At 46.1% G+C, this 63,593-nt stretch overlaps 1 protein-coding gene across 1 annotated transcript; it reads right to left on the minus strand.

Annotated features, from left to right (window-relative positions):
* Positions 1–9,242: 9,242 nt before the first annotated feature.
* Positions 9,243–60,531, minus strand: LRRC3 (leucine rich repeat containing 3). Its single transcript, XM_066577377.1, has 2 exons — positions 60,202–60,531; positions 9,243–10,843 (listed from the first exon to the last, which is right to left on the minus strand). The coding sequence occupies exon 2, from the start codon at positions 10,738–10,740 to the stop codon at positions 9,913–9,915; it is 828 nt and encodes a 275-aa protein (XP_066433474.1). The 5' UTR covers positions 10,741–10,843; positions 60,202–60,531; the 3' UTR covers positions 9,243–9,912.
* Positions 60,532–63,593: the final 3,062 nt, after the last annotated feature.

Below are 63,593 nucleotides of genomic sequence, written 5' to 3' on the forward strand. Positions count from 1 at the left end.
AGACCTATCTTTTCTAGTCAGCGTAAAAGCAGCTGGCTGGAATGCACACCGTAAATGCTATCTTTTTTGGCTGGCCAATTTTACCCATCTGAACAAGTGCATTAGAATCCAATGCTTCAGATGGTCGCAATTTTCTGCTGGTGTTTCATCAGGGAAAATAGCCGTGGTAAAACACTCGTTTGAATAAGGCCGCAAACTGGAATTTTTGTGGATGCTCTGCCTATTTATAAGAGGCAGACAATGCCAGGTTACTGACAAATCTGCTCTTAAAAAAAGATTGCTTAGTGTGAACCATGCAAACAACTTTCAGAAGACCTCAGAAGATGTGTTATAGAGATACACGAAATTAAAAAAGGCTACAAGCCATTGCTATAAACCTGGATGCACAGCAATACACTTTTTGGAAAAATGATCTACCAATGAAGAAAGTTCAGGACTGTTGTCCCTTTGTAGGTTGTTCCAAACCACCCAGATATTCCACTATGCTTCTGTGAAAATGTTCTATGATCAGAGGAGACAGGGGTGGAATTTGTTTAGTACAAATGTACCTACACCACAAAGTAATAGTACCTTTCTGTGCCTCCACAAAGTAGTATTGTGTATAACACAACCTGACTCCTGTCCTCGTCTCCTGAGCACCAGATATCAAGAGACAGGAAGTAAAGTTGGGTTATGCTATTCATGGAGCTGCAATGTATCAGCTGTATCAGGCAGCAACATGATCAAAGAAGACTGTACTAGTATTAACTGATGACTAGAGTTTCAGGCATGGATAGATTCAGTAATCTCTGCCCTACATGTTATAGTGGTAATGGGGGCTCTTTGGCCCCCTGGCATATGGTCCCTTCACAACTGCAACTCCTATAGTTTTACCACTGGCTGTGGTCTGACCAGAAGAAGGCTGTGCACAGAAGGCATCTCAGAAATATTGATGTACAAAACACATTTGCAGGAAAGAATAGTCCAAAATTCCTCCTAAATGCTAAAGACTTATTTTTATAGGTTTATTAATTTCAAGGGTTTGCTTATTTTTAGTGCTGCACTGTGGATACTTACTCAATGTATTAATTCAAAGACATACTAGTACCAGTGTTTCTAGTGGTGCAATGCGCCACTTACTAATATAATATAGTGAAAGGGATTGGACTTGGTCACAGGTCCTAAACCAGCAGAGCCGGACAGCAGCCGTGTGCTTATAGGACCTGTGATGATATCACCATCATGTGATCAGTTACCGGGGCTCTAAGCTCCACCACTGATCACATGATGATAACATCATTACAGGTCCTGTAGGCACACGGCTGCTATGAGGCTCTGCATATTTTAGGCCCTGTGATGATGTCACCATAATGTGATCAAGGGCTGAGCTTAGAGCCCTGGTGACTGATCACATGATGGTGACATCATCACAGGGCCTAAAATATGCAGAGCCTCATAGCAGCCATGTGCTTACAGGACCTGTGGTGATGTTATCATCATGTGATCAGTGGTGGAGCTCAGAGCCCCGGTGACCGATCACATGATGTAACTCACACAGTTACTCATCACTCACAGACAAATTAATATTTTGAAAAGATACAACTTTATGTGTGTGATATTGAAAGGCGATTCTAAGTCACAAAGCCATCCGCAACACTAATTCAGGGACCATTCTTTTAAGGGCAAATTATTCACATCCATGTCTGTGCCTTATCATAAGTATGTGTGTATAAATGTGCATGTCTCTTCACATCCATTTTATTATGCTTTGAAGAGGGACTGAGAGTAAAAGTCTGAAAGCTCGCATTAACATCATGTATTTTTGTTGGCCATTGAAAGGTATTATATCTACAAGATTACTTAGTTTTATCTTACTGGGAACAATCACATTTTGCTCTACTGGCTCTACAGTACTAAACTTTTTACATTAGATAACAATGAGACCACATATTATTAGTAAGCAATGCAGGAATCTAGGCACAGTAGTTCCAAAGGGTTAACCTACTTTTTCTTGTAACTGTACAGTACTTGGAGAAATGACTGTTATTGGACATGCAATATGCAATACAGTTTTGGTATTTCCAAAAGTCAGATCCAGTTTTATTGTTGGATTTTGATGTCAAATATATCCTACTATAATGCCTATTCTGACTGCATTAAAAATGTATCTAAAGAAAAAGAGAATAAACAGCTTGCATTAAATAGCATTACTGAGTTATCTGAGCTCATTCAATCCATTATGGGATTTTACAGAGGAATGTTTCCAGTATTAAACTGTGATATCTGTTAAGCCAAATTTACAATTGTGTTTCTGGTGATGCACTTCTATATATATAAAGACGAAAGCCCTCACTGACTCACTCACTCACTGACTGGCCACTAATTCTCCAACATCCCGATGTCGTAGAGACTTGAAATTTGGCATGAGCATTGATTATGTCATATATAGGAAAAGTTCATGGGTCCAAACTCAATAATTCAATTCTAAGTGCAAAAGAATTAGCGTCCACCTTTTACGTACGTAATCTAATTCTCTCAATTCCCGATGTCATAGAAACTTGAAATTTGGCACGAGCCTTGATTATGTCATAAATAGGAAAAGTTAATGTGTTCCAACTCGATTATTCAATTCTAAGTGCAAGAGAATTAGCGTCCAAATTTTACGTACGTAATCTAATTCTCTCACTTCCCAATGCAACAAATAATTACCCAAATTTTTACCGCACAAATGTGAAATTTGATTTGACCATTCTTTGCGTACTATATATTGGAAATTTAAAGGGTTGCAACTTGATTACTCAATACCTATGCATAAAAGTAAGTGACCCCCTATGTAATGTAACTAATTACACACATCTGTACTGCACAAACTTTAAATTTGGCATGACCATACCTATGTTATGTAACTAATAACATATCTGTACCCCGCAATATATGAGACAGTTATCTTCTCAGCAAATCAAAACGCATTTAGAAATATGAGTATATACTGACAGGAATAAAACTGACTGCTGTATGTATTGAAAGGCTGTAAAGTACCAAAGGAAGTGTACATGGACTGCTGGGATGGAGTATGCCTTAAAGTATAACAAGGGGCTGCAACCTTCAGTCTGGGAAAGAAATTTGAATAAAAAGGGGTGTTACCTTTCAGGGTAAAAATGAGGAGCATGTGTGAGGTGGCACATTCTGTGGGGTGACATTTTCACATACAGTCTGAGATAAATCTCTCTCCTATCTGCCTATACACTGAGAGGAATCTAACTGATCTGTGTGTTATGAGCAGCGTGTGAGAGGTGGTCATTCAGTGGGGTGACATTTTCACATACAGTCTGAGATAAATCTCTCTCCTATCTGCCTATACACTGAGAGGAATCTATCTGATCTGTGTGTTATGAGCAGCGTGTGAGAGGTGGTCATTCTGTGGGGTGACATTTTCACATACAGTCTTAGATAAATCTCTCTGCTATCTGCCTATACACTAAAAGGAATCTATCTGATCTGTGTGTTATGAGCAGCGTGTGAGAGGTGGACATTCATGTGTAGTGGCATTTTCACATACAGTCTGAGATAAATCTCTCTCCTATCTGCCTATACACTGAGAGGAATCTAACTGATCTGTGTGTTATGAGCAGCGTGTGAGAGGTGGACATTCTGTGGGGTGATATATTCACATACAGTCTGAGATAAATGTCTCTCCTATCTGCCTATACACTGAGAGGAATCTATCTGATCTGTGTGTTATGAGCAGCGTGTGTGAGGTGGACATTCTGTGCGGTGGCATTTTCACATACAGTCTGAGATAAATCTCTCTCCTATCTGCCTGTACACAGAGGAATCTATCTGATCTGTGTGTTATGAGCAGCATGTGAGAGGTGGCACATTCTATGGGGTGACATTTTCACATACAGTCTGAGGAAAATCTATCTTTTTTCTGCCTATTCACTGAGAAGAATCTGATCTGTGTGTAATGAGCAGCGTGTGAGAGGTGGACATTTTTACATACAGTCTGAGGAAAATCTTTCTTCTATCTGCCTATAAGCTGAGAAAAATCTAACTTACCTGTGTGTAATGAACAGCGTGTGAGGGGTGGACATTCTTACATACAGTCTGACAAAATCTCTCTTCTATCTGTTTATATACTGAAAAAAATCTATCTGATCTGCATGTAATGAGCAGCATGTGAGGGGTGGACATTTTGTGGAGGGAAATTTTTACATACAGTTTGAGGAAAATCTCTCTTATATCTGCCTATACACTGAAAGAATCTAACTGGCCTGTATGTAATGAAAAAATATCTCTTCTAACTATGCACTGAAAATCAGCAAGAAATACGATTTATGAGAGAGGATTTTCTTTCAAAAATATATAAAGCCTAGGAAAGTTCTTTTTGGCACACACGCTACCCTTAGGCCTTTAACTTCAGGTAATAGGCAGGCGTTTTTGAGAAATTCATTTTCCAACCGTGATAATTTACAATAAAATTGTGAATCCTAAAAAAAAATTAATTTATTTCCCATTAAACTATGAAATCTATCTTATCTGAATTTATTTGTACTCTAAAGTAACCACGACTTCATAAGATTTTCCGTGTGAACACCAGATAAACACCAGTACCAAATTAACTCGGGCGAAGCCGGGTATATCAGCTAGTATTTATATATGCGGCTGTATCAAAAATAATCCGCACTCCAGTTATATTAAAACTTTTGTTGGCAGCAAAGTCTTATCAACACTTTTCGTTGTAGATCTGCCCAGTCACTGCTGTGCGAGTTTGAATGTGTTGCATCAGTTAATTTGCGACTGCAGTGCAAGAAAAAATGGCACAAAAGAAGAGCAGCGATTCATTTTTTTGTGGTCTGAGGGTGTTCTGGTGATGATATTTATGGAAGACTTTGTGCACAATATCGGAAAAGTGTTTTGTTGTGAAGAAGTGTGTATGAAAGGATAGAAAAGTTCAAGGAAGGTCGCATAAGTGTCAGCCATGAAGAAGGAACTACGTAGTACATAAGGGCGAAGACAATGTCCATCTAGTTCAGCCTGTTTATCCTCCTATGTTGTTGATCCAGAGGAAGGCAAAAACCCCAAGAGCAAAAGCCAATTAGCCCATTTGGGGGAAAATTCCTTCCCCACTCCCTAATGGCAATCAGACTAATCCCTGGAACTGGAACTTTATCAGGAAAGAGGTTCAACAATCAACAGTGCTCGTTGCAGTGAGATACTCACTGATATCTGAAGCCTAAAATTCAAACAAAATGCAAACAATTGCTATCCAAGAGTATTGTGTTATTGCATTACAATAAACATCCGTTCACTGCTGCCCACACTCTTCAAAAATTTCGTTTTGAGGTGTTAAATAAAGATGAGCGAGACCCAAAATGCTCGGGTGCTCGTTACTCGAGCCAAGCTTTTTGTAATGCTCGAGAGGTCGGCTCGAGTAATGAACCCCATTGAGGTCAATGGGAGACTCGAGCATTTTTCAATGTGCCTGATGCTCTGCATTGTTTTCAATGAAGCCGCAGCTGCTGCCGGCGGCTCCATTGAAAACAATAGTCTGATGGCACCCCTGAATTGTTTTTCTTGGAAGGACTTTACATATAAGTCCTTCCCTGAAAAACAATAATTTTAGTGTAAAAAAATATTTAAAAAACGTAATCTCCGCTGCTGCCGTATCCCCCGCGGGGATGAAGAACACACCTGCTGCATGCGGCAGATGTTTCCTTCATCCCCACTAGTTAAAAGAATTCCCTGCTGCTACATCTGCCACATTCTTCAATTCCCTACCGCAGCTGTCACACATGACAGCTGTGGTAGACGATCCTGCTGCCGGCACCCCCGTCAATGAATTTCAGGGAAGGGCTTTAATATAAGCCCTTCCCTGAAAAACCATGAAAAATAGTGTAAAACATAAAAAAAATAGATACTCACCTCCCTTTAGCTGCCGGGGCTCAGTCACGTCTTCTCCGCGGTCCCCAGCTCTGTAGTGCTGATCTATCACCAGCAGGGATTTAAAATCCCCGCCTGCTGAAAGAGCTAATTGTGATTGGCTGAGGTGCTCTGCCAATAACAGGCAGGTCTCGACGAATAAATGACAGGCGAGAGCTGCCTGTGATTGGCTGAGCAGGGGACACGGCAGCGGCGGAGGGCAATTTTTTTTTTTTTACACTAAAATTATTGTTTTTCAGGGAAACGCTTACATGTAAAGTCCTTCCATAAAAAACAATTCAGGGGTGCCGGCAGACCATTGTTTTCAATGTAGCCACCGGCAGCAACCACGTATCAATTGAAAACAAGTCTCCTGTGCAATTTACTCGAGCACCCGAGCACCGCTTGGTGCTCGCTTGAGTAACAAGCACTTTCGAGTATGCTAATGCTCGAACGAGCATCAAGCTCGGACATGCATGCTCACTCATCTCTAGTGTTGAAGCATCCTCCCTATATTTCTGATCTTACCCCATTGGACTATCACATCCTCGGTCCCCTGAAAGAAGTCCTAAGAGGATAAAGTTGCACGTCTGATGAAGAGGTGAAAACAGAGGTGCATTCGTGGCTCGCAGCTCAGCTTAAAACGTTTTTTAATGAGGGACTATGAAAGCTTGTTGACAGATGGACAAAGTGTATTGCAATGCAGGGAGATTGTGTCGAAAAATAATGTACCTGTCTTTTCTGAAAGTGTAATCAAATAAATTCTACAGCCATAGTGCAGAAAATTTTTGACTTACCCCAATATATATAAATATAATCATTATTGTTATTATACAGCAGGGGATGCGCGCACATTCACACTGGGTGACAGCGTGGTAACAGGAGACGGACAACTATGTAAAGCACATCCCTGGACTTCTTGGGACCTGTCCTATGAGCACCATAACGTTTATGGTGCTTACAGGTGATGACAGGTTCTCTTAAATCCAACATTATACACAGATGTAGCAAATGTTAAAGGGGTTGTCCCGCGCCGAAACGGGGTTTTTTTTTTTTCAATAGCCCCCCCGTTCGGCGCGAGACAAACCCGATGCAGGGATAAAAAAAAAAACCAGATAGTACTTACCCGAATCCCCGCGGTCCGGCGTCTTCATACTTACCTTGTGAAGATGGCCGCCGGGATCTTCACCCTCGGTGGACCGCAGGGCTTCTGTGCAGTCCATTGCCGATTCCAGCCTCCTGATTGGCTGGAATCGGCACACGTGACAGGGCGGAGCTACGAGGAGACGCTCTCCGGCACGAGCGGCCCCATTCAGCAAAGGAGAAGACCGGACTGCGCAAGCGCATCTAATCGGGCGATTAGACGCTGAAGATTAGACGGCACCATGGAGACGGGGACGCCAGCAACGCAACAGGTAAGTGAATAACTTCTGTATGGCTCATAATTAATGCACGATGTATATTACAAAGTGCATTAATATGGCCATACAGAAGTGTATAACCCCACTTGCTTTCGCGGGACAACCCCTTTAACTTAGGACCTGTTCACATCTCGCCTAAGAGTTCCGTCAGGGTTTACGTCTACATCCTCATACAGAACCATTCCCCTTCTATTGCTGAAATCTGCTGAACCCATGGACAGAATGATTGACTTCTATTCATGAAATCTGCTAAAAATGGAGATCGATATGTATCCGGTTGCAGCAGATTTTGCTTTGTTTATGGAATTTGGAACCAGAAAAAATAACATGTTCTACCACATTATTCTTTTCTGCTCACACAAGCAGAATTGAACGGAAAGCTGCTAGTCTCCGTTTCAGTAGATTTCATCAATACAAGTGGGTGGCTCCATCTGAATCGTGTTTTGGGGATTCAGTCATAAAGCCTAATGGAACTCCTAGATGGTATAGAAATCGAAATATGAACAGGACCTTAATGTGTTAAATACGAAATTGCAACAAAATTGCAACAGACCTTAAGTTGACTTTTTCAATGGCGTTTGTTGTTTTAAGTGTCAATTTAAACTTTGCTAACTCTGTAAAATATCATCTTCCAGCAATTGTTCCTAGTACTAAACTTGGAGATTATGGGGACTCTTCAAGAACAAAAGCAAAAATATTCAATTAAGTAGTTCCTCTCATGATCAGGTATCTCTGTAATCTGGCACTTATGCAAACCCATTGATGCCAGGTTAAAGGCATGCTACCGAACTGCCCTTCTTTACATAGAATTGTTACAGTGAATCCAGCATGTATTTAAAACTAGAAGAATGAAGCAATCTGATAAATTCTGTTATACATGTCATTTATGACAATGTGTAAAAACATGAACACTGGTGTCATTCTCAGCAACCAAACAGGTGAACCTATTTTATTTAAAAGCTGAACTAGAATATGGCATCTTCGAATTGCTGGCCCTGGGCAACACCATTGTTTTTTCTTTCCTTTCTATTTAATAGCTGTCTCTTTATACTTTGCAGCAGGGAAACTCTTAGCGATTTACTTTATAAGTGTTAAGGTGCCTGTGCAACCCTTTCCAATCCGACCTCATCTGACATTCAGATTTCTCCGCATAGCTCTGATGTTGGGCATGGTCTGACACATGTTTCTAATACTATGCAGAACAGAACTCCGATGTCGGAGCTCTGTTCTGCACAGTGTAATGTACATAAGCAGAACAGTCTCAGACTTCAGGGCTCTGCTGTGCAAACACTATTCATTTCTAATTTCTCTAATGATATCTATCTATCTATAGAAGTGAATAGAGTCTTATAATATAAATGTGTGTCATATATATATATATATATATATATGTTAGAGATGAGCGAACGTGCTCGTTTAGGACAATTACTCGATCAAGCAACGCTTTTTTTGAGTAACTGCCTACTCGGGGCGAAAAGATTCGGGGGGCGGCGGGGGGAGCTCTCTCCCCCCCCCCCCCCCACTCCCCCACGCAACACCCCGCTCACCCCCGGCGCCCCCCGAATCTTTTCGCCGAGTTAGGCAGTTACTCGAAAAAAAGCGATACTCGATCGAGTAATTGCTCTAAATGAGCACGTTCGCTCATCTCTACTATATATATTTACAGGATTATTGCAAATGATCTTCCCGATGTGAAACACTCATAACTCACATTTGATTTTTGAAACATTGCTAACAAAATCATCATGACAGATCATTTTTATGGCCGCCTGCACACGAGCGGAAATCCCGCCGCGGGATTTCCCGCGGGATTTCCGCCGCTGAAAGTTTGCATAGGAGTGCATTAAAATACGCACTCCTATGCAGACGGCCGCGGTTTGGCCGCGCGAAATCTCGCGCGGCAAACAAACCGCGGCATGTCCTAATTTTCTGCGGGGCACGCACTCACCCGGCCGCCGGCTCCAGTCTGCGCATGCGCCGGCTGCGCGGCAGCCGGCACATGAAAGAGCGGGGGCCGCCAGTCGTGGGTGAGTACGCGCTCGTCCCTGCAGGCGCTCGGGTCGGATCGCGCGGCGAGAATTCTCGCTGCCGGATCCGACCCGCTCGTCTGCAGGCGGCCTATGTGTTTCTGTTGAGTAATTCCAAGGAATCCACAATGCGCTTTCCCACTCAAAATAAATAAGAGCTGTGGAGTGTGCGGATGGCAGGGAAATTGGATTGGAAAGGGTTAAAACGCTTGTTTTGCCCACAGCTATTTCTCCTTGCTCCACCATAACAAGAAAACTCAATTTTGGCTGTTCATGTATTTTCAATAGGCAAAGGAAGGCGAGCTGCTGCCATACAGGGTTGTTGGCGGCTTATCTCCAGGGACAGCAGGAGGATCGGGCATTGAAATTCAACATGCTTGATCCTTCTTTCCCCCAACATCAACTTTCAAAGAAGAGTCAGAAGGCCCCCATACACATGCGATAGTCATCCAGTCCCAATAAAATGAGCGAGTCCAGACAACATTTCCATAATGTGTATAGGAGCCTTTATACTTTTGCAGCAAACAGCAACACCTTGTTTAAAGTCATTATTACAGAGCTATCTATAAGACTGTGCTGATAGTATCAAAATCTTTGGTTATCTGAGTGCTGGGCAATGACTTGAGATACTCCAGATGTCTTCTGGCATCCTCTTGGTTGTGTCTGACATAATAAACCACATAGGTTATTACCATAGTAAACCAGCCGAACATAGTAATGAACATGGCCACATCTGTGGTCCTGTGGTGGATATTGCAAAAATTAATGCCCGAGTCTAGAACCTGGATTAAAGGTTTACCCACATATTCCTCCTGTACTGAGGTTTGGCAGGAAATGTCATTTACTGTGTCTGGGTCCAAATTCAGTTCCCTTAACATCTCCTGAAGAGAGCAGTCACAATGTAAAGGGTTATTAGAAAGACGTATTTTTCCTTTTAAATTGGCCAAAGCTTCCTTGGGAATAGTTTGAATTTGATTTCCAGACAAATCCAGCAGCCTTAGCCCATCACTAACTCCTTTGAAAGCAGACAGTTCGATTTTCTCAATAGAGTTCTTGGAAAGGTCAAGTTCTTGGAGATAATTCAAGTCCTTAAATGCATTGTTGGGTACCTGTTGAATCTTGTTTGCATCTAGCTTTAAGGAAACGGTGTCCGTGGGAAGGTCTATCGGTATTTCCTCCAGGTCTCTTGAACTACATTGGACCACCATGGCTCCACTGTTGTCGGAGCACTGGCAACTTTTGGGGCAAGATACAATGAACTGGAATTGGAAAAAGAGCAGCAGAAGTCCTCTGTTGAAAATAGAGTCTATACACCTGGATGTTGGCTCTGCTGGGTGCATCTTACAGAGATACACATGCATTGGATAGAATAGGACTTCTGAATTCCTCATCCAAGAAGAACATATTTATGTCAGACTTGAATAGAACCGTGCAGTTGTCTCAGTTGGAAGTCTTCTGTCTATAGCCATGATAAATGCTTGTTTCTGCAGCAGCCTGTAAAATGAAGAGAAGGAAATATCATCTGTAGCAGCGCTTTTGTATCCAATCAGTTTCAATATATTCAGAACATTAAACAAGCCAGTACATAATATCCAATGTATGACTCTGTCTGTCACCACAATAAACATGAACTTTAATAGCAATCCGTTTACTGCAATGGGACTATCCAAGGAACATCTTCAGATACAGAAATGTTCTTGCTTATATATATATATGATGAATACACAAATAGGAAACATGAATAAAACCTTGAGAATGTAAAGTTGTAAACAAAGGACCCTTAAGATCCGGTCTGCAAATACACAGTCATCCCTGTCTATAAATGAGCAAATACTTTGCAAAGAAATGGCCAAACAGCAATTTGCGGAGCTACATATGCAGCAAAGAAAATATCCAGACATGTTATCAAAGGAACAAAATCTGTTCTGGAAATTAATAATAGCAGCAATACATATCTGATACTCAGTGCATTCTGTGTCGGATTACTGTGCCGAATAAACAGCAAAAAAAAATCTTAAACGAGAGGTATAAGGGGTGTACAAAAATATGTGATTTAGGGCTCCCACCCGCTAGCGTTTTTTTACTGCGAAATTCGCAGCGTTTTTTTTTTTCTGCAGGGGTCTTTGGGCTATGGGAGTTGTAAAGCTAAAATCGCGATTGCGCAAAATCGTGATTTTGCGGTAAATTGCGATTTTGCGCGATCACGATTTTAGCTTTACAAGTCCCATAGACCCCCTGTAGAAAAAAAACGTGCGAATTTCGCAGTGAAAAAAAACGCTAGTGGGTGGGAGCCCTTAAATGGAGGTAATGTGACACAGATGCTGCCAGGCAGATGTGAACATCTACCCGAGCAACAAGGTTCTATTGGTTAGGGGTTTGAGACACTCAGCTGCTGTTACCAGTAGGCTCCCCACACCACCCAGACCAGGGCAGGAGGTGAAGTAAACACAAATTTGGCAGGAAAGCTCTCACCCCAGCAGGGGCCAATGCATTTTGTATGGTGTTTCCATATTTTTGTCCTCCCCCTGTAGCTAAAGTATAGAAATTCTATAGTCTATGCAGCAATGTCCTTAGAATATCTTACACTGCACAACTTGGTGTGAACACTATTAAGCCTTGTGCACATGACAAAGCATTTACAGTGGAACTCTTGAGGTTCATTTGCATGCAACAATTATCACTCAAAATACGGTTAAATGACTGCAAATGAGTGATCATTGTTGGGTGTAAATGCTGCCATTGTTCACTTTTCGGCTGAATGATGATTTTAAGTTGAGCTTAAAATACATGATTCAGCTGGAAAGAGATAACAGGGACCGCACGCTGTGCTCTCCACAAATGACCGCGAATGAGTGATCATTGTTCGGAGTAAACGTTGCCATCGTTCCCTTTTCCGCTGAACAATGATTTTAAGGTGAGCTTAAAATTCATTATTCAGCTGGGAAGAGATAACAGGGACCGCACGCTGTGTTCTCCATGAGAGTCGAAGATTACATTGTATTCTGCTGACAGCCTGTGCGAGAACAATGGAGCTGTGTGCAGAGCTCAGCCTACATGCTGGGATCTGCAAACAACTCCCAGAGGCCCTTTTACATGCAAATGAAGATGATAGACTGTTAATGGACATTAGTGTGCACTAATACTTTATGCAAATGATTGCTAAAACTGTCAATTTTTCAATCGTTTGAAAGATTGTCTTTGAGTGTAAATGGGCCTTTAGCCCTTATGGCTCCTGTGAAGTGATAATAACTCCATGCACCATTCTGATGTAGTGGAATATTTGCCGATTTTCAGTCTGGATTTCGCACCACAAATCTGCGAGTATTATACATGTGCATCGGGTTAGCTGAAACATTCTGCATCATTATATGAGAATGCTGCTGATTTTTAGATCCACATCAAGTTTATTCTTTTGCTGAAAACTCAAGGATTTTGACCATTGCTATTTTAAGTTTCAATGTAAGGGCTCAGTCACAAGGGCGCATCGGCACCCGTACACTGGCGCCGATGCGCCCGTGTGACTGACAGTTAGAAGACGGCTGTACCTGAAGATGGCTGTCTCTCTCCAGCGCTGATGAAAGAACATATGACCGGCAATGAAGCCGGTCACATGTTCTTCCTCCCGGCGCTGCAGAGAGACGGCCGTCTTCAGGTACGGCCATCTGCTGGCTGCAGTCACACAGGCGCTGATGCGCCCGTGTGACCGAGCCGTCAGGTGAAATCTGTAGTAGATTCACAACACAATCTGAATATTTGGATTTTGCCTTGGAATTGCTGTGTATTTCTATTTGGACTTGGGCTCTCAGTTAAATTTTGCATATCTCTGTTTTATAATAGGAGCAGAAAAGTGAAAATAATGGGGTGGCAGATTTGTCACATATGTAAAACAAAAGAGGTCACGGGCACTTGAAGTATACAGCTCATCACATGCATAGGTTAGCAACAGATGAAAGCTGCTCAACTGATATAGTTGTGTTTAACATGACATAAATAAAGCATGTATAATGATATCCAGTTTGCTGCTTAGAGCGCATACTACACGGAGTCCAGGTATGAAGTGGTTAACAAGCTTAGTCGGCACAGCAATACAATGTGTTTCAGGCCTAGACTGGACCCTACTTCAGGTCTGTATACTGATCTACCAACCTGATAAAGAGCCGAGTCCAGGCCTGAAACACATTGTGTTGCTGTGTCGATTAAACTTGGTAACTACTTCATATCTGGACTCTATGTGCCTTGCGCCGATTAGGAAGCTCCTATTCCCCACTTTTGTGGTAGGGTCCATCATATACCAGACACCAATGGTGCCTAACTGACCTTTGACTATAATGGGTTCTGTCAGGATTCTGTTGTGGTGTCCATTACCTTACTGAAAAAAGATAACACTGCATTCTAGTATTTCGAATGGAATCCCCAGTGGTGTGAACAGAGCCTTAGTCTTATCATGCATCGCTATAACAGCGTATTCTGCCCTCAACTACAGGCAGAAACATAACCCATAACATAATCTTACAAATATAACCTCTGTGATATTATGCAATCCACTACTCTTCTTTTTTCATTAAAAACTAAATATTTTGTGTACTTATGCATGAAATCGGGATGCAAAGTTACACACTATGGGCCCATAGATTTCTATAGGTGGTATATTACAGATACGTACACAAGGCCTTAAAGCTCATTTACATGCAAAGATAATCTTTCAAATGATTGAAAGTTTTAGTGATGTTTTTGCATGAAGTGTTAATGGCCAGTAATGCCCCTTAAAGGCCCATTTACACACAATGATTATTGCTCAAAATTCATTCAAACAACTGCAAATGAGTGATAATTATTGTGTGTAAATGCTACCATCATGCACTTTTCGTCTGAATGATGATTTTAAGGTGAACTTAAAATCCATTATTCAGCCGCAGAGAGATAAAGTGTCTCTCAACAGACCGCATGCTGTGTTCTCCATGGGAGTTGGGAGATTACATTGTACTCTGCCAGCAGCCCCGATGAGAACAATGGAGCTGTGTGCAGAGCCCAGCCCACATGCTGGGCTCTGCAAAAAGCTCCTGCAAATAAAGATGATAAAGTGTTAATGGACATTAGTGTCCATTAACACTTTATGCAAACTGATCGCTAAAACCTTCAATCTTTTAATCCTTTGAAAGATTATCTTTGTGTGTAAATGGGCCTTAACGCTTTATCATCTTCAGTTGTATGTAAAAGGGCCTTCAGGAGCTGTTTGCAGAGCCCAGTGTGTGATTAATCACATGCCTAGATGCATTGTTCTTCACGCAGCTCCCGGCAGAAATGTAATCTCCTTGCTCCCCCTAAGAACACAGCATGCAGTCTGTTGAGAGATACTTTATCTCTCTGCGGCTGAACGATGGATTTAAGTTCACCTTAAAATCATTGTAAGACAAAAGGTGCACGACGGCAGCGTTTACGCGTAACAATTATCGCTCATTTTCGGTTGTTTGAATGAATTTTGAGCGATAATCGTTACGTGTAAACGTGTCTTTACGTTGCGTAGTAATTTCTCACTAAGAAGACTCCCATACAGAAATCATTAAGACAAATGTATCACTGAAAATAAAAGTTTGAAAATTTGTATTTCATTATTTAACTTTTTGAAATAAAAAAAATCTGATTTGTAACTTTTAAGCAGTTATGAAACAACGACATATATGGAAAGGCGTCAGAGCTTTTTTTCTCTCCTCCTTTTGTAATAGGGTCCCTTTATTCCTTAGCTTGCCAGTATATATATATATAGCACCCTTTGACTCTGTTGGAAAATCAGTATAATACCAATTAAGGTCCTTTTTCCTATTCCAGGGTTCTCTGGTCATTTGTATTCTGGGAGATTCTTAACACCACTCACTGTCTCTTACATCTGTTCTGCTGCAGCAGCTCCTTAGAAAGTCTCTGACTGTTGCCGTGTGATGTGCGGTTTCTCTATGAAATCCTGAGGCTGAAAGAAGCTCATTTCATTAAAAAATCTCTTGTCAGATGCTCTTTAAACAAACTCATTATAGGCAGAAAAACAGTTCCCATTCCGCAGCCTTTCATGTGTGTGATAGGAAATGCTGGAATAATAAACCTGGATTAGCTATGGCTTCATTATAGATTTTTTTTTTATTGGAAGTTATTTTACTTAAAAACGTGAATGAGAAACTAAATAACGAGAATAAGGAATGAATCCACACCCATCACCGCCCTTACATAATCCATGGTTACAATTTTGCTCTAATTCCATCATTTTATTAGAGGCCTTCATTCATACTTAATGCGACAGCTTGTTTATTCTCTAATAAATACAGCGCGTTAGAAGTAAAGACAAAAGGTATATGATGAATATTAATGGCCCATTTGTTTTGAAGGAAAAATGTGCAAACAAATTTGAGTTGATATCGCCTTCAGAACAATTCAGTAATATGTGTTATGCTTAAAGGGACACTCCAGCGAAAACACATTATTCCAACTCTGTCCCCCTCACCTAATTGCCTGTCAAACTCTGGAGGTTTTGCTCTGTGTATTGCCGCCACTTCCATGCTGTGTAGCCTCCTGTGTAGCCTTCTGGTTTCTCCATCACATCTATCCCATGGTGAATAAGCACAGCCTTAGGTAGAGCTGTACCATTTATGCCTGCTGAGGGGACAGTTTAATTATCATTACCTTCTATATTCTTCTAAATAAACTACAGACCATAAGTATACAGTGAAGAGAATGAGCTGTGATATCCTCTATTATAAGTGTGTGACAGCAGCTGTGTGATTATTATCATACTATAAACTGGGACAGGAGTGCCTGTATCGCCCTCTAGGCGGTTTTTGGGGGTAGGGTCCATGCAACAGCAAAACACAGACTGAGAAACTGAGTCGTAACTGATCAAATAAACCTAAGTAAAGTCGGCTGCACATGACCGGATTTGCATTGCGGAATCTGGAGTCGGACACCCGCCCCGGATTCCGCAGCAAATACCTTCCATAGCATGCTATGGAAAAGAGCTTTTTTATGGACATGAGCGGAAATCAATTGCGATTTTCTGCTCACGGAGGTAAAATCACAGCATGCTCTTTTGTTGAGCGAATTCTGCACGGATGGCTTCCAAGGAAGTCAATGTAAGCCGTCCGACCCGCGGCCCTTCTGCAATTGACATTGCGGAAAGGTTGTGGATTCTGCATCATAGCGATGATGCGGGAAAGGCAGGGGCTTAAAAAAACAAACAAAAACTATACTGCACATGTCCGACGGCGAGCCGGGCAAACCATCCGCAGTACAGAAGAGAAGAACAAATGATGGGTGCGCGTGCATGCCGGGCACAGGGTCGGATTCTGCAGCAGGTTCCTGCATGCGGAATCCGACCCGGTCGTGTGCAGCCGGCCTTAATTGAGATCACATGACCAACTGAGGAAAAAGAGGCTGAAAGTTTCAGATAGAAAGGAATATCTAACCAAGGTAACACTAGGTCACTTATATATACTGGGGGGCAGCTACATAATGAATGAAAAAAATCACTTGAGTGGCCCTTTAAAATAAAAGACCATGCACCCAACATAATACACTTAAAGGGGTTGTACAGTTACTAGCCAACATTCCCCCTATAGGCCCAACTGTGCTAAAATAACAAAAGAAGCTGTACTTACCCATTCTTTGCCAAGGGAATTCAGTGTTTCATGTCCACCTTCCTTCCAATATTCGCAGTGGAAGATGATGTCACTGGATATCACCAGAGACTGCAACATCACCGTTCGGTCCTCTGGGTACCATGATGCCAGGAGTTCGGAATGATAACACTGCAGCCCCTGATTGGCTGCAGTAGTCAGGTGATATACAGTGACATCATCTTCCACTACAAACATCGGGAGGATGGCGGGGCTGCTGTGCTGGATCCCCATGGCAGAGGAGGGGTAAGTACTATTCCTCTTATTGTTTCAGCACAGTTGGAGCTATAGGGGGAATGTTGTCCAGTAACCAGACAATCCCTTTACTAAATTATGTTATTTATGAGATATTCAAACTGTTTGAAAGTTTTGTTTGCTATTTGGAGCCAATGTCACTATCAAAATTAGCATACTGGTGGAGTAAACCTACCTGTATTGTTCTGAAAGTTCACCAATATACAGTTTTGGATTGGTTTCCCCCACTGGGCTGATCTTGGTCTCCCAAGTGAATTATAGTACAGCCAACAAGAAATGATTATCTTAAAGGGTTCCAGCATTCAGAGCCTCAATGACCATACATTAATTACATCTCAATACAATATGCCATAAATGTACGGCAATAGAAAACTCCTATAATAAGCAAATCTTTAAAAATTCTAAAAGGTGTAAAAAGTCAGAGCATATCAACACTTTCTGTATTGGCCAAATGTATGTGGATACCTCTTCTGATTCATAGTTTCACCCATTTTAGCAACAGCTGTTGCTAACAGGCGCATATACGCGAGCACAAAACCACAGTCACCATCGATATTAGATGCCACCTCTCCAAAAATTCAGTTTACAAAATTTATGACCATGCACAGTCCACTATAAAGGCTAGAATTTTGGAAATATTAAAGAGCAACAACATCTCAAATACTGTATATAATAAGCTCACAGAAGAGGTTGAGAAAGTGCAGAAGTGTATAGTAAGCAAGTCATTGGTCCTCGTCTGCAATACTACCAAACACACCACTCACACTAAACTTCCTCTAGAAGTCATGTCAGAACACAAATGGACCTTTAACACGGGATGGAATTACGCAGCAAGATGCAAATTCTGAGATGCGGAATTCCACACCAAAATCTGCAGGTCTAACTGCAGGCAGGGTTTAAGCCATTTTCAATGCATCAAAATAGCCTGTGGAGTTTGGCGTGACATTTACTATGGCTTGTGGTGCGTCATGCAGTCTATTCTGTAGCTTGTGAAAGGTCCCAAAATGCTCATCCATAAGTGTCTGGATTGGCTTTCCATTGCTTAAAAGCTGCACACAACCCCAAGGTCATAATAGACAAGAATTATGTGAAGTGATCCAACAAAACAATCTTAAAGAGATGGAAGGAGAACAATATCTATTAAAATGTTTTGTGCTAATTGCAAAGTTTGGTGAAGCAGTAAAAAAGAGATCTGGGGTTGTTTTTCATAGTTTGATCTGGATTTCCTATGCAGAGGCTTGACTTGAAGTGCTAGGGCCCAATGCAAAACTTGTAACAGGGCCCCCAACTATAATGCTTTATTTATAGTACTGGACTCCCTATATGGAAGGAGAGAGCTTATGGGCCCCCTAAGGCCCCTGGGCCCGGGTGCAACTGCATCCCCTGCACTCTCTATAGTTACGCCTGTGGCCTTATGTCCAATAAATGGAAATGTTAAAAAAAAGGTTTGCTGGTTTTTATGTAGCTAAAGCCGAATCACTGTTTAACGAAACATTATGAAATTTCAATGTCTTGGTTTTGCGAATTGTCAGTAAATTTCAATATTATTTTTCATATCCAAGGGATGAAAGTCCACAGAGCACTAATAGTTCACATAGCTGGGAATTTACTAGAGCTACATCCATTCTTGGCCATCGTGTGGTAGATTGAAGAATAGATCCAGTTATAAAATTTCAGCTGTGAAAAGGCTGTTTGGCCACCATTGTAACTGGACGTGACCATCCCAAATATCTCCTCATTATACATAGTTTGTGAACGCATTGGATGGCTTCACTCATTCCATTGTGTTGCAATGTTGTGTACAAATTAGGCTCTGTGCATGTGTGTATTGTGCCTTCAGATTATACTAAAAGCTACAACGCTGTTACAGATCCTGATGCTTGATAGATGCTGCTGAATGGGGTCCATCTGGTTCCACTGAGGTGTCCATCAGTGGATGCAATGCAAATTTCCATTAAAAAATTATTCACCGCAATGACGACTCCTACTAGAGCATCTGACACAAATACGAACAGAGCCTACTTGTGGTTCATTAATATGCTACCGTATGCTGCGTTTGTAGGTCATCTACTCTCTCCTAAACCTGGGTGTTATATGCCACAATTATTTTGGTAAAATTGGAGGTCCAGGTTAAGGGTGTCGTTCATCTATAGAACATGGATCCGTAACACGATTGTGTGCACAAGATTGGGTGACACTTCAATAAGGTTTCCACTGCTCTCTGACAGAATGGTATTGCTTTTTGCCTATTCTGTTCAGTAAAAATAAAGATTAATGCCTAACAGAAATCCAACAGACCTGACCTATTAGAGGGACCCATGGAAAAGAATGGGTTACGACAGATAAAAGGATAGTCTAATGGATGTCAAACCTCTTTGACCTTTTTTGATCCTTAGTTCCATGAGAATTCAACTTTGAGTTGAACGCTGGAGACAGACTGGTTGCTAGCATTGCAGTGCTAGACTAACTTTATGTAAAAGCATATAACTGTTTAGTAGTGTATCACTAGCAAGCAGAGGGTCTCAAATGACCCAGCTGTTCTGCTCAATGATGGACTGGCACTGTGCTGACTGCGGAGAAGGGGATAAGCAGCTGGGAGTACCTAAGTCTTTCTATTTCCCTTCTTGACCATTTTAAAGCACATGTCCAGACTAAAATAAATCCTTGATTGAGCTCCAGAAGCTTTATGCGCAGTATTTCTCTCCAACATCAGTTTCTGGAACAGGAAGTAGAAACCCAGTTGACCTTTGCCTGAGGCAGCGATAGAGGGCAATTGCCCAGGGCCCTCTATTTCAGCGCTGCTGTTCTGCTGCCCATCTGTGAAACCAAGCGGGTGGGCTGCTGAATAACAGTAACAGCTCTCTGCCCATTTGTTCACTAATGGCAGGTTTTGTTGAACTGCTGACACAGACTGGCAGCATGTATCTATCTAATCAGCTCCTCTTCCAATTCTCCATCGCTTCAGAGGGAGCATAGCTAGAGAACAGGAGGAGGATCCTGATATATTAATATACTCTGCCGCTCTGTGTCATTACAAAAGAAAAGTAAAAGAAAAGAAATGTCGATTCCAACAGTTATTTAAGTTCTCTAGTAGAGATGAGCGAGCACCAAAATGCTCGGGTGCTCGTTACTCGAGACGAACTTTTCGCGATGCTCGAGGGTTCTTTTCGAATAACGAACCCCATTGAAGTCAATGGGCGACCCGAGCATTTTTGTATATCGCCGATGCTCGCTAAGGTTTTCATTTGTGAAAATCTGGGCAATTCAAGAAAGTGATGGGAACGACACAGCAACGGATAGGGCAGGCGAGGGGCAACATGTTGGGCTGCATCTCAAGTTCACAGGTTCCACTATTAAGCCACAATAGCGGCAAGAGTGGGCCCCCCCCCCCAACAACTTTTACTTCTGAAAAGCCCTCATTAGCAATGGATACCTTAGCTAAGCACCACACTACCTCCAACAAAGCACAATCACTGCCTGCATGACACTCCGCTGCCACTTCTCCTGGGTTACATGCTGACCAACCACCCCCCCCACGACCCAGTGTCCACAGCGCACACCAAACTGTCCCTGCCCAGCCTTCAGCTGCCCTCATGCCACGCCACCCTCATGTCTATTTATAAGTGCGTCTGCCATGAGGAGGAACCACAGGCACACACTGCAGAGGGTTGGCACGGCTAGGCAGCGACCCTCTTTAAAAGGGGCGGGGCGATAGCCCACAATGCTGTACAGAAGCAATGAGAAATCCAATCCTGTGCCACCTCCATCTGGAGCTGCACACGTGGGCATAGCAATGGGGAACCTATGTGCCACACACTATTCATTCTGTCAAGGTGTCTGCATGCCCCAGTCAGACCGCGGTTTTTTATAAATAGTCACAGGCAGGTACAACTGGGAATCCCAACTCCGCAATGGGAATTCCGTGTGCACCCACAGCATGGGTGGCTCCCTGGAACCCACCGGCTGTACATAAATGTATCCCATTGCAGTGCCCTGGACAGCAGAGCTAACGTCAGATGAAATGCAGGTGGGCTTCGGCCCACACTGCATGCGCCAGTCAGACTGGGGCTCTTTAGAAGTGGACACATGTAGTTACAACTCCCTGTGGACCCACAGCATGGGTAGCTCCCTGGAACCCACCGGCGGTACATACAAATATCCCATTGCATTGCCCATCACAGCTGAGGTAATAATGTCATGTTTAATGCAGGTGGGCTTCGGCCCACACTGCATGCCCCAGTCAGACTGGGCTTCTTTAGAAGTGGACCCAGATGCATTTACAACTCCCTGTGGACCCACAGCATGGGTGGGTGCCAGGAAGCCACCGGCGGTACATAAAAATATCCCATTGCATTGCCCATCACAGCTGAGGTAATAATGTCATGTTTAATGAAGGTGGGCTTCGGCCCACACTGCATGCCCCAGTCAGACTGGGGTTCTTTAGAAGTGGACACAGATGCATTTACAACTCCCTGTGGACCTACAGCATGGGTGGGTGCCAGGAAGCCACCGGCGGTACATAAATACATCCCATTGCAGTGCCCAACACAGCTGATGTAACGTCAGCTGTAATGCAGGTGGGCTAAAAATTAATTTGATTACACTGTAGGCGAGGGCCCCCAAAAATTGGTGTATCAACAGTACTAATGTACCTCTGAAAAATTGCCCATGCCCAACCAAGAGGGCAGGTGAAACCCATTAATCGCTTTGGTTAATGTGGCTTAATTGGTAACTAGGCCTGGAGGCAGCCCAGTTAAAATAAAAATTGGTTGAGGTGAAAGTTTCAAGGCTTTAATGAGCATTGAAATGTATAAAAATTGTTTAGAAAAATTATATGACTGAGCCTTGTGGGCCTAAGAAAAATTGCCCGTTCGGCGTGATTATGTGAGGTTTCAGGAGGAGGAGCAGGAGGAGGAGGAGGAATATTATACACAGATTGATGAAGCGAAAAGGTCCCCGTTTTTGATGGGGATACAGAACGATGCTTCCATCCGCGGGTGCAGCCTACGTATTGCTTAGGTATCGCTGCTGTCCGCTGGTGGAGAAGAGAAGTCTGGGGAAATCCAGGCTTTGTTCATCTTGATGAGTGTTAGCCTGTCGGCACTGTCGGTTGACAGGCGGGTACGCTTATCTGTGATGATTCCCCCAGCCGCACTAAACACCCTCTCTGACAAGACGCTAGCCGCAGGACAAGCAAGCACCTCCAGGGCATACAGCGCGAGTTCAGGCCACGTGTCCAGCTTCGACACCCAGTAGTTGTAGGGGGCAGAGGCGTCACGGAGGACGGTCGTGCGATCAGCTACGTACTCCCTCACCATCCTTTTACAGCGCTCCCGCCGACTCAGCCGTGACTGGGGAGCGGTGACACAGTCTTGCTGGGGAGCCATAAAGCTGTCAAGGGCCTTAAAGAGTGTTGCCCTGCCTGTGCTGTACATGCTGCCTGATCTCCGCGCCTCCCCTGCTACCTGGTCCTCGGAACTGCGCCTTCGGCCACTAGCGCTGTCGTATGGGAATTTTACCATCAGTTTGTCCGCCAGGGTCCTGTGGTATAGCAACACTCTCGAACCCCTTTCCTCTTCGGGAATGAGAGTGGAAAGGTTCTCCTTATACCGTGGGTCGAGCAGTGTGTACACCCAGTAATCCGTAGTGGCCAGAATGCGTGTAACGCGAGGGTCACGAGAAAGGCATCCTAACATGAAGTCAGCCATGTGTGCCAGGGTACCTGTACGCAACACATGACTGTCCTCACTAGGAAGATCACTTTCAGGATCCTCCTCCTCCTCCTCAGGCCATACACGCTGAAAGGATGACAGGCCAGCAGCATGTGTCCCCTCACCAGTGGGCCAAGCTGTCTCTTCCCCCTCCTCCTCATCTTCCTCCTCCTCCTCACCGCGCTGAGATATAGACAGGAGGGTGCTCTGACTATCCAGCGACATACTGTCTTCCCCCGGCTCTGTTTCCGAGCGCAAAGCGTCTGCCTTTATGCTTTGCAGGGAACTTCTCAAGAGGCATAGCAGAGGAATGGTGACGCTAATGATTGCAGCATCGCCGCTCACCACCTGGGTAGACTCCTCAAACATTCCAAGGACCTGGCAGATGTCTGCCAACCAGGCCCACTCTTCTGAAAATAATTGAGGAGGCTGACTCCCAAGGCGGCGCACCTTTCCGAGCAGGTCTGACAAGCGTGGGTAGCTTTTCAGAAACCGCTGAACCACCAAATTAAAGACGTGGGCCAGGCATGGCACGTGCGTGAGGCTGCCGAGCTGCAGAGCCGCCACCAGGTTACGGCCGTTGTCACACACGACCATGCCCGGTTGGAGGCTCAGCGGCGAAAGCCAGTGGTCGGTCTGCTCTGTCAGACCCTGCAGCAGTTCGTGGGCCGTGTGCCTCTTCTCTCCTAAGCTGAGTAGTTTCAGCACGGCCTGCTGACGCTTGCCCACCGCTGTGCTGCCACGCCGTGCGACACCGACTGCTGGCGACGTGCTGCTGCTGACACATCTTGATTGTGAGACAGAGGTTGCGTAGGAGGAGGAGGAGGGTGGTTTAGTGGAGGAAGCATACACCGCCGCAGATACCACCACCGAGCTGTGGCCCGCAATTCTGGGGGTGGGTAGGACGTGAGCGGTCCTAGGCTCTGACTCTGTCCCAGCCTCCACTAAATTCACCCAATGTGCCGTCAGGGAGATATAGTGGCCCTGCCCACCTGTGCTTGTCCACGTGTCCGTTGTTAAGTGGACCTTGGCAGTAACCGCGTTGGTGAGGGCGCGTACAATGTTGCGGGAGACGTGGTCGTGCAGGGCTGGGACGGCACATCGGGAAAAATAGTGGCGACTGGGAACTGAGTAGCGCGGGGCCGCCGCCGCCATCATACTTTTGAAGGACTCCGTTTCCACAACCCTATACGGCAGCATCTCCAGGCTGATAAATTTGGCTACGTGCACGTTTAACGCTTGACCGTGCGGGTGCGTGGCGGCATACTTGCGCTTGCGCTCAAACACTTGCGCTAGCGACGGCTGGACGGTGCGCTGAGAGGCATTGGTGGATGGGGCCGAGGACAGCGGAGGTGAGGGTGTGGGTTCAGGTCAGGAGACGGTAGTGCCTGTGTCCTCAGAGCGGGGTTGGATCTCAGTGGCAGGTTGGGGCACAGGGGGAGAGGCAGCGGTGCAAACCGGAGGCGGTGAACGGCCTTCATCCCACCTTGTGGGGTGCTTGGCCATCATAAGTCTGCGCATGCTGGTGGTGGTGAGGCTGGTGGTGGTGGCTCACCGGCTGATCTTGGCGCGACAAAGGTTGCACACCACTGTTCGTCGGTCGTCTGCACTCTCAGTGAAAAACTGCCAGACCTTTGAGCACCTTGGCCTCTGCAGGGTGGCATGGCGCGAGGGGGCGCTTTGGGAAACAGTTGGTGGATTATTCGGTCTGGCCCTGCCTCTACCCCGGGACACCGGACTGCCTCTTGCAACCTGCCCTGCTGCTGCCCTTGCCTCCCCCTCTGAAGACCTGTCCTCAGTAGGCGTAGCAAACCAGGTGGGGTCAGTCACCTCATTGTCCTGCTGCTCTTCCTCAGAATCCTCGTGCGCTCCTCCCTCGGACTTAATGCCCTTACTACTACCTCACTGATAGACAACTGTGTCTCATCGTCATCGGCCTCCTCACCCACTGAAAGGTCTTGAGACAGTTGCCGGAAGTCCCCAGCCTCATCCCCCGGACCCCGGGAACTTTGCAATGGTTGGGCATCAGTCACGATAAACTCCTCTGGTGGGAGAGGAACTACTGCTGCCCAATCTGAGCAGGGGCCTGAGAACAGTTCCTGGGAGTCTGCCCGCTCCTCAGAATGTCTCATTTTCATGGAGTGAGGAGGCTGGGAGGAAGGAGGAGCAGCAGCAGTGGACGGCGCAGAACTGTGGGTGGACGATAGGTTGCTGGAAGCACTTTCTGCCATCCACGACAGGACCTGCTCACACTGCTCATTTTCTAATAAAGGTCTACCGCGTGGACCCATTAAATGTGCTATGAGTGTGGGGACGCCAGAAACGTGCCTCTCTCCTAATCCCGCAGCAGTCGGCTGCGATACACCTGGATCAGGAGCTCGGCCTGTGCCCACACCCGGACTAGGGCCTCCGCGTCCTCGGCCGCGCCCACGTCTTCTATGCCTACCCCTACCCCTCAGCATGCTGTATTACCAGTAATGCAGAAACAGAACGCTGTAATTAAATGTGCCGCTTATTGGCCTGTGGTTGGAGGCTGAGTTCGCTTACGGAACGCCAGGAAATAATTTGGCGCAAGCCTGCTGTAACACTTAGCTGGCTGCGTATGATTTTGTAGAACTACTCCACCCAGCACACACGGACCCAGAACACTGAGCACAGTGACAGGCAGGCCAAATAGATTTTTTGCCCAATATTTTTTAGAAAAGGCCCACTGCGTATATTCAATCAATAATATATGTCTTCTGTCCCTGCCTCCACAATTCTGTCCCTGGAGTGTGTCACAGAACTGCAGAGTGTTGCACTGTTATTAACTGCAACAGAGCGGTGATTTCAGAGCCAGGAAAGAATTTGGCGCAAGCCTGCTGTAACACTTAGCTGGCTGCGTATGACTTTGTAGAACTACTACACCCAGCACACACGGACCCAGAACACTGAGCACAGTGACAGGCAGGCCAAATAGATTTTTTGCCCAATATTTTTTAGAAAAGGCCCACTGCGTATATTCAATCAATAATATATGTCTTCTGTCCCTGCCTCCACAATTCTGTCCCTGGAGTATTACTGCAGGGCGCAATGCTCTGCACGGCCGATATACCAAAAAAAAAAAAAAGTGCAACACTGCAAAAAGCAGCCTCCACACTAGTGCACACGATTAGATGTGGCCCTAAGAAGGACCGTTGGGGTTCGTGAAGCCTACAATAACTCCTAACACTCTCCCTGCCTCCACACTTCTGTCCCTGGAGTATTACTGCAGGGCGCAATGCTCTGCATGGCCGATATACCAAAAAAATAAAAATGTGCAACACTGCAAAAAGCAGCCTCCACAGTACTGCACATGGTTAGATGTGGCCCTAAGAAGGACCGTTGGGGTTCTTGAAGCCTACACTAACTCCTAACACTCTCCCTACAGCAGCTCCAACACGATAGCACTGTCCCTCAGCTATGTCACAACGCATCTGAGGCGAGCCGCGGGAGGGGCCGATTTTTATACTCGGGTGACACCTGATCTCGCCAGCCACTCACTGCAGGGGGGTGGTATAGGGCTTGAACGTCGCAGGGGGAAGTTGTAATGCCTTCCCTGTCTTTCAATTGGCCAGAAAAGCACGCTAACGTCTCAGAGATGAAAGTGAAAGTAAGCCGAACATCGCGTGGTGCTCGTTACAAGTAACGAGCATCTCGAACACGCTAATACTCGAACGAGTATCAAGCTCGGACGAGTACGTTCGCTCATCTCTATTCTCTAGTAGCCACTACAAAAAGTGGAAAACCAACATCCGATACAGTCAATTTATAGGGATACAACCAAATTGCTCGTGAGATTATGCGTATATTGAACAAGCGAAAAGCTTAAAATCTAGGTTTAAGGAAAAAATGTATCCCCCAAAACTTATAGAGTCACCCTACATTCGAGCCCTGAAAGAGGCCCACCCTCTCGCCCTAACGACAAAACCAAAAAGTAATACCACTCTATAATTAAATCTATCATTTCTAAACACTGGAGCTCTGTCAGGGGGGACCCTTTCCTTAAACAGTTATTACCCGAGACTCCTACTGTTATTTTTAAGAAAACAAAAAGTCAAAAGAACATTCTTGCAACTTCCTGTCTGCGCCTCACACCATTGTCTACCCTCCGTAGCCTAACATTTAACCCCCCAAAAAGGGCCTTTCCAATGCGCAAAAAAAAGTGCAAATGTTGCAACAATATTATGCATGTAAGAAAGGAGATATATATATGGACTCAAGCTCCAACCCCATCCTTTTAGGCAATTTTTAACCTGTGGCTCCACCTTTATTATCTACCTAAGGCCGCCTGCAGACAGCTGGGTCGGATCCGGCTGCGGGAATTCTCGCAGACGGACCTGACCTGAGCACCTGCAGAGAGCAGCGCAGAACTCACCTGCTCCTGTAGCTACGGCTCTTTTATGTGCCGGCTGCCGGGCAGCCGGCGTGTGCGCAGAGTGGAGCCGGCGCCCGGTGAGTGACATTTCTGCGCGGGGCTCTGCGAGCCAAGCACAGAATTAGAGCATGGTGCGGTTTGTTTGCTGCGCGGGATTTCACGCAGACAACCCACAGCCGTCTGCATAGGATTGCGTATCGTAATACAATCCTATGCAGGCGGCCAGGGGCGGAAAATTTTGCGGGGAATCCCGCCGTGGAATTTCCGCCCGTCTGCAGGCGGCCTAATTGAGTGTCCATGTGGTTTTAAGTACATAGAACGTCCTATCAATACATTGAGGTCAAGAATAAACAAACACCATCATAATATCATTAACAATTTTCCAAAGCATAGCGTATCCAGGATTTTACTTCTTTACATGATAGTGATCTGAGTTTACTGAAAGTAATGCCACTAGGAAAAAAATCACTACAGCCAAATTTCTCGACTTTAAGAATCAAGAGATGTATTGGATCTTTCGCCTGAATATCCTCGATCCTCACGAAGAAAATTAGATTTTAGAAAAAAATGTATTTATTTATTTTATTTTTTTCTTCTCTTAGCTGTATGGCGTCTAGCCCTCTGGGTACACTAATCCAAGTAATCTAAATAATGACGAGTATTACTCCCTTTACCATAATATCCAATGCATTAGTGTCATCATCTTATTGACTACTGTCATGGAATATAAAGTGTTAAGTTTCAGAATGCAATAAGTGTATGTTTCCTACCTTGTATTGGACTATTGACCCTTAAATAGAAGACTAAAACCTATGCTTTGTAGTGCCGGGAACTAGGATTTTGAGATAAGAAGTCAACAGACAAATTAAATAAGGCTGAGCTATGTTAACAGAGAAGACACACAGCGATAGCAGAACTATTGTCTAATGCAACAGCAATATCCTGACTTAGGTAATTTCTATGTTTGAGACGAGCCTTAAGAGCTTTGAGAATATTTGGTAGATGTCAATAAGTCTTATGATCAATAAGTATTTTCACCTATGTAACAGTAAGCTACGTAACACTAATCTTTGTACCAGGCAACATTTGGATACGCCCTCGTCTTTCTGTATAAGAGTTGGCAATGTTCATAATAAAGTAGAATTCATTGATTCTCATGGAGGTGTCTTGACTAGAGATGAGCGAACACCAAAATGTTCGGGTGTTCGTTATTCGGAACGAACTTCCCGCGATGCTCGAGGGTTCGTTTCGAACAACGAACCCCATTGAAGTCAATGGGCGACCAGAGCATTTTTGTATTTCGACGATGCTCGCTAAGGTTTTCATGTGTGAAAATCTGGGCAATTCAAGAAAGTGATGGGAATGACACAGTGACGGATAGGGCAGGCGAGGGGCTACATGGTGGGCTGCATCTCAAGTTCACAGGTCCCACTATTAAGCCACAATAGCGGCAAGAGTGCCCCCCCCCACTGTCAGCATAAAGATCGTTCTCCTCTGCCACAGCTGTAACAGCTGTAGCAGAGAAGAACGATGTTTGCCCATTGAATTCAATGGAGCGGCAATACAGCAGGTTCCACTGAATGCAATGGGCTGCCCGCGATCGCAGGATGAATGGTCGGAAAGGGGTTAAATATATAACCCCTTTCCTGCAATTCATCCAGAAATGTGTTACACTAAAAATATATACCGGCGTATAAGGCGACCGGGCGTATAAGACGACCCCCCAACTGTCACCTTATACGCCGGTAATACAGTGGAGCAAAGAATAAAAATCATTACTTACGTTTTTAGATGATCTGCGGCGCTCCTGCAGGCTGTCACTCCCTCCTAATCCACGGCAGACAAGCTTTCTCTATGAAAGGCTTTAAATCCCTGCCTCCAGAAAGACACGTGCCTTCAGCCAATCACAGCCAATGACAATGATGTCATTGAATGGCTGTGATTGGCTGTGTTTCTGGAGGCGGGGATTTCCGTGTTCGGGCGAAAAAAGTTCGGGGGTCGCCGTGGCAGCGCGGGGGGTTGCGGCGGGGAGTGGGGGGGAGAGGGAGAGAGAGAGGGCTCCCCCCTGTTCCCCGCTGCTGCCGCCCGCGCCGCCTCTCCCCGCCCCCCGGCGCCCCCCGAATACTTACGCGCGAACACGGAAGTCCTCGGAAAAGCCGGTGTTCGGGTGCGTAAGTGTTCGTTAAGAACACGTTCGCTCATCTCTAATAGCTACCCCCTAAGGAGGAAATAGTACTCTTGACAGTAAATCGGTCCTGGTCCAACGCGTTTCGCTCAAGAAGGAGCTCTTCAGGGACCCCGATATACCTCAATATAATATTTATTGGTGACTTTTCAAAACCAGTTGCATATCAGCAATACAGTAATTGGTTAAGAAAATCTCACATGTAGGTTTAATGGTTTAGGGTGGAATAGTGGATAATACACCATATGTCCACCAAAAAAGGGGATATCGTATTATCTTATGCTTGCTAAGGTAAATAATAGCAAGAATTAGGTTGTGTAGTACATAGTGTATCTTATTGTCACCCTCAATAATCTGCTAGGAGCCCTTCTTTTCACTACAATACCCCAGTGACCTCTGCCCAATGTTCTCTTGGATGCTACTTTAGATGCCTATATCTCTGGAAGCAATCACTGTCTGCCCGCAGCTCAGTTTCTATTATGATAGTGGAAACTGCTACACCCAATTGTTTTCCACCCTTCAATTTCTAATACTGTCTTTCTTTCAAATAACTACTTTCTATTTGATTGTCTGATACTTCTAATTTCTTATTCCCTACAGTTGCCTCTTAATTGCAAATAGCTTAGCAGTAATAATAAGAGAAAATAAATCAAAAAAAGAAAGAAAATGGTGCAGCAGCAGACCAACAGCCTTGATGGTAGGCGCATGGTATCAATCCATGGAAAAGTCACCAATAAATATTATATTGAGGTATATAGGGGTCCCTGAAGAGCTTCTTGTTGAGCGAAACGCATCAGACTAGGACCGATTTACTGTCAAGAGTAATATTTCCTCGTCTTCATCTTTTGGGGAGTAATTTGATTTAGGCCTCTGTAGCCTTAGGGGGTGGCTATATATAAAAAACAAGTATTTTTGGTACAGTAACACCCAACACAACCATATACTTAGATCCTGACTTTATCACCCACAATATAAGTGAGAACTATTCTAAGTTTAATAGTTCATCAGTATTAGATGTTTGTTTGTGAGTTTTTCTAAAAAAAAAATGTTAACAATAATATCAAAAGTTATGTTTTTGAGTCCAAAGCAGTGAATAGATTCTAGTTATAATATTTTGGACTATTCCTGCCTCTGTGAAACCCCTAGTGAATAGTAACGCTGACGTAAGTGGCTCCTTTAGAGATGGCTATACAGTCATGGAATTTTGGAGCCTGCCAGGCAGCAAGCGAGGGGGCAGCATAGTTAAACGGGGCCAGGTGGAAGGACAGCGGATTAGTTTGTGGGAGTACAGACAGGTGTCGTTGGGCTGGTGGGAAGAAGGAAGATCCAAAACTGTGTAGTAAGGTGAGAGGAAGGGAAATATAACCTGGAGAATATCTAACATTGGTCCATAATTAAAGTGAAATGTATCATGATGGGGTTATTGATTAAAGTTTCACAACTATGGCAGTAGTGGCAGTCTTGAGGTTTACGAAAGACTGTGAAGTGTGGAAGAAGCCCATGCTGGAGCCTCCGAGTAAGCCACAATGGGGCTTCATAGGATGCATGATATTTCACCAGTGGGCAAGTTGGGCTGCATAGCAATTAGTGATGTCCATTGCACAGAGGGTCCCTTTACAGGGCCAACTTCAGGGTTTTAGAAATATAGTTTTTTCTAAATCCCTAAAATTGGTCCTTTACTGGTCCAAATGTAAAGAGGGCCTTTGTGCTTGTACTGCAGCATCATGCATTGCAGCGTTCTAAGGGACTGGGTACATGGACTGGGGGCACTCGGAAATGAAAAATAGAAAATTTGTGGGGGTAGGGAATATATTATTACTTTATGGAGGCATGCAGTGCACTATTTGTGAGGGCACAGTGGGACACAATTTTTGTGGGAACACAGAGGGCAGTGTTACTTTGTGGAGACACATTCAATGAAAGGCCAAATGCTGCCTGTGATAGGCTGAGCACTGTGACCAATCACAGGCAGCGCTCAGCTGTCATTCATTAAATGGCTGAGCGCTGCTTGTGATTGGCTGAGCACTTAGCCAATCAGATACAGCCCTTTCAGCAGGGATTTTAAATCCCCGCTTGCTGAAACAACCTCACACCAGTGCAGGGAGAACCAGCGGGAGGATGTGCCAGAGTCCAAGGCAGTCGCAGAGAGGTGAGTATATATATTTTTTACTACAGTTAGGGATGATTTTCAGAGAAGGGCTTATATATGAAGCCCTTCCCTGAAAATCACTGCAGGGGTTGCCTTCAGAGCATTGCTTTCAATGGGGCCACCAGCAGCAGCCGCGGCTCCATTGAAAGCAATGCGCACGGACCTGCATTCACGCGTGTTTTTTAGAGATGAGCGAACGTACTCGTCTGAGCTTGATACTCGTTCGAGTATTAGCGTGTTCGAGATGCTCATTACTCGAGACGAGTACCACGCGATGTTCGAGTTACTTTCACTTTCATCTCTGAGACGTTAGCGCGCTTTTCTGGCCAATAGAAAGACAGGGAAGGCATTACAACTTCCCCCTGCGACGTTCAAGCCCTATACCACCCCCCTGCAGTGAGTGGCTGGCGAGATCAGGTGTCACCCGAGTATATAAATCGGCCCCTCCCGCGGCTCGCCACAGATGCGTTCTGACAGAGATCAGGGAAAGTGCTGTCTTGCTGGAGTTGCTATAGGGAGAGTGTTAGGAGTATTTTAGGCTTCAAGAACCCCAACGGTCCTTCTTAGGGCCACATCTAACCGTGTGCAGTAGTGTGGAGGCTGCTTTTTGCAGTGTTGCACATTTTTTTTTTTTTTGTATATCGGCCGTGCAGAGCATTGCGCCCTGCAGTAATTATACATAGTCCAGGGCCAGTAGTGGTGGTGAGGCAGGGACAGAAGACATATTTATTGAATATAGGCAGTGGGCCTTTCCAAAAACATTTGGGAAAAAAAATCTATTTGGGCTGACTGTGACTGTCCTCAGTGTACTGGGTCTGTGCTGGGGGTAGTTGTCCTAATTCATACGCAGCCAGCTAAGTGTTACAGCAGGCTTGCGCAAAATTATTTCCTGGCTCTGTGTTGGCTGTTACATCACCGCTGTATTCCAGTCCACAGTGCAACAGTTTGCAGTTATTTTACATACTCCAGGGCCAGTAGTGGTGACGCAGAGAGAGAAGACATATACAGTGTATATAGGCAGTGGGCCTTTCCAAAAATATTTGGGAAAAAAAATCTATTTGTGCTGCCTGTGACTATCCTCAGTGTACTGGGTCTGTGCTGGGGGTAGTTGTCCTAATTCATACGCAGCCAGTTAAGTGTTACAGCAGGCTTGCGCAAAATTATTTCCTGGCTCTGTGTTGGCTGTTACATCACCGCTGTATTCCAGTCCACAGTGCAACAGTCTGCAGTTATTTTACATACTCCAGGGCCAGTAGTGGTGACGCAGAGAGAGAAGACATATACAGTGTATATAGGCAGTGGGCCTTTCCAAAAACATTTGGGAAAAAAAATCTATTTGGGCTGCCTGTGACTGTCCTCAGTGTACTGGGTCTCTGCTGGGGGTAGTTGTCCTAATTCATACGCAGCCAGCTAAGTGTTACAGCAGGCTTGCGCAAAATTATTTCCTGGCTCTGCTGTGCGTTCCGTAAGCGAAGTCAGCCTCCAACCACAGGCCAATAAGCGGCACATTTAATTACAGCGTTCTGTTTCTGCACTACTGGTAATACACCATGCTGAGGGGTAAGGGTAGGCCTAGAGGACGTGGATGCGGGCGAGGATGCGGAGGCCCAAGTCAGGGTGTGGGCACAGGCCGAGCCAGTGCGGTGGCCAGGGGTAGAGGCAGGGCCAGACCGAATAATCCACCAACTGGTTCCCAAAGCGCCCCCTCGCGCCATGCCACCCTGCAGAGGTCAAGGTGCTCTACGGTGTGGCAGTTTTTCACAGAGACGCTTGACGACCGACGAACAGTGGTATGCAACCTTTGTCGCGCCAAGATCAGCTGGGGAGCCACCACCACCAGCATGCGCAGGCATATGATGGCCAAGCACCCCACAAGGTGGGACGAAGGCCGTTCACCGCCTCCAGTTTGCACCACTGCCTCTCCCCCTGTGCCCCAACCTGCCACTGAGATCCAACCCCCCTCTGAGGACACAGGCACAACCGTCTCCTGGCCTGCACCCACACCCTCACCTCCGCTGTCCTCGGCCCCATCCAGCAATGTCTCTCAGCGCAGCGTCCAGACGTCGCTAGCGCCACTGTTTGAGCGTAAGCGCAAGTACGCCGCCACGCACCCGCACGCTCAAGCGTTAAACGTGCACATTGCCAAATTGATCAGCCTGGAGATGCTGCAGTATAGGCTTGTGGAAACGGAGGCTTTCAAAAGCATGATGGCGGCGGCGGCCCCGCGCTACTCGGTTCCCAGTTGCCACTACTTTTCCCGATGTGCCGTCCCAGCCCTGCACGACTACGTCTCCCGCAACATTGTACGCGCCCTCACCAACGCAGTTACTGCCAAGGTCCACTTAACAACGGACACGTGGACAAGCACAGGCGGGCAGGGCCACTATATCTCCCTGACGGCACATTGGGTGAATTTAGTGGAGGCTGGGACAGAGTCAGAGCCTGGGACCACTCACGTCCTACCCACCCCCAGAATTGCGGGCCCCAGCTCAGTGCTGGTATCTGCGGCGGTGTATGCTTCCTCCACTAAACCACCCTCCTCCTCCTCCAACGCAACCTCTGTCTCGCAATCAAGATGTGTCAGCAGCAGCAGCACGTCGCCAGCAGTCGCTGTCGCGCGGCGCGGCAGCACAGCGGTGGGCAAGCGTCAGCAGGCCGTGCTGAAACTACTCAGCTTAGGAGAGAAGAGGCACACGGCCCACGAACTGCTGCAGGGTCTGACAGAGCAGACCGACCGCTGGCTTTCGCCGCTGAGCCTCCGACCGGGCATGGTCGTGTGTGACAACGGCCGTAACCTGGTGGCGGCTCTGCAGCTCGGCAGCCTCACGCACGTGCCATGCCTGGCCCACGTCTTTAATTTGGTGGTTCAGCGCTTTCTGAAAAGCTACCCACACTTGTCATACCTGCTCGAAAAGGTGCGCCGGGTCAGCGCACATTTCCGCAACTCCAAGACGGACGCTGCCACCCTGCGGACCCTGCAACATCGGTTTAATCTGCCAGTGCACCGACTGCTGTGCGACGTGCCCACACGGTGGAACTCTACGCTCCACATGTTGGCCAGACTCTATGAGCAGCGTAGAGCTATAGTGGAATACCAACTCCAACATGGGCGGCGTAGTGGGAGTCAGCCTTCTCAATTCTTTACAGAAGAGTGGGCCTGGTTGGCAGCCATCTGCCAGGTCCTTGGAAACTTTGAGGAGTCTACCCAGATGGTGAGCGGGGATGCTGCAATCATTAGCATCACCATTCCTCTGCTATGCCTCTTGAGAAGTTCCCTGCAAAGCATAAAGGCAGACGCTTTGCACTTGGAAACGGAGGCGGGGGAAGACAGTATGTCGCTGGATAGTCAGAGCACCCTCCTGTCTATATCTCAGCGCGTTGAGGAGGAGGAGGAGGGGGAGGAGCATGAGGAGGAGGGGGAAGAGACAGCTTGGCCCACTGCCGAGGGTACCCATGCTGCTTGCCTGTCATCCTTTCAGCGTGTATGGCCGGAGGAGGAGGATCCTGAAAGTGATCTTCCTAGTGAGGACAGCCATGTGTTGCGTACAGGTACCCTGGCACACATGGCTGACTTCATGTTAGGATGCCTTTCTCGTGACCCTCGCGTTAAACGCATTCTGGCCACTACGGATTACTGGGTGTACACACTGCTCGACCCACGGTATAAGGAGAACCTTTCCACTCTCATTCCCGAAGAGGAAAGGGGTTCCAGAATGATGCTATACAACAGGGCCCTGGTGGACAAACTGATTGTAAACTTCCCATCCGACAGCGCTAGTGACAGAAAGCGCAGTTCCGAGGGCCAGGTAGCAGGGGAGGCGCAGAGATCAGGCAGCATGTACAGCGCAGGCAGGGGAACATTCTCCAAGGCCTTTGCCAGCTTTCTGGCTCCCCAGCAAGACTGTGTCACCGCTCCCCAGTCAAGGCTGAGTTGGCGGGAGAACTGTAAAAGGATGGTGAGGGAGTACGTAGCCGATCGCACGACCGTCCTCGGTGACGCCTCTGCCCCCTACAACTACTGGGTGTCGAAGCTGGACACGTGGCCTGAACTCGCTCTGTATGCCCTGGAGGTGCTTGCTTGTCCTGCGGCTAGCGTCTTGTCAGAGAGGGTGTTTAGTGCGGCTGGGGGAATCATCACGGATAAGCGTACCCGCCTGTCAACCGACAGTGCCGACAGGTTTACACTCATCAAGATGAACAAAGCCTGGATTTCCCCAGACTTCTCTTCTCCACCAGCGGACAGCAGCGATACCTAAACAATACGTAGGCTGCACCCGCGGATGGAAGCATCGTTCTCTATCACCATCAAGAACGGGGACATTTTTGCTTCATCAATCTGTGTATAATATTCCTCCTCCTCCTCCTGCTCCTCCTCCTGAAACCTCACGTAATCACGCCGAACGGGCAATTTTTCTTAGGCCCACAAGGCTCAGTCATATAATTTTTCTAAACAATTTTTATACGTTTCAATGCTCATTAAAGCGTTGAAACTTTCACCTGAACCAATTTTTATTTTAACTGGGCTGCCTCCAGGCCTAGTTACAAATTAAGCCACATTACCCAAAGCGATTAATGGGTTTCACCTGCCCTCTTGGTTGGGCATGGGCAATTTTTCTGAGGTACATTAGTACTGTTGGTACACCAATTTTTTGGGGCCCTCGCCTACAGTGTAATCCAATTAATTTTTTGCCCACCTGCATTACAGCTGACGTTACATCAGCTGTGCTGGGCAATGCAATGGGATATATTTTTGTACCGCTGGTGGGTTCCAGGGAGCCACCCATGCTGTCGGTCCACACGGAGTTGTAACTACATGTGTCCACTTCTAAAGAACCCCAGTCTGACTGGGGCATGCAGTGTGGGCCAAATCCACCTGCATTAAACATCACATTACCTCAGCTGTGATGGGCAATGCTATGGGATATATTTATGTGCCACCGGTGGCTTCCTGGCACCTACTCATGCTGTCGGTCCACAGGGACTTCACAATAGGGAGTTGTACCTGCCTGTGTCTATGAGTTAAAAAGCCCGGTCAGGTTGGGGTATGCAGTGTGGGCCGAAGCCCACCTGCAATTAATCTGACGTTAGCTCTGCTGTCCAGGGCACTGCAATGGGATACATTTATGTACAGCCGGTGGGTTCCAGGGAGCCACCCATGCTGTGGGTGCACACGGAATTCCCATTGCGGAGTTGGGGATTCCCAGTTGTACCTGCCTGTGACTATTTATAAAAACGCTCGGTCTGACTGGGGCATGCAGACAACTTGACAGAATGAATAGTGTGTGGCACATAGGTTCCCCATTGCTATGCCCACGTGTGCAGCTCCTGATGGCGGTGGCACAGGATTATATTTCTCATTGCTTCTGTACAGCATTGTGGGCTATCGCCCCGCCCCTTTTAAAGAGGGTCACTGCCTAGCCGTGCCAACCCTCTGCAGTGTGTGCCTGCGGTTCCTCCTCATGGCAGACGCACTTATAAATAGACATGAGGGTGGCGTGGCATGAGGGCAGCTGAAGGCTGCGCAGGGACAATTTGGTGTGCGCTGTTGACACTGGGTCGTGCAGGGGGGGATTGGGCAGCATGTAACCCAGGAGAAGTGGCAGCGGAGTGTCATGCAGGCAGTGATTGTGATTTTTGGAGGTAGTGTGGTGCTTAGCTAAGGTATGCATTGCTAATGAGGGCTTTTCAGAAGTAAAAATTGTTGGGAGGGGGGGGGGCACTCTTGCCGCTATTGTGGCTTAATAGTGGGACCTGGGAACTTGAGATGCAGCCCAACATGTAGCCCCTCGCCTGCCCTATCCGTTGCTGTGTCGTTCCCATCACTCTCTTGAATTGCCTAGATTTTCACAAATGAAAACCTTAGCGAGCATCGGCGATATACAAAAATGTTCGGGTCGCCCATTGACTTCAATGGGGTTCGTTATTCGAAACGAACCCTCGAGCATCGCGAAATTTTCGTCCCGAGTAACGAGCACCTGAGCATTTTGGTGCTTGCTCATCTCTAGTGTTTTTGCATGTACGTGGGTGCATGGTTTTGTGCGCACCTATGTACGCACACGCTCGTGTGAATGCACCCTTAGTCAGTCGTTATTGCAGTTAGTGAGTAGGTAGTAAAGTTTTCTCCCAGTTGGGTTTAATAGAAATTAACAGAATAATTATATTATATATAATAATTAGAGATGTAATCAAAATAGAACTGATAGATCACAGCACACACTTCACCTTGAAAATGAAGGGAAGACAATCCTCACCAGATGGTGCACGCTCATCAGAGATCCTGGATCCTGGATCGAAGTTTCCGCAACAGAGTATGTATGAGAGCAGCACTCCGGGGGTTAAATCAAAGATCAAATCTTTATTGTGCCCACAACAACCAAAGATCAAATCTTTATTGTGCCCACAATTGTTGTTGTGGGCACAATAAAGTTTTGATCTTTGATTTAACCCCCGGAGTGCTGCTCTCATACATACTCTGTTAATAATTAGAGATGAGTGAGCACCAAAATGCTCGGGTGCTCGTTGCTCGAGTCGAACTTCCCGCGATGCTCGAGGGTTCGTTTCGAGTAACGAACCCCATTGAAGTCAATGGGCATAGGTACCCATTTTTGTATGGGACCTATGCTCCGCTAAGGTTTTCATTTGTGAAAATCTGGGAAATTCAAGAAAGTGATGGGAACGACACAGAAACGGATAGGGCAGGCGAGGGGCTACATGTTGGGCTGCATCTCAAGTTCCCAGGTCCCACTATTAAGCCACAATAGCGGCAAGAGTGGCCCCCCCCCAACAATTTTTACTTCTGAAAAACCCTCATTAGCAAGGCATACCTTAGCTAAGCACCACACTACCTCCAACAAAGCACAATCACTGCCTGCATGACACTCCGCTGCCACTTCTCCTGGGTAACATGCTGCCCAACCGCCCCACACAACCCAGCGTCTGCTGCACACACAAAAGTGTCACTGCGCTCCCTTCAGCTGCCCCCATGCCACACGCTCACTTCATAGCCACACCACCCTCATGTCAATTTATAATTGCCTCTGTGATGAGGAGGAACTGGAGGCACACACTGCAGAGGGTTGGCAGGGCCAGGTAGCGACCCTCTTTAAAAGGGGCGGGGCGATAGCCCACAATGCAGTTGAGAATCACTGATAAATCGACGTTCTATCTTCATTCCAATCCTGTGCCACCTCCGTCAGGAGCTGCAAATGTCGCCAAGAGTTACGTAGCGATGGGGAATCCATGTGCCCACACAGTGTTCATTCTGTCAAGGTGTCAGGTGGCTCAATCCACACTGCAAGGGGAAAGCCATCTGCATTATTCCCCCTTTCCAAGTCACTCAGTGTCTTAGTGGCAGACAGGTAAAGCACCGCGATGGGAACTAAATGTGCGCCCACAGCAGGGGTGGCTCCGAGGAAGCCACCAACGGTACCAAAAAAAATACCATTGCAGTGCCTCCCTTAAAGCTAAGGTAACGCGAGAAGAAAGGAAGGTTGTCTTCGGGCCACACTGCAAGCCCTAGTCACGCAGGCTGGGTTATTTTCATAGTCACAGGTAGGTAGAACTCCGCTATGGGAAGTCTGTGTGCACCCACAGCAGGGGTGGGTCCCAGGAAGCCACCGACGGTACATAAATATATCCCATTGCAGTGCCTCCCTTAGAGCTGATGGAATGCGAGAAGAAATGCAGATTGGCTTCGGCCCACAATGCAAGCCCTAGTCAGGCTGCGCAGAGGCTAGTATTAGCAGCATTTCAGTAGTAGCAGAATAGACAGGCCCCAGTAACAATTCTGTGGCAGCAGTATAGGGAGAGCCTAGTATTAGTAACATTTCAGTAGTAGCAGTATAGAGAGGCCCAGTAACATATCACTAGCAGCAGTATAGGGGGAGCACCGTCTTAGTTCCATTTCAGTAATAGTAACAGTCAAGACAGGCCCCAGTAACAATTCCGAAGCAGCAGTATAGGGGGAGCACAGTCTTAGTTCCATTTCAGTAATAGTAGCAGTCAAGACAGGCCCTGGTACCATTTCCGAAGCAGCAGTATAGGGGGAGCACAGTATTAGTTCCATTTCAGTAGTAGTAGCAGTCTAGACAGGCCCCAGTAACATATCACTAGCAGCAGTATAGGGGGAGCACAGTCTTAGTTCCATTTCAGTAATAGTAGCAGTCAAGACAGGCCCCGGTAACAATTCCGAAGCAGCAGTATAGGGGGAGCACAGTCTTAGTTCCATTTCAGTAATAGTAGCAGTCAAGACAGGCCCCGGTAACAATTCCGAAGCAGCAGTATAGGGGGAGCACAGTCTTAGTTCCATTTCAGTAATAGTAGCAGTCAAGACAGGCCCCAGTAACAATTCCGAAGCAGCAGTATAGGGGGAGCACAGCCTTAGTTCCATTTCAGTAGTAGTAGCAGTCAAGACAGGCCACAGTAACATTCCCGTTGCAGCAGTTTAGGGAGATAACAGTCTCTTTCACATTTCAGTAGTTGCAGTATAGACAAGGCCCTAGTTACATATATGTAGCAAAGGTGTAGGCCAACCCCACACACCTTGCTGTACCATGAGTGCAGGCGAAGCCCATAAAAATTACTAGGATTACACTGTAGGCGAGGGCCCCAAAAAATTGGTGTACCAACAGTACTAATGTACCTCAGAAAAATTGCCCATGCCCAACCAAGAGGGCAGGTGAAACCCATTAAATCGCTTTGGTTACTGTGGCTTAATTTGTAACTAGGCCTGGAGGCAGCCCAGTTAAAATAAAAATTGGTTCAGGTGCAAGTTTCAATGCTTTAATGAGAATTGAAACGTATAAACATTGTTTACAAAAGTAATATGACTGAGCCTTGTGGGCCTAAGAAAAATTGCCCGTTCGGCGTGATTACGTGAGGTTTCAGGAGGAGGAGCAGGAGGAGGAGGTAGACTATAATACACAGATTGATGAAGCTAAAAGGTCCCCGTTTTTTATGGTGATAGAGAACGATGCTTCCATCCGCGGGTGCAGCCTACGTATTGTTTAGGTACCGCTGCTGTCCGCTGGTGAAGAAGAGAAGTCTGGGGAAATCCAGGCTTTGTTCATCTTTATGAGTGTAAGCCTGTCGGCACTGTCAGTTGACAGGCGGCTACGCTTATCTGTGATTATTCCCCCAGCAGCACTAAACACCCTCTCTGACAAGACACTAGCCGCAGGGCAAGCAAGCACCTCCAGGGCATACAGCGCGAGTTCAGGCCACGTGTCCAGCTTCGACACCCAGTAGTTGTACGGAGCAGAGGCGCCACGGAGGACGGTCGTGCGATCGGCTACGTACTCCCTCACCATCCTTTTACAGTGCTCCCGCCGACTCAGCCTTGACTGGGGAGCGGTGACACAGTCTTGCTGGGGAGCCATAAAGCTGGCAAAGGCCTTGGAGAGTATTCCCCTGCCTGCGCTGTACATGCTGCCTGATCTCCGCGCCTCCCCTGCTACCTGGCCCTCGGAACTGCGCCTTCTGCCACTAGCGCTGTCGGATGGGAATTTTACCATCAGTTTGTCCACCAGGGTCCTGTGGTATAGCATCATTCTCGAACCCTTTTCCTCTTCAGGTATGAGAGTGGAAAGGTTCTCCTTATACCGTGGGTCGAGCAGTGTGTACACCCAGTAATCCGTAGTAGCCAGAATGCGTCTAACGCGAGAGTAACGAGAAAGGCATCCTAACATAAAGTCAGCCATGTGTGCCAGGGTACCTGTACACAACACATGGCTGTCCTCACTAGGAAGATCACTTTCAGGATCCTCCTCCTCCTCCGGCCATACACGCTGAAAGGATGACAGGCAAGCAGCATGGGTACCCTCAGCAGTGGGCCCTACTGTCTCTTCCTCCTGCTCCTCCTCATGCTCCTCCCCCTCCTCCTCCTCCTCCTCCTCAACGCGCTGAGATATAGACATGAGGGTGCTCTAACTATCCGGCGACATACTGTCTTCCCCGCCTCCTTTTCCGAGCGCAAAGCGTCTGCCTTTATGCTTTGCAGGGAACTTCTCAAGAGGCATAGCAGAGGAATGGTGATGCTAATGATTGCAGAATCGCCGGTCACAATCTGGGTAGACTCCTCAAAGTTTCCAAGGACCTGGCAGATGTCTGCCAACCAGGCCTACTCTTCTGTAAAGAATTGAGGAGGGTGACTCCCACTACGCCGCCCATGTTGGAGTTGGTATTCCACTATAGCTCTACGCTGCTCATAGAGCCTGGCCAACATGTGGAGCGTAGAGTTCCACCGTGTGGGCACGTCGCACAGCAGTCTGTGCACTGGCAGATTAAACCGATGTTTCAGGGTCCACAGGGTGGCAGCGTCCGTGTTGGACTTGCGGAAATGTCCGCTGACCCGGCACACCTTTCCGAGCAGGTCTGACAAGTGTGGGTAGCTTTTCAGAAACCGCTGAACCACCAAATTAAAGACGTGGGCCAGGCATGGCACATGCGTGAGGCTGCCGAGCTGCAGAGCCACCACCAGGTTACGGCCGTTGTCACACATGACCATGCCCGGTTGGAGGCTCAGCGGCGAAAGCCAGCGGTCGGTCTGCTCTGTCAGACCCTGCAGCAGTTCGTGGGCCGTGTGCCTCTTCTCTCCTAAGCTGAGTAGTTTCAGCACGGCCTGCTGACGCTTGCCCACCGCTGTGCTGCCACGCCGCGCGACACCGACTGCTGGTGACGTGCTGCTGCTGACACATCTTGATTGCGAGACAGAGGTTGCGTAGGAGGAGGAGGAGGAGGAGGGTGGTTTAGTGGAGGAAGCATACACCGCCGCAGATACCAGCACCGAGCTGGGGCGCGCAATTCTGGGGGTGGGTAGGACGTGAGCGGTCCCAGGCTCTGACTCTGTCCCAGCCTCCACTAAATTCACCCAATGTGCCGTCAGGGAGATATAGTGGCCCTGCCCGCCTGTGCTTGTCCACATGTCTGTTGTTAAGTGGACCTTGCCAGTAACCGCGTTGGTGAGGGCGTGTACAATGTTGCGGGAGACGTGGTCGTGCAGGGCTGGGACGGCACATCGGGAAAAGTAGTGGCGACTGGGAGTAGCGCAGGGCCGCCGCCGCCATTATGTTTTTGAAAGCCTCCGTTTCCACAAGCCTATACGACAGCATCTCCAGGCTGATCAATTTGGCTATGTGCACGTTTAACGCTTGAGCGTGCGGGTGCGTGGCGGCGTACTTGCGCTTGCTCTCAAACAGTTGCGCTAGCGACGGCTGGACGCTGCGCTGAGAGACATTGCTGGATGGGGCCGAGGACAACGGAGGTGAGGGTGTGGGTGCAGGCCGGGAGACGGTCGTGCCTGTGTCCTGAGAGGGGGGTTGGATCTCAGTGGCAGGTTGGGGCACAGGGGGAGAGGCAGTGGTGCAAACCGGAGGCGGTGAACGGCCTTCGTCCCACCTTGTGGGGTGCTTGGCCATCATATACCTGCGCATGCTGGTGGTGGTGGCTCCCCGGCTGATCTTGGCGTGACAAACCTTGCACACCACAGTTCGTCGGTTGTCTGCACTCTCAGTGAAAAACTGCCACACCTTTGAGCACCTCGGCCTCTGCAGGGTGGCATGGCGCGAGGGGGCGCTTTGGGAAACAGTTGGTGGATTATTCGGTCTGGCCCTGCCTCTACCCCTGGCCACCGCACTGCCTCTTCCAACCTGCCCTGCTGCTGCACTTGCCTCCCCCTCTGAAGACCTGTCCTCAGTAGGCTTAGCAAACCAGGTGGGGTCAGTCACCTCATCGTCCAGCTGCTCTTCCTCCGAATCCTCTGTGCGCTCCTCCCTTGGACTTACTGCCCTTACTACTACCTCACTGATCGACAACTGTGTCTCATCGTCATCGTCCTCCTCACCCACTGAAAGCTCTTGAGACAGTTGCCGGAAGTCCCCAGTCTCCTCACCCAGATCCTGGGAACTTTCCAAAGGTTGGGCATCGGTCATGAGAAACTCCTCAGGTGATAGAGGATCCATTTTTGCCCACTCAAGGCCGGGACCCGAGAACAGTTCCTGGGAGCCTGCCTGCTCTTCTGAATGTGTCATTTGCTGGGAGCGAGGAGGCTGGGAGAAGGGAGGAGCAGCAGCGAGAGAATTCAGGGATGCAGCAGTGGACGGCGTAGAAGACTGGGTGCTGACGGTGGATAGTTTGCTGAATGCACTTTCTGCCATCCACGACAGGACCTGCTCACACTGCTCAGTTTCTAATAAAGGTCTACCGCGTGGACCCATTAATTGTGAGATGAATCAGGGGACCCCAGAAACTTGCTTCTCTCCTAATCCCGCAGCAGTCGGCTGCGATACACCTGGACCCGGAGCTCGACCTGTGCCCACACCCTGACTTGGGCCTCTGTGTCCTCGCCCGTGTCCACGTCCACGTCCTCTAGGCCTACCCCTACCCCTCAGCATGGTGTATTATGAGTAGAGCAGAAACAGAACGTTGTAATTAAATGTGCCACTTATTGGCCTGTGGTTGGAGGCTGACTTCGCTTACGGAACGCACAGCAGAGCCAGGAAACAATTATGCGCAAGCCTGTAGTGAGACCTAGTTGCGTATGACTGAGCTACTGGAATTCACAGGGCAGAACCAGTCAAGTGACCAAAGGCCAGTGGTAGGCCTTAAGTATTTTGCTTCAATTTTTTAAAATGGTGAGGTGAAAAACCAGACAGACACCGTATGCAGCGTATATAAGTATACTCTTTCCCTCTGGCGGGATGACGGCGATCATGTAACGGACAGAGCAGAGCCAGGAAACAATTATGCGCAAGCCTGCTGTAACGCTTAGCTGGGTAATAATGAGCGACTACTACCCCCAGCAAACACGCAGTAAACTGTACACGGTCACAAGCTTGGCTGGGTAATAATGAGCGACTACCCCCAGCAGACACGCAGTAAACTGAAGACGGTCACAGGCAGCCCAAATATAGTATTTTTTTCCAATTTTTGGGGAAAAGCCCACTGCCTATATAGCCTGTATATGGATTTCCCTGTTGGAGGATGACTGTGGTTATTGAAAGCACAATGCAGCCAGAAAAAATTAAGTGCAAGGCTGGGTATTAATAAGCGACTACTACCCCCAGCAGACACGCAGTAAACTGTACACGGTCACAGGCTTAGCTGGGTAATAATGAGCGACTACTACCCCCAGCAGAAACGCAGTAAACTGAAGACGGTCACAGGCAGCCCAAATATAGTATTTTTTTCCAATTTTTGGGAAAAAGCCCACTGCCTATATAGCCTGTATATGGATTTCCCTGTTGGAGGATGACTGTGGTTATTGAAAGCACAATGCAGCCAGAAAAAATTAAGTGCAAGGCTGGGTATTAATGAGCGACTACTACCCCCAGCAGACACGCAGTAAACTGTAGACGGTCACAGGCTTAGCTGGGTAATAATAAGCGACTACTACCCCCAGCACACACGCAGTAAACTGAAGACGGTCAGAGGCAGCCCAAATATAGTATTTTTTTCCAATTTTTGAGAAAAAGCCCACTGCCTATATAGCCTGTATATGGATTTCCCTGTTGGAGGATGACTGTGGTTATTGAAAGCACAGTGCAGCCAGAAAAAATTATGCGCAAGGCTGGGTAATAATGAGCGACTACTACCCCCAGCAGACACGCAGTAAACTGTACACGGTCACAGGCTTAGCTGGGTAATAATGAGCAACTACTACCCCCAGCAGAAACGCAGTAAACTGAAGACGGTCACAGGCAGCCCAAATATAGTATTTTTTTCCAATTTTTGGGAAAAAGCCCACTGCCTATATAGCCTGTATATGGATTTCCCTGTTGGAGGATGACTGTGGTTATTGAAAGCACAGTGCAGCTAGAAAAAATTATGCGCAAGGCTGCAGTAACACCTAGCTGGGTAATAGTGAGCGACTACTACCCCCAGCAGACACACAGTAAACTGAACACGGTCACAGGCAGCCCAAAGATTTTTTTTTCCAATTTTTTTTAAAAAGCACACTGCCTATATAGCCAGTATATCTCTTTCCCTGTACCACTGTCCCTGCCTCACCAGTACTGCCCCTATACTCAGTAAAATGACTGCAGACTGAGGACGCTATGGTCTGCACGCCCGATATACAAAAAAAAAAAATGTGCAAAACTGCTAAAAGCAGCCTCAACAGTACTGCACACGGTCAGATGTGGCCCTAAGAAGGACCGTTGGGGTTCTTGAAGACGAAGATAACAGCCTAACACTCTCCCTATAGCAGCTACAGCAGGACGGAACTTTCGCTAATGTCTCTCAGGCCTTAGTCACACGGGCGTTTTTTGCCGCGATTTGCGGATCGCATGACGGATGCGCATCCGCAAATCACGTGACCGGGGCTGAAAAATCGCCTGAAAAAACTGCTCCTAGCCGCGTTTCAATAGAAACGGGCCGGAGCTGTCCAGCGCATTGAATTCAATGGAGCCGGCAATACAGCCCGCTCCATTGAAAGCAATGCGCTGCGGGCGATCTCACGATGAATTGTCGGGAAGGGCTTAAATATATAAGCCCTTCCCTGCAATTCATCCAGAAATGTGTAAAAAAAAATATATATATATACTCACCATGTCCCGGCAGACGGAGTTCAGCGCGGCCGGCTGGCAGTGGGTGTGAGTGGGTGTGAGTGAGAGCTGCCCCTGATTGGTCCCTGCGCTGAGCCAATCAGAGGCAGCACTCACTCACACCCATTCATGAATTCATGAATGGGTGTGAGTGAGAGCTGCCCCTGATTGGTCCCTTCGCTGAGCCAATCAGAGGCAGCTCTCACTCACACCCATTCCTGAATTCATGAATGCGTGTGAGTGAGAGCTGCCTCTGATTGGCTCAGCGCAGGGACCAATCAGGGGCAGCTCTCACTCACACCCACTGCCAGCCGGCCGCGCTGAACTCCGTCTGCCGGGACAAGGTGAGTATATATATTTTTTTTATTTTTACACATTTCTGGATGAATTGCAGGGAAGGGCTTATATATTTAAGCCCTTCCCGACAATTCATCCTGCGATCGCTGGCAGCCCATTGCTTTCAATGGAGCCGGCTGTATTGCCGGCTCCATTGAATTCAATGGGCAAACATCATTCTTCTCTGCCACAGCTGTTACAGCTGTGGCAGAGAAGAATGATTTGTCTAGTATATGCTCTTAATGGGGTCGGCGCTGCTGCCGCCGGCCCCATTGAGCACATATAGAGAAGAGAACAGGAATCGCAGATCGCAGATAGGTGCGATCTGCGATTTCTGTTCTATAATTTATCGGACGAGCGCATAAAAAGCGCTCATGTGTCCGATACCATTGCAAAGCAATGGTTTTATAAAATCACCGGACGCATGCGCAAATCGCGCGAAAAAACGCCCGTCTGACTAAGGCCTCAGCGTGCATCTGTGGCGAGCTGCGGCCGGCCCCGGTTTATATACTTGGGTGTCACCTGATCTCCCCAGCCACTCACTGCAGGGGGGTGGGATAGGGCTGGAACTTCACAGGAGGAAGTTGTAATGCCTTCCCTGTGTTTCTATTGGCCAGAAAACGGCGAAAACTTTTCTGGGAAGAAAATGGAAGTGACTCGAACAACGAGTTGAACAACGAGTTGAATAACGAGCATCTCGAGTACCCTAATGCTCGAACGAGTACGCTTGCTCATCTCTAATAATAATATATAATAATTTTTAGACATGGCATTTTTAAAAAACAAATTGGCATTTATATTTAAAATCTGATACAAACTCTTAAACATGCTTTAATCTGGTATTTCTGAAAATACTTTTTAAATATGATGTTTGAAACTGTAACTGGCATTTTTAGTCAGGGGCGTAGCTACAGGCTCATGGGTTCAGGTGCAAAAGTTCAGTTTGCAGACCCTCCGTGCTCCATATTACCCCCACTAACTGTTTATCACTGCCGAACCATAACTAATAGGGATGAGCGCGTATACTAGCTAAGGCACTACTCGCTCGAGTAATGTGCCTTAGCCGAGTATCTCCCCGCTCGTCCCGAAAGCGGGGAGCTGCGGGGGAGAGCAGGGAGGAATGGAGGGGAGATCTCTCTCTCCCTCTCTCCCGCCCGCTCTGCCCCGCTCCCCGCCGCAACTCACCTGTCAGCTACGGCAGCCCCCGAATCTTTCGGGACGAGCGGGGAGATACTCGGCTAAGGCACATTACTCGAGCGAGTAGTGCCTTAGCGAGTATACTTGCTCATCCCTAATAACTAAACATTACCACCCTACTGGACTACATAGCACCACCAAACCGTGACTGACTAATAATACTGTGTTGCTATTGGATAGCATTGCCATATCATAACTGGATAATAACACCACACCGTTACTAGATAAACACTACCATACCATTACTAAACAATACCACCACGCTGTGAGTGAATAATAGTAGCATTAAATGGGGTTGTCCGACTTATAATAAAATATCCTTCCTAGCGTCCCCGCAGCTTCTGCGCTGTAGGAGTTTGAGCATTGAGATCTGTGATTGGTTGCAGCAGCCTGATACACAGGTTAAGTGCAGCCTGTAAACAATATGTCTCAGAGGAGGATAGAGCTGGTGCTGTGGGGACCTATGAGAGGTGAGTATAGGATATTTTATTTTTTTCCAGGCATGGGGAACACTAGGAAAAAAAAATTATAAATCTGGCAACCCCTTTAATAGTAATAATAGTTCTCCCATATAGTAATAGTGTCCCCACTGTAGCCCTTATAGTATTAGTGCCCTCAATGTGGCCCACTAAAGTAACAGTGCTTCCTTAAAAATAGTGCCCCCCCAAATGTGCCCGATTAGTAACAGTGCCCCCAAATGAGGCTTTTTACAGTTACAGGTTGCCTTTCTGAGGCCAGTAGTGCTATATTCATCGTACGTTCCTATCTTGCGGCTCCACTCAGTCACATGATCCCTGGCTGCACGAGACCCTGACAGACGACTCCTCCTCAAAGGCTTGTTTATATACCAGATAGAAAAATATGTATACTCACTTGCATCCAATGTGGTCCCTTTGGTAGGTATATTGTCTGGCTCTCAACAGTTTCAATATAGAGAAGCTGTTTTTGTGAGTCCTGGAGACTTGGGCCTTTCATGTCTCTCTAGTTCTGCTGTTTGCGACCGATGCAGTGCGGACAACAGGGGTAACCAGTGAAAGAACAGCGTAGTACTGAGCGGGCTCTCGTCTCAACTGTGTGGGGAGAGCTCACAAGCTGCAGATAAAGTCCAAACGGTTGAAAATGAGCAATAATCGTTATGCGGGTATCATGCAATTTTTGTTTGAACGATGGATTTTGAGTCACATAAAGTCCATTGGTCAGCCGCTGATACACTAAGCAGATACATTCCATTTGAATGTATTTAGCTCACCTTTCAAAAGACTGCAGGATGTTCTCCCAGTGGCATGTTAACACTAGTCATGAAGAGAACAATGCAATCTTGTGGCAGCTGTTTACACAGCTGGGTGCGTGTTAAAACACACCCTGGGCCCTGAAAACAACACATTGAGGCCCTTTTACATGCAAATAAGGATGATAAAGTGTTAATGGCCATTAACACTTTATGCAAATAGATCGCTAAATCTTTCAATCTTTCATTTGATTGAAATATTATCTTTGAGAATAAGTGGTCCTTAAGAAACCAGCTGAGTAAATGATTTATGGTGCACACATTTTTACTGTGGTGAGGGGTCCTGTGGGCCCTTCTGGACTAGAGGCCTGCCTGGTGGCAAGTGCAACCCCCATAGCTATATCACTGTTCTTTGTGTGTATATGTATATATATATATATATATAGAAGCTTTTTCATGAACTATGCCAGCCTGTCTCTTGTGCATTGACCGAATTACTAAAGTTCATGCTGACAGAACCATAGGTAGCAAGTTCCCAGAACAGGTATGTAAAGTGTGCATGTGTATGCTCTGAAACGCTGCGGTGATCCCGAAAAAACATACTTTGAAGTTTGACTTGGAAGGGTTCTGCAAGTCAGAGGGGTGTGGCATGCTGGCCTTTCCCCACCCCGATCATTGAGAGTGACAGCTCCTGTCCACATACACAATCAGGAAAAGGAGCTATCAGTCTAGATGATCTGTTGTAGAAAGGCCCCCATGACTCAAACTTGAAAGGCCTTCTGATTCAAACTTCAAAGTATGTTTATTATTAGAGATGAGCGAATGTACTCGTTTAGGGCAATTACTCGATCGAGCATCGCTTTTTTTTTCGAGTAACTGCCTAATCGGGGGAAAAGATTCGGGGGGTGGGGGGTGAGCGGGGGGTTGCAGAGGGGAGTGGGGGATTGCAGAGGGGAGAGGGGGGGGGGAGAGAGAGAGCGCCCCCCTGTTCCCCACTGCTACCCCCGCTCCACCACGCCTCCCCCCGAATCTTTTCGCCCGAGTAGGTAGTTACTCGAAAAAAGCGATGCTCGATTGAGTAATTGCCCTAAACGAGTACGTTTGCTCATCTCTATTTATTATGTAATGCCACATTGTTTCAGAATAAAACATACACAGTTGCAGTATACATACATGGCCATGGTTCGGGCAGCATGAACTGTTGTCAGATTCCCTTTAAAGGGGTTATCCCACAATCCAACAGTACTCCTTTTTGTGAAAGGTAGTCCTCTTCAGTCACATGACCAACATTTGTAACTGGGAAACTACAGTTCCCAGAAGCACTTGTATCACCTCCTGGCTGCTGGCCCCTCCCACTTTTTTGCATTTAAAGGTAACCCATGCATTGCAAGGCTTAATTGGAGCAGATTAACCCTTTGCCTCTCCCCTGAGCTTTATTTTCATAGTGTGAAGAAGGAAGCGGGCTGCAACTTTGCAAAACATATCTCTCACAGCCCTGATAAGACCAGATGAATTGTATCTGCCCATATGAAATAGTTACTGAACTTACTAAATACAGGGGAGAGAGAGCAGAAACAATTCCTGTGTGCTAAGGACGGGGGCAGAGCAATTACATATAAGTGAAGATAGCACCATCTGAGCATGCTTGACCAAAGTGAAGAACTACCAGAGGTCACTTCCAGGAGCAGCTAAAGGTAAACAGAGAGTAAGGATGGGATGTTTAAGGGGTGAGAAGTCAGGACTTTACTAATGGATTTAGCCTGTTTCCCTGAAAATAAGATATACCCTGAAAATAAGACATAGCATGATTTTCCAGAATTTTTGAGAATGCAAAATGATTTTTTAGGCTTTTTGAGGATGCTTGAAATATAAGCCCTACTCTAAAATTAAGCCCTGCTAACAGTTAATTAAAAAAGTCAATTTAAATAGTGTCCAGGCAGCTATACATGTAAAAAAGTCAAACCTTTTTGAACAAAAATTAATATAAGACACTGTCTTATTTTCGGGGAAACACGGTATTTGCAAAGACTAATGATTTTACCTATAGTACACCCTGAGTCACAAATGAGTTCTTGGTAATACGACATGTTTTTTAAGCATGTGGCCTTTTGTAGACCAAATGCATTGAAATGTGTGACACAAACATGCTGTAAACATAGCTATTCCTATTTGCTCTGCACCAATTAAACATGGATTTTTTGTTTTTTGTAGCTATTTATGCTTAGTTTACAATTTTAAATTTGAACTAATGAGAACATGCATGACATAATGCATACAATCATACATATTTATAATGAAGCCAGTCAGAGTGCCTCCACAATTGACATCAGCAGCACACAGTGCAGGTGTCCCGGAGTGGGTAAATGTGTAATGCAGCAGTCAGCCTCACTACTGCTGACTTATATCTACATATACCTTCCTTCTCCCTCTCTCCTTCACCACAGCTGCTAGATTTTTAATCATGAAAGCAGCTGTTCGCAATATATCTAAATATAAACACCCCAAACCAAAAACCCTTGTAACTTAAAGGGGTTGTCTCGCGAAAGCAAGTGGGGTTAAGCACTTCTGTATGGCCATATTAATGCACTTTGTAATATACATCGTGCATTAAATATGTGCCATACAGAAGTTATTCACTTACCTTCCCTGCACTGGCGTCCCCGTCTCCATGGCTCCGTCTAACTTCAGCGTCTAATCGCCCAATTAGACGCGCTTGCGCAGAAGGGTCTTCTGCCTTCGGGTCTGTCCAGCAGCAGCGGCATTTTGGCTCCGCCCCCTTCTACGCGGCATCGCGTAGCTCCGTCCCGTCACGTGTGCCGATTCCAGCTTCCTGATTGGCTGGAATCGGCACACGCGACGGGGCGGAGCTACGCGATGACGCGTTGAAGGGGGCGGAGCCAGAACGCCGCTCGTGCCGGACCGAGCCGAAGGCAGAAGACCCTTCTGCGCAAGCGCGTCTAATCGGGCGATTAGACGCTGAAGTTAGACGGAGCCATGGAGACAGGGACGCCAGCGCAGGGAAGGTAAGTGAATAACTTCTGTATGGCACATATTTAATGCACGATGTATATTACAAAGTGCATTAATATGGCCATACAGAAGTGCTTAACCCCACTTGCTTTCGCGAGACAACCCCTTTAAATAACCTCTAGTAGCCCAATATACAGGGTATAAATACAAAATTAGCTACATTTACCAAACAAGGCAAAAATAATCCCTAAGGACTCAACTTAACAGGAAAGATTGCATAAACAATAGTAATTCACCAAAATGTCCATTTTTCTATCCTCAATAATGTACTAACCTTGAAAAGTGAAAATCTTTGTGTCATGACTGGCTGGTGTGAACAACGTACGTAATGCCTGTCAAAGTCTGTCATGTCAGAAAAGTCTAGTTAGATCAAAGACAAACTGAGAAGCAGGAAAAAGGGAATACATGTGGCTTAAAATGCATGAAAATTCCAACTGGCTGCACACCACTCCAGATAGGAATGGGTACAGAGAGGATGACGGAATCTCCCTAACCGCTCACCTGCCCTGAAAAGAGCGAGACAGCGACCGGAACCTAGAGTATTCCGTAAACACCCTTGAATGGAAACTGCAGCAAGGCAATACCAGGAAGCAGAAATAGTCAGAGAAGACGGGGAAAACAAAATAGGTAGCTGTAGTCAGAAACTGACGACTTGGGGCTCCCTCATACCGGCGTATGCATTTTTGTGTGTGCCGCAACGCATTTGCACTCTGAATTAGGTGCTTTTGCCTGCATATCGGGGCATTTTACTGTATTTTTTGCACATGGATGGCATGTTGATATGCATTCACAATACCCCCCACCCTGATTCAAAAGGCTTTTTAACCTTATGAGGTCCAGATATTATTTTCCACATGGTTTTGCGCTATATTTTGTGCATCCCTTGCATATTGTGGGCACCCCCCCCCCCATAGATTTCTATGTTACCCTTTAGGGTGCTTTCAGATGTGCGTGTGCACAGAACCACACATCTATTAGAACCATTTGTTCCCTATGGTGTGTTCCCATGGCCGTGTTTTACAGGTGTGCAAATGCACGTAGCTGCAAAACATAGGACATGCATGCACCATAGGTCCATGGTGCGTGTCAATATTCCCCAGCTTGTCACTGAACACTTTGATAGCACTGTGACAGTGTTCAGTGACAAGGCTACTCGCCGTGAGGAGTAAGAATCCCCTGCCACAGCTGTGACATCTGTGGCAGAGGATTTCTTCATCCCTGTAGGGGGTAAAGAATTCCCTGCCACAGCTGTGACAGCTGTGGCAGAGGATCGCGATGTTCTCCCATTGCTTTCAATAGGAAAGGCGCTTCTGCAGCCCCATTGAAAGCAATGGGCTGCCGACAAGCCCTGCACTGCAGGGTATTTTCGGGGAAGGGCTTTAAATATATGAGCGCTCAGCCAATCAGATACAGCCCTTTCAGCAGGCGAAAGAGAAAGAGATTCTGAAAGAGATTCAGAGTAGTGTAGAGAGAAGACATGGCTGGACGCGCCTGAGCCCCAGCAGCTGCGGAGACATGAGTATATATATTTTTTTATTTTTTACTCTAAGGATGATTTTAAGGGAAAGGCTTATATTCTCAGCCCTTCCCCGAAAATCCCTGCAGGGCTTGTCGGCAGCCCTTTGCTTTCGATGGGGCTGCAGAAGTGCCGGTCCCATTGAAAGCAATGGGAGAACATCGCAATCCTCTGCCACAGCTGTCACAGCTGTGGCAGGGGATTCTTTGCTCTCCGCGGAGATGAAGAAATCCTCTGCCACAGCTGTGACAGTTGTGGAAGGGGATTCTTTCATCCCCGCAGGGAGTCCCATTATCACTGAACACTGTGACAGTGCTGTCAGAGTGTTCAGTGACAAGGGAACTCCCCACAGGGAATATTTGCATGGCAGACAGGTGAAAAAATATATATATATATATATATATATATTTTTTTTTTTTTTTCCCAAACCAGGGATGATTTTCAGGGAGGGGCTTATATTGCAAGCAATTCTCTGAAAATCACTGCAGGCGTTGCCCGCAGCCCACTGCTTTCAATGGGGCCGCCGGCATCAGCTGCAGCCCCATTGAAGGCAATGGGCACAGACATGCATTCACGCGTGTTTGTGCACGTACGTGGGTGCGTGGTTTTGATGCGCACCTATGTACGCACACGCTTGTGTGAATGCACCCTTAGTGTGCAAATGTGCACAAAATGCTTTTATTTCTTTGCGTCTGCAAAAAATATGAGAAAATTAAGCAAACCAATTAAAATCAATGGGTTCTATACTCTATGTCTTGCTCATGCAAATTTTGCGTACACAAATACATGCACAAGTGTGCCCATGAGAAGGAGCCCTGGGGCATTTATTGCAGGAATAATCACTGGAAACAGCTATTTTTGGTGATAGTCATCCCATATACACACAGCCACCAACAGAAATCACTCATTAGTCACTTCATTTCAACTCATTTAAACAAAGTGACAAAAAAGAGACTTCTTACTCAGTGTAAACAGGAGTTGTTCAATCTATGAATGACTGTGTCAGGGCTGGAACCCACAACCTGCCCCAGTCGGCAGCTTTCTCCGCTAGGCTAGTCCAGCACTTGGACAGTTCTATTGCTGAAACCTAGCCTTGTTCTACATTTCCCAGTTACCTAGTTCCTGCCTCCTGGTCCTGACCCCTCCTTTGTTCCTGATTGCACTTCCTATAAAAGCCCAGCCTTGCCATTCCTTCAGTGCGTGATTATTGTGTTCCACTACTGTAATCAAGCTCAATCTGTGGTCCGAACATGTCAGCTGCACCTCAAGAACATCGCAAGAATCTGTCCTTTCCTCACCGTTGAAGCACTTAAAAACACTCACTGTTGCCCTCATCCACTCTCGCCTCAATTATTGCAACTCGTTGCTGATCGGCCTCCCCCACGCCAGACTCTGCCCTCTCCAATCCATCCTGAATGCGGCAGCCGGGCTCATCTTCCTGTACAGCCACTACTTGGACACCTCTGCCCTGTGCCGGTCACTGTACTGGCTGCCCGTTAAATACAGAATTCAATTTAAACTCACTACCTTAATCCATAAAGCCCTCCACAGCACCGCGCCACCATACATTGCCTCCCTCATCTCAATCCATCAACCAGCCCGGGCTCTCAGCTCTGCTAACGAAACCAGACTGAGCGCCGCTTTAATTCACACCAATCATTCCTGCCTCCAAGACTTCTCCAGAGCAGCACCAGTCCTCTGGAATGTGCTACCCAAAACTATCCGCGCCATCCCTGATTCACAAAACTTCAGGCGTGCTCTAAAAACACACCTTTTCAGGGAGGCATACCATATCCGCTAAACTAAACCCTTCTGTACTCTGCCTGATAACATGCTCCCTGTCCTAGTGACTGCAATCCCTGCTAGCCATAATCAACTGCCCCTGCAGTCACACTGATTCAGCCATCACACAGCTTATGTCTGACCATTGTCTGTGTGTATAGCATCCCTCACTCTCCACCTCGCCATACCGCGCACGTCTCCAGCCTTTACCTTCTGTATCATCCCATTATTTGTAGTATGTAAGATTGTTAAATCTTTATTGATATATATTAAAAACACTGGGCTTAGAACAAATCATAAATGATAAGGACAAAAAAAGAAACAAATATACTCGTGCGTGTCACAATATTCCAACGGGGAAAATTCTGTGCGAGACTTTATTGATTCGTCTCAGATATCAAACTTTATTTTATTTAGTTTTTGTTTTTAGAATAAACATCCCACGGAAAAGAATAGAGAGCTTCCAGTAATGTCTGAGATCAGTCCCAATTATAGGGGGTCGTGATAATCAAACTGACTGTAGGTATAGTATGGTCCGACAGTCCACCCCTTTTTTAGATTAGGGTGTTCTGGGCTGATTTACTGGACAGACCATCTATAGTAGATACGAATTTAGCCTAAATAAACGAGGAAGAATCATATCCTGATTATCGCAAGAAAGGGGGGAGAGGTGGGAGTTTCTAAAGATGCCGTTAGATGCGATCATCAGGATATGATTCTTCCTCTCTACTGTTTCCATCAACTGATTACAGATAGTCCCTGACTTGCAAACATTCGAGTTACGAATTTCGCAAGATGCGAACAATCTGTCCTGCACAGTATGATGTAATGCTATGGCATTACATCATACTGTGCAGGGACCGGGCAGGCTTCTATCAAGCCTGATAAAAGCCTGTCCGGTCAGATTGCGGGACACTGTGCAGTTGCTAAGCAGCCGGGGGCCTTCTGAAAGGCCCTAGGGCTGTCAATGCAGAGCGCCTATCAAGCCGTGTGCTTGTTGGGCACTCTGCATAGGCAGCCCTGGGGCCTTTTAGGAGGTCCCCGGCTGCCTAGCAATCGCACAGCGTCCCGCAATCTCATCGTGGGACGCTGTACGGACCCCCTGAACGTTGGGTGCCGCCTGTTCTTACAGCGGACACCCGGCGGCAGCAGTTCCGACGAGCCGCACCGCTCGTCAGAACTGTTAACACTTTAAATACCGCCAGGTAAGAACAGCCGGCACCCGACGTTGTATGGAGCGGGATCCACCTGCGATCCCGCTCCATACAAGCATTTGTTTGGACTTGTGAACAAATAGACTTGTGAACAGGTTCCTGGAACGGAACCTGTTCGCAAGTAGGGGACTATCTGTACTTCATGTAACCGTGGTTTTTATATTTTTGTACGTTTGTCTTTCTGTAGCCCCCAGTTTTTGTAAGAGCTGCAGAATATGTTTGACGCTATATAAATAAAGATTATTATTATTATCCTTTGTATCCTCCATTGTACTGCATATTGATACCTACTGCTGCTGACCTTTGGTTGATTTATTGGGGCTGTGCTGTTGGAAACCTATGTAGTACAACAGATTCCAGCAGCGCAACCCTTAGGGCTCCCACACACTTGCGTTTGCGTTTTTTGTTAACCCGATTGTCAATGGGACTTTCTAATGTTAAAAACGCAACGCAATGCACCAAAAACGTAAGTTGCGTTGCGTTTTTAACATTAGAAAGTCCCATTGACAATCGCGTTAACAAAAAACACAAACGCAAGTGTGTGGGAGCCCTTACAGAGTGCCTGTTTAATGCTAATGGATGCGGGCAGCTGGAAGAGCTCTCTGGTGCGCTCCCACCTCCATCTGCTTAATGACTATCACTCCTGTGTGAAAGCTAAACCACCTGATAGCTATTCCGTGTAAGGGTACCCTAAAGTAACTAGAGACAAGACAAAAGTCCTAGTCCAGACCTGACTAGCATACAAAGAGTATAACCAGAATCTTCTAATAAGAGGAGCTGGTATAAATAACCTAAACCACACATTGAAGGAAGTGAAATGCAGCACCACCCGCCCATCAGTGCAATAGCAAAAAACATTTTCTCCAGCTAGCAGTAGAGAGCGTGCCGCACGTGATCCAGCAATGAAGTTATGGCCGTGTGTCAGATCGCCTAAGCAATAGCATGGAGAGCGGCTCTGTAACACTTTGTCAATAAACGGTATATATCCTGTATGTTCTATCATACTTCACCCTTCTATATTTTCTAAGAAACACATTTTTGAGGCCTGTGAGCCATTGATTCTGGTCATTGGGAAGTTTACAATACTCCTTGACTACCGTCAACAAGTGAGGAGGTGTCGGGATTGTCCTATGCCGCGCTACTCAATGCTTGCCTTTCGAAATTAAGTCTGACTATGTTAGCTTTTCGGCTGAAGGATGATTTTTAGTTCAGCATAAAAACCATTGTTCAGCCGGCCAGCTGATAGCAGGGACCGCAGGCTGTGATTCTCCATGGGAGCGCTGATAACAAAGGAGCTGTATGCAGTTAACAGACCACCCACTGTTATCTGTATACAGTGAAGAGAGCTTCATTTAAATGCAAATTAAGATAATAATCTACTAGTAGGCATTAGTGCCCATTAGTAGCCAAGCAAAATGCTTGCTCAAAGCTGTCACTCAAATTGTCTTTTGAGCGAACTTTGAGCGATCCTCTTTTCGTGTAAATGGGGCTTAAGTTTGCATCTGCCTTTGTCTAGAATTCAGCTCTGTTATTTTTACCAAAAAACCTAAAAAAATGTTTTAAATAACACCACCATTATTTTCTATGAGATTTTCCAACTGTTATCAGTTGGCTGCACTTGGCCTTTGTTCCATTAGGTGTTCATTGTTTGACAAGTAAGGTTCTGTTCAGACTTCTGTTAAGAGCTTCCATCCAGGGTTTCCATCATAAGTGCTAAAGCAAAATAGTGCAGCAGGCAGCATACTTTTTTCTGGTAAACGGATAGACACTATGACAGGTACCCAATGGAACCAATTATAGTTAGTGGGGTCAGTTAGGCGCTGTTATTGTCATATGACGGATCCGACACACTGTTATTTTTGTTTTTTGTGTTCCTATGATGGAGTAGTAAAACAAAAATACTAACAGAAATGTGACAGAACATAAAAAAAGAATTGAAACCTGACAGATCTCTTTAAAGTAAAGTCAATCCATTAGGATCTCTTATGCTACTATTACGTTTTTTTTTTTTTTTTTTAGTTAATCAAATTAAAGCTATGAAAAGCGGCATTAACCAAACAAGTCTTAACCGTTTCCAATCCACTGTCTGACATCTGAAGACATTATGATTTGAGGCTGTACAGCTCCGACATTGTAAGACGTCCGTCGGGGTTCTCTTACTGTATATTGCCAGCCTCTCTGCTGTCGGAGCCTATCCAACATGTAACCTCATACAGTACTGGCTTTAGCCAGCATATAGCGCCATTGTATAACTGCAGAAAAAGAGTAAGCCCCCTAGGAAAACCAGGATACAAATTGGATTCGAAAGGGTTAAAATGCAATGATTAACATTATTACATGCATAAAAGCACAAATGGGGAAAGAGGGCGCAGTGCAACAGGACAACAACCGCTTTGTGTCTCTTTATGCTTTCTCAAGCCTTTTTTAAAAGTGGACGTGTCATGGAAAGAGAAGCCTAGACACAGATATTAACATTGTCTAAGACCCATTTTATGCCTCTTAATAGTGTGAAAAAAGAAAAACAAGACAAAAAATAGAAAAAAAGTGCCAGAATAAAGTTGATCAGTAAACATCATAAGAGTTGCAGGGAGGTACAAGTCAAAAGAAAGTTGTCAGAAGATGTAAAACTTTTTGTAGGACGTCAGGTTATAAATAGCTCCCTAATACAGTGTATAATGATAGCATGCTGATGACACATCATATTATTGTAACACTAGTATAAATATACTCCTAGTAACATGTTTACAGCAGCTGCTATAATGATTAAACCATGAGTGTGCAACAACTGTATTCCTAAATGTAACGTAATGCAGGGATAGCCTGGAATTTACTCCACATTATAATTTATTTGTACACAATATCCCCAAAATAAGCCAAATGAATAAATGAGATTGGATACCATACACAGCCCATAACCATGTTAAGATATCGCTGGAAGTGAAGTCTATAGAATGGGATAGGTCCATGCTTTCTCCTGAATGAATGGGGGTACTGTATTTTTAGGCAGCGAATTTCTTAAACATTCAGCACAACTATCATAATTTCATAACTATTACGTGACGATGAAAGGCCTGGCTTACCATTGGTATCATTCATTATATTACATGTAAAGAAATACACTGAAGTTAGAGTTAGCCTCCTAGAAACAGTGTATTTCATAAATACAGCGCACCCTACATGTATACTTCGCATTTTCTGTAGTGCAAAAAAAGTTGTACATGTGTCCATACATCTGTAAAGAAACTCTAATTGCGTTAGTGTCACTTATATACTCAGTTCTCTATCCACTTAACCAGGGGAATGTCTTTTCTGTTCTCTTACTTCAAATACTTTCTTATTGAATGTAACTTATACCCCCTGATGCAATATAAATGGACACCAATTTGGTATATTGTAGAATGTAAAATTGTATCCAATGACAGTCATAGAAGTAAAATACGAAATAACAGTAAATACCCATTAAATATATAGTTTTATAAAATAGACATTATTGGGATTCACAAAGCTAGAATTGGAAGGAAAAGAGACAATAGGTTGTACAGTAAAAACATTCTCAGTCTATGATGCTTCCAGTACAGAAAGATTGACATACTATAGAGAATATCTAGTAGTATTATACAATTGCAGATAACACTGACACATTAACCAGCAGACTTACCCTTCTGGTTCTGCTGATGAGGTCCAGTCTGTAACTTCAGAGGATGTCCCTGCACCAGGTACAGTTCATTCACAAAATCCTTGCAGCCCACTGATCATCAGCACTCCCTGCTATTCCTGTCAGTATCTCCAGCATAACACCAGACAATCAGAAGGGGAATTTGCTGCCCCAGTGTAACAAGACCCACATAGGCAGCTGTATTCTGTATGCTGATGCTAAACATGTCCAAGGGAGATACAGTCACCATGTGGATGATCAGCTATTTAACATCACAGCTTGCTTTGGCTCAGTCAGAAATGCTGGGTAAAATGGAATGGAAAAAAAAGTAAACCTCCTGAGCAAGCAGCTTAGACAGCAAGAAGTGTGGCACAAGTTCCCATGCAGTGGGCACAGCAGGAGGGGTACAGGGGCAGCCCTCCTCTGGTCAGCTGCACTTGTTGCTATTTCCAGAGAGCACAGAGCCCATTCTGTTTTGCTGCTAACATCCACATTCACACAGACCAATCAGACTTCCGAGGGGCAGTAACTGGATCTGGTCTCTTCCCTGTCAGGGAAATTCTTGCTAAAAAGCCTTTTCTGTCAGAGGCAAACTGCTCCCAGCGGACGAACAGGTACAGAATGCATTCCTCTGGGATTGTAAGAAGGTGGATGGAGTAGAGCCATAAATAACAATGTAACATGCTGCTATATTGTTACTGATATTTATCACTAACCTGCAAGAAAAACTAATAATGTTGGAGCTGCTATAAAAAGTATCAGTTTTACAACTGTATGGACTACATAATATTTGTTTTGGCTTGGACTTGTAGCATGAATAAGAGTATTTACCCAACGCTATGCTTTAGAGCTGTTCACTAATTTTATGCATGAGGCTATGTTCACATAGACGGATACGATGTGGAATATCCACTGTGGAATTTCTGCAGGGCAGTTGATAAGTCCTGAGATCCGCAAGACATAAAGTTGCTGTTTGCTGCGGATTTCGTGGCGCTTTTCTTGGCTAATGGTGCATTTTTCCAGTGCCGGGTCTTAGTGTGATTTTGATTTCTGTTCATTTCTGTGGGTTTTCATCTGTTACTATGTTACTCTATATTACCTCTATGTTAAATTCTGTTGCGAAAACGTGCAGAAAAAGCTGCTTACATACTGTTTTTCCGCAACATTAAGGGTGACTACCCACTAGGGTATTTTTTTCCTGCGATGCCAAATAGCGTTTTGCGTTTTTTCTGAAGAGCCATTAGTATAGAATGTGTTCTTGTCCATCTGGGGGTTTTTTGGTGTTTCGTTGTGCTTTTTCACATAGCAACTGTCAGTTGCATATGTCTCCTTATTTTTCTCTTAATGCACCCATGATTGTCAATGGAGGGCTGTAAAAACGCAACGCTTCAAGCTGTGATGTGCTGCGAAATTACAGCCAGAAAAACGCAACGAAAAATGCCGGAAAAGCGCAAATGCGAAATCGCAGTGTTTTTCACGCAAGAAAAGCGGAAACTCTAGTGGGTAGTCACCCTTAGGGTGCGTTCACACGAGCGCATAAACGGCACATTTTTGCGCCCAATCGTATAAACGTGACCATCTGAGGCGTTGGTTTCCAATGTATTCGTTCGCATGGGCGATTTTACGGCGCGTAAAAACGGCAACCCGAAAAAAACACGGAACATATGCGACCGAAATACGCGCCAACGCATATTCGATGGCCGAAAAGACCGTTTGAAAAGTAGGAACAAACGAAAATACGCTTTCTAGCTCTGGTCGTGATCGGCGAAAAACGTTCTTTCCGGCGATTATACGCTGCGCTCGTGCGAACGTAAATACGCCTACGCTCGTGTGAACGCACCCTTATGCAGTGGATATTTTCTGCTTGGTGTAGATGAAAAATCTGTAAAACTCACTCATTTAGTTGGTATTTCAAAACACTGTGGATTATATGCGGGAAATTCTGCAGCGGACATTCCACAGCGTATCTGTCCCATGTGAACATAGCCCTAATGGTCATTAATGGTGAACCACAAGCAATTTAGAATTTAACATATGGATTTTGATGGAGAGTTGCAAATGGTTAAATTCTGCTGCATATCTACATCAAGATCTACATGTTAGACAATTTTAACTTGTGTTATGCCATTTGATTGTTTTATGAAAGTTTGTTGTAACTGTGCCTTTAGGAAGTGGAGGGATGCTGGAGCTACTGGAGGCAGAAATGGAAAGGCGACCTGTTAGTCGAGTTGTAGTGAGTCTCACTGAGCAGCAGTTTACATTGCTGCGCTGGAGAGGTTGGTAAATTTTGGCCTTTCATGCAGCGAAGTGGCGAGTAACATAGTAACATAGTTTGTAAGGCCAAATGAAGACAATGTCCATCTAGTCCAGCCTGTTATCCTCCTGTGTTGTTGATCCAGAGAAAGGCAAAAAAGCCCAAGAGGCAGGAGCCAATTAGCCCTTTGGGGGGAAAAATTCCTTCCCGAAACCCTAATGGCAATTAGACTGTTCCCTGGATCAACCCCTAATAGTTCCTACCTGCCTGTATACCCGGATTAACAATTAACGTAAGATTTATATCCTGTAATAGCCTTCTGCTCTAGAAAGATATCAAGTCCCCTTTTAAAGTATGGATTTTGCCATCACCACCTCCTCAGGCAGAGAGTTCCACAGTCTCACTGCTCTTACAGTAAAGAACCCTTTTCTGTGTTGGCGATGAAACCTGCTTTCTTCTAGACGTAGCGGATGCCCTCTTGTTACCGACCGCATTATATTGACTGTCAAGGTGAATCAGAGTATAGCAACTGGGTTGTTGATCTTCTTCACTGCCAGTATCCCCATGCCTCCTGTACTGCTATTTTTCCTGCCTCCCACTTACCTGTCTCTTCTGCAAAGAAAGGGACAGAGGCACTAAAAATATTGAATGCTCCATGGAGCCAGAAGATTGGAACTGATTTGTGTTGGTTTTGTTTAAATGGTTAAGCAGCATGTGGAATAAGTATGAGTTCCCGATTGTCTTAGTTTGCTCCAAACATGAGAACTGTGATCTGTGTGTGTCTGCCATATGCTTGCAGAACCTGGACGTTTCCAGAGCAGGAATCCATTGCTCCTGTATCAATTGTCAAGGTAAGGTCTCAGCCCATCAGCCATCAGTGGAGAGGAAGATGGATTGCCCCTTACCTGCTGTTGCACACACCCTATACTCTATCCTGACAATAGGTTCAGTTGTGACGCCCCAGCTGCCCCACCCCAAATAATAGTAGGAAAACCTGCAAAAGCTAAAGATTTAACACTATATGGAAAATAACACTTAAACCCTTAAAGGGCATTTCCAGGGAGAATACTACTGATGACCTATCCTCAAGATAGGTTATCAATATTTGATCAGCTGAGGTCCGTTGCTCGGGATCCTGACC

The sequence above is a fragment of the Eleutherodactylus coqui genome, chromosome 8 (assembly GCF_035609145.1).
Source record: "Eleutherodactylus coqui strain aEleCoq1 chromosome 8, aEleCoq1.hap1, whole genome shotgun sequence".
Lineage (NCBI taxonomy): Eukaryota > Metazoa > Chordata > Amphibia > Anura > Eleutherodactylidae > Eleutherodactylus > Eleutherodactylus coqui.

Excerpts from the sequence above, each read along its gene's own strand:
- LRRC3 (XM_066577377.1), bottom strand. The coding sequence starts at position 10,740 with ATGAGGAATTCAGAAGTCCTATTCTATCCAATGCATGTGTATCTCTGT.